The 60,948-nt window shown below is 40.0% G+C and overlaps 1 protein-coding gene across 1 annotated transcript; it reads right to left on the bottom strand.

Annotated features, from left to right (window-relative positions):
• Positions 1 to 579: 579 nt before the first annotated feature.
• On the bottom strand, positions 580 to 50,937 carry LOC117295632 (fibropellin-1-like). The gene is made up of 27 exons (XM_033778337.1): positions 50,919 to 50,937; positions 49,974 to 50,120; positions 46,012 to 46,301; positions 42,714 to 42,783; positions 36,076 to 36,246; positions 34,537 to 34,679; positions 32,970 to 33,089; positions 29,138 to 29,243; positions 27,169 to 27,300; positions 26,399 to 26,521; positions 25,775 to 25,900; positions 24,811 to 24,933; positions 23,885 to 24,016; positions 22,118 to 22,240; positions 21,146 to 21,268; positions 18,481 to 18,600; positions 17,961 to 18,077; positions 16,563 to 16,676; positions 13,412 to 13,519; positions 12,777 to 12,890; positions 12,006 to 12,119; positions 11,274 to 11,387; positions 9,022 to 9,141; positions 7,988 to 8,101; positions 7,124 to 7,234; positions 6,628 to 6,741; positions 580 to 3,465 (listed from the first exon to the last, which is right to left on the bottom strand). Exons 1-27 carry the CDS (start codon positions 50,935 to 50,937, stop codon positions 2,789 to 2,791), a joined length of 3,885 nt encoding a protein of 1,294 aa, XP_033634228.1. The 3' UTR covers positions 580 to 2,788.
• Positions 50,938 to 60,948: the final 10,011 nt, after the last annotated feature.

The raw sequence follows: 60,948 nt of genomic DNA, 5'->3' as shown, positions 1-60,948 counted from the left end.
GATTGTTAATAATTTCTGTATAATAATATTATGTACACGAGGGGGAAAAACGGAATAATACAAATATATACAGTGGTATTATCAATCAGATTAATGAACATTAACCAAGTAAGATTACACAACAAAAAACACTTGAGTTAAGTAATAAAATAATGCAGTTATAAGCTACATTTCTGGTAAAAAAAAAAATAATAATAATAATAATAATAATAATAATAATAATAATAATAATAATAATAATAATAATAATAATAATAATAATAATAATAATAATAATAATAATAATAATTATAATAATAATAATAATAATAATAATAATAATAATAATAATAATAATAATAATAATAATAATAATAATAATAATAATAATAATAATAACAATAATTAAAGGGTCTATGTACTTTTGTAGGATTTACAAATTTACATGAAACTTATACAGTTTGAAGATGATGGTAGTAGAAAGCTCCCCTGCTGGGGTGCTGCAGTTTTGAGAAATGAGTAAAACAATGTCCTGAAAGTAATTTCCGTCTCAGTGATCATGAGTCGAAAATTATTTTAGCATGTAAAAACGTATTTCCATGACAGTGTTTTTCTCAAAAACTACAGCACTTCAGCAACTAATATTTTCAGGTAAGATTTTTACTATCATTACCTTCGAACGGCGTAAGTTTATATGTAAATATGTGGATATTGTGTTTTGTGTTACAAAAAGTACCCAAATCCTTTAAACAAACACAAGTACGTGCTCAAGATATTTTGGGTCCGAATTGCCCCATGTGACCCAGACTTGACCCGGATCTGGGTCCCGTAGGGCCTGACCATTTAGTGTCAGCCTGATCACGAGTATAAAAAAGAGATTGCGACAACTTTGATTCTTCGTCAGTTTGACCGGTTTATGTGTCTTTTTTAAAAGGATTATGTGTAACATTAACTCATAAAACGGTTCGGATACAGGTCAATTTTGACCCAAAACCCTGACCATTCTGGGTAAGCTTGACCACGACTTAAAACAATAATTATTATAAGGTTACAACAACTCTGATTCTAAGTCAGGTTGACCCATTTGGGTGTCTTTTTGATTTGGATTCGGGTTTAACTTGACTCATAGTCGAGTCAGGTCCAACGTGACCCGGATACGAGGCAATTCTGACCCGGATTTGTTTTGTGTTTACTTTGTTTTCCCCATTCAAGAAAACATATAAAAATGGAAAGGGACCCAACATGTGAAGATTTAGACTGAAAAGGCCTAGAAATAAGCAGAAATTGTGTGAAACTCTCAAAAAGATAGTCTTACACATTTGTTTCAAGGGAAGTTTTAAACCATGACCATTTCTACTCTATGTGAGGTACGTGCAAATTGGGAAACATGTCTGCGGTCAGTCTTACCAATGTTGAGTCCACCTTTCGGTGCAAATACTTGTAAACAATATTTGAGTTTAAAGTGGAAAGGCTCAAACGGATTGGTAGAATAGCAGTGTCAGTTATAGTATTGGTGAGTTGGTGATATTAGGACTGAGGTAATTATTGGCAATACATTGCTTTATATAAAACTGTTTTTAAATTATGATGAGTATTATTATATAATTTTAAATAATTGATTGTTGTTTGTTTGCATAGAAGAGATAATTAAAACAGCATCGTTCTGTTAGTATACACGTTTACAGTATTTGCCGACTTTGAAAACCATACACAATTTTTTCAATATTTGAAGAAAACTTTAATATAAAGCGTTTCTTTTTCATTATTATTTAGTGCATTTAATTTTGAAATGTTATAATAAGCATTTTGATATTACGTTCATTGCTACTGGATATCACTGAAGTCGCTGTTTACCAAGCACTATGTACAAGGGCTAATTCTCAAAGGTCGAAGGAATCCAACAGCGTTCCCCGTTGGTCGAAATGACTAAACACACAATAATGCTTATTAACAAACTTTCTGCTAAGCAAACGCAAACAGGAAACCAGTCGCAAATGGTATATTAGACATGGTAGATTGGCTTGTAACCATCTTCCTGTAAGCAGAGGTTTTTTTTGTTCTTTGCTCGTTGTGGTTAGGGAACCAAACCCGGAATTGCTAATTAACCGTATACAAAGTGTCAGTACCCACATAGGTCAACTGACGAAGCAAAACACGAGTGATGCACCAGTAGCAATGTTGCAAACCTTAGTTTCGGCTGGTAACCAGTTTATGTTAAGCAATATTTGTTAAGGTTGAATAAAACTCTCTTTCCCAGGGGGGGGGGGGGGGGGGCTTGACCTAGTTCTTGGTCAGGTTGACCTAGAAACGGATTAAATCTGCGTCTTCATAATTGACACAGTTTCGGGGTGTTTCCTTATTATAGAATGCAACCCTGCCAAACTATTCACAACTTTAGTACAAAGTCATTCATGAAAATATTGTGTACCAACTTTCATGTTTTTGCCCACTTTGTCGTGTCTAAAATTACACTGAAAATAAAATCTCTGGCATAATGTATATGCCGTACTCTCAAATCTATGACACATATCCGATGCTAGTATGGTATTAAGGGGGCTTCAAGTAGGCTTCACGCGAGCCAAAACCATAAACGTGAACGTCAGAAAATGTTGTTGTACAAAAACTCACGTTTAAGCATACGTGAAGTTACCATTTCTCACGTCAGGTACGTCCGTGCAGACGTCATATGAGAGCATAAAACAAGCCCAAAGTGGTGACTTCACTAAAAACGAAAGAATTTCATGACGTTCACGATTTTGCTTGTGTAACGTGCAGCCAAACCTCCCTATTCTAGGGGTCGTTAGCCTCACTACATGTTTGAACTTTCTGTTGTGATCGAATCATTGAATGATCTTGAGTCCATTTCTTTCCATGCCACTGCGTCCTTACTGTCCATACTGAAGTGTTCGTACTTGCCAATGCGTGACTTTCGCCTCTGTCGCACCACGACGATGACCAAGAAGGCGACAATGGCAACGAACATCAAACCGCCGAACACCACGGCGACAATGTGTCCCGTGGCCGGTGGGTCTTGGTCCTTTTTCTGGCTCCTGTCCAAAGGGTTGATAACGTTACCAATGGTCGTAGTCTGCCTGTTGGGTTTCACCTCGGGTAATTTGTTATCCTCCTCTGGAGTAGTCTTCGGAAGAGTGGTCACATGGTTGGCTTTCACGGTGGTCACACTCGCCTCCTCTTGGTCGTTGACCGTGGTCTCAACCACCTCCAGACCGTCGGTGATGACGGCCGGGTTGGTCTTAGGGGTACCCGGCCCGTCGGTGCCACCACCCGACGGTCCATCTTCATCGGTGTTGTCCGGTTCTTCATCCACGGGGGTGGTGAAGTCATGACTACTCTCACCGAAGGAAGAGTCGACCGAGAAAATGTCGATCTCGGGCCAGGAGTAGTCGACTATTGGACCTGATGTCGTCTGCAATTTCGGTGGTGTGGTCTTTACAGGAAGGGTTGTGGGTTGCGGGGTGGTTGCAACTATAGCGAGAAGAAAAAATAAAAGTTTTAAACTCTTGGAGACCTGCGGTTTATGGACGATCCTCGTGTATTTGACTATTTCGTATCCCCTATTAAATATTCAACTAGTTATAATTCATAGTTTGTATGCAATCATAATAATGTTTAAATCATTTGATGTTAAACTCTTCTTCTTTTTTTCTTCGGCAAAAAATGTTAGAGAACATGTAAAAAACAACGATGATTCACTGTATTATTTTGACTGACAAAACTGGCCCTGGACCTTTTGTGTGACCTTTGCTCAACGGTACCAATTGGGTGTTTCTGAGCTGTGTTATTAATTGATTGCTATAATGTTAGTGTTTAACCTTACACTTATTAAAAGCACCGTAGACTTAGTACTTTCCACAGATCCGTTAAAAGAAAAACCATATTATAGGCAAATTACTCTGAGCATTGTTGCCTGAGGATGTGTTTTCAAGGAACTCGGACAAGAATTGATTACATAGTACTTACACAAAGGGCGCGTTCGTTTATTGCTTCCCTGGGTCGACCCCGCAGTGCTCACTCGGGTGAGCCCCTGACAAAAGCTAATCGAACGATCACACTCGCCCTCTCGTGGTGACGGCATGTACCTCAGGTCACCCAAAGTGACCCACTCCACAAGCAGGGCACTGGGGGGCTGACCCGGGTGAGCCCCGTCAAAGCTGTTCGAACGTACCGGGGCAGAAAGGGGTCGACCCATACAGGGAAGCTAAACGAACGCACCCAATGTTGTATTACAGAGTAAAAACGAAAAAATAAAAGAAATATATTGAATAATTATATTGTACTGTACTGTGTGTTCAACTAACCCCAATATTAATCAGACGACCACAGTCATGCCTATGGTATCATTCGTAACGGAGTCTCAAAACTCAACCATGTAACAAACTGAACGTTTCCAACTGCAAAGTCTCAGATTCCTTTGTTTTGTAACCTCCCTCCCGCCCTTTAATTTTGATGGTTTATCCTTGCACACAGCATTTCCCCTTCTCCCAAGTTTCGCAACAACCTTGAGCTAAAACTATGCCCCCGCTACCCCGCGTGTCTTCAGGGTGACCCCCATGTAAAAATAACCCCCCCCCCCTCTCTCCCCCTCTCCTAGGATCAGGAAAACGCAGGATATCCGGACTGGGGGTCTATTCATCAACGTGACTCATGACACCAGCAAGTCTCAAAATAAAACGTGACCGGTTTTAGTCACACGGGACCCGTACCTCGTACAGCCCGACACAGTCTCAATGGGATGTATTTATAAACCACGTAATTGAATGGTCGCGATTGGTTGGGAGATGGCAATTTTTGGGGGGAAGTTCATGGGGTTACTTTGTTGCTTCGGAATGGGCACGTTTTTGGATAAGTTTATATTTAACAATAAAGTCACATTTGGAAAATGTCAGAAAGGCGTAACTTTTTTTTCAGAAATGTTTTCGTATTTAAAGTCACCTGGAAATATAAAAAAAAATTCTTTCAAACATAAGAGTATATGCTTACGAACAATAAAACATTTTTTTTAGTAATTGTTTGTCACGATTTATATGTTTAAAAAATATATAAAGTTAATTGGGGGGCTGACTCAGCCTACCCCTTTTGTGACGTCATTTAAGGTGAAACTCAAGTATGAAAACAATAACCTTCTAAAGCCCCATTTGAATATCGTGTTGAAATACTTTCTGGAGACCAAGGACAACACAAAAAAAGGGAAAATAAAAGGACTCCACAGAGAAATTCTAAAGACCAGGGTGCTCCACAAGAAATTATGTGTACACAGGTTATGGGAAAAACTTAAGAAGGCCTACAGGACCAATGGAAAGAACAAAATATGTCTCCACAGAGATGCGTTTGAGAGTGTGTGAACTTTTTAGTATAAAGGTAGCACAGAGCTGGTCTATACGGGTTGTAAGTGTGTAAAACCAAGGCTCTTGCCTCATCACTTATGACCGTCATGTTGAATTGCCCGTACGTCGTGGCTGAAATAAATAACAGTTTCATAGTATTGTCCGGGCTCATCAACGCGTCAATTTGTAAATGGTTTTATAATGTATCTTTAAGAAGGTCAAGTTTTCACTAATTTGCCTTTGAATGACAGGGCCTTTATACACAATCGGTTAGTGCTGTGCGCAAGTGCCTCAAAATTGGAACTGGTGGCTGTGGCTGTCGGCTTAGTTCTGCCTATGCTTCAACAGAATGTTCGCAGGAGGTTGATGGAACCAAAGCCATACTGCAGCCGTACGCAGCCGCACGCAACCGCATACTCATAAAAGTCAACACATCGGCTGTCCCAGATTAACTTTGATTCGTACAGTCACATGAGGGCGCTGTTAAAGATTCTTTACAGGCCTTTTCGGCTCGAGTGTAGTAGACTGGTCCCCTAGATAATAATAATAAAAACAGGCACTGCTCTTTACATGGCAAATGATTTCAGTGGATAAACTTGTAGTGACGTAAGCTTTTAATGTCTTTGTTAAGATTGGTCTGCTCCGAACACTTTGTGTATCCCAAAAAAGGTCTGCGTTCCAGGGAGTTCAAGGGAATCCCATTTGGGGTGAATAGATATGCACTGAAGGAAAATGATTCAAAAGAGGGCGCTATCCGAAGAAGTTGTGCCCAGGTGCCGTATCAGGAGTTGGGGCTGACGTCAGATGTTCAGATATTCGCGTTGGTGGCGCTCTGCCAAGACACTATGTCCCCTTTCGAAACCACGGCTTGAAGTTGGGTTTCGGGTTTAGACTCTGTCTGCTCAAAGCACCATACAGAAACGGCCAAAACAGGTGACGTATTATTGTCAAAAGGTCAAAGATCGTTGCTCAACAATTTGAGCAAATTTGTTGAATAGCTGACTTTAGGCATGGCCTTCGGGTTCCATCCAGTCTAAGAAATGTTTGTGTCATAGAGGATTTTGTCCCCTGATGAGTCTTTGTCCCCATAATGGTAACACGGGCTGGAGGAAGTTGGCTCAAAAGAGGGCGCTCTCAGACGATTTGTTTCACAATTCTCCATGTGTGGTGGGATGTTGTGGAGAGAAACTTCGGAGGACAGAATCTCTTGTAATGTATACATGTAGGGATTGTTCATGGGGGCTTGAAGGATCCCAAATCTTGTTTTAAAATTTGCTGAACTACACGGATTTAATATAGTTACCTTGTTCACAATAATGTCCTTCGAATCCTACAGGACAGGAACACGTATGATTATTCTCCAAATCCACGCAGGTCCCACCATTAACACACGGGTTGCTTGAACACTCGTCAATGTCTTAAATAAAATAAAAAAATAAAAACACCCATAAAATTATGACACACAATAACATTATTATCTGGGGCCGACTTCACAAAGTTATATCCAGTATTACCATCCTGGTGATTTGTACTGTGACATCACACTTTACTTACCTTTGAACTACGATTGATTTGCAGTTAAAATCAATCTTAGCTCTTAGTGAATTCGGTCGCATGTCCTCAGTTTTGGCAAACCGGAAAGCCAATACAATACCTTATCATCGACGATTTATTTTCCCTTTGCAATGCAAATAACCGTTCCGTTTTAGGCCCCAAAATGAAGACAATCTTAATTATCTTCAGTTACTGTGACAACATAGACGGCGCCCTCTGTTGATTATGATGATATTCAGACTCACCTGTCCCGCACAAGACGCCTGTGTATCCAGGGGAACATAAACATTGATACTGGTTCTGTCCTTCAATGCACACACCTCTGGAACATGGACTGCTTGCACATTCCGCAATGTCTGAAATGAGAACCATAGATCACGTTTTAAAAATGGTTGGAAGCTTTGAATCTATTCTCCATCATAGGCTGGAGCTCCATCTTAGGTCCCGTTGCCCCCCCCCCCCTCCCCCCGATACGGCGAACTGTGTACAAACTGATTAGCGCCCTCTTTTGAAACATCTTCCCTTCAGCCGACGAATAATTTCCTCTTATTTTTGGACGCTGGTCGGTACATACATCGACTATTCTTATTTGTGAACTTTCTAACGTAAAAAAAGTGATCATTCACTCTCATGTCAGTTTGGGGTCAGTTTCACACTTTTTAGGAAATCTTGCAACCTGCGTCACTCTTTATGAGAGCAATTTGAACGAACTTCACTCTAAATCAAGATGAAAGTACCCGCTTTTCACTCTAAACAGATTCGCCTGCCATAATGGCTCTTTGCAAGAGTCGTATGGCGGACAAAACGAGTGGTTGGTCATTCTTTTACATTATGAGAGAAGCTCTGTTATTGTGTGCCCCCCCCCCCTGTCAAGCTGCCCCAAATAGCGATTTGTGTAGACATTTCATCCGATAGCGCCCTCTTTTGACTCAACTTCAACCAATGTTGTACCATAGGGCTGGGTGGACACACATTCCCATCTGACACCGATGCCCTCCTGATCATAATCTCTGTTTTATTGAACTCAACATGGAACTCACTCAGTAGGGACATGATTCAGTTACCAACACTGGCAAGCACACAAAGAGTATTCAGTAGAACATCCTTACCTTGTTCACATGTTGGTCCTGCCCATCCAGGCGTGCAGGTACAGTTAAATCCACCCACCATATCCCCACAAGTAGCGCCGTTCATACAGGGTGCACTTGCACACTCGTCGACCTCTAAATTAAATAAATACATAGCATCTCGAATTAGGAATTAGTCCCTGCTGTTTTTAAATGTGGACTAAATGATTTTGAAGCATCAATTTGGTATAGTGCAGACACTCCAACTGTGTATACCAGGTTAATTTACCATGTTTATGTAGTTTTTATGCTTATATTATTGTTATAGTTAGGGTCATTTTAGAAACAACTGGATTTGGCTTTGGATTCGGTTCAGGCTAGCTTGGCTTCGCGTTGTTTTGACAATAAGAGACTTTTGGGACGATTGGTGGCAGCAGCCTTACCAAGAAAAATCATGTTTTCTCGGTAATGTGCGCATGCACTACGTAAACAATGCTGTGTTGTACCTGGTAAGACTGCTGCCACCTAGCGTTCCAAAGTCTCCCAATGCGCGTGCTTTGCCTCATAATGCGCCAAAAGGGTTCGGACTAAATGGTGATGGTGCATGAAGCCAAATCCAAAGCCGAAGCCCTGGTTTTACAAAAGGCCTATGAAAGAGATTGGTGTACCTGGTATGTCTGCTGCACCTTGTGTCACTAAAACTATTACCACATTCAATGTATATCATTACAATCTGAAGAAGGTCCGGTTTGGATCGAAAGCTATAAGGTCATCTACCCTATCATTATTTAATACAATTATACATCAATACATAATAACTCACAACTGGCCTTAATAGGCAATAACTGTTGATGAGTATGTGTCGTACTTAGTGGTTAACAGACCGTAGCTGGACGACATTTTTGTTTTGTAAACACTGCTGTTGATGATCCCTAAAGATACATTAATAACACAGAGCGGAGACGACACAAAGGACCATGCTGGTCTTTGTGCCACATATTTTTTTGTCTGTACCGCCCTCTCTTGAATTATGCCAGGCAATGAACTCGGGCATTCTTGTTTTGATTGGGACTCACCTAGTTCACAAGTGGTTCCCTGCCATCCTGATGGGCAATTGCATATGAAGAGCCGTTGACCAACGCCATGGTAGCACGAGCCTCCATTCAAACACGGGTTGCTTCTGCACTCGTCATAATCTACGGGCAGAATAAACCAGATTAATTTGTTGGAAGGAAATTGTTGGTTAAAAGAAATGGGCACTATTGGTTATTACTCAAAAGAAAAGGTAGGCATCACAACTTACTTGGTAAAGAGCAATGGAGAGTTTTTGTGAGCTCTGAAGTAACGTATTGTTTTCGAAAAAGGTAATTTCTATTTCGGGCCTTTTTTTAATTGTGTGCATATGTTGGGAAACACAAAGTTATAATAATAGTCTTTGATAATTACCAAAGGGGTCCGGTACCTTCCAGCAAAAATATGCCTTTTTCAAATTTCTGTTTACTGATAAGCAAGTTGTTTTGAAAGCTAACTTTGCAAAATAATCTGACATTGACAAATATTGTTAGAGGAACCGTTTGAAACCATGTTCCAATGGGCGAATGACATTTAACACGGGGTTATTCAACATTATAACACCCCTTACCAATATTCTGCCTTTTCATTGGTTTAGAGCGCGTCACATGATATGTCTTAGTTTTGCTAGACGACGGCCGTCCGAAAGACTAGCACACGGCGTGCAGTACCCAGACGTCCGTTGCGTGTACGAGGATGATAAATTAATAGTCTGTAACCATTTCGGATTACACGACACTGCATGCAGAGCACAGTAAAAGTTTTCGCAATCTGTATTCGCGTTGTACGTGGATTGTAGCATTCAGGTCTGTAAAGTCTGTACAGTATTTAGAAATGTTTTGGGTGTTATAAAACAAATATTGGCTGCTTTTACTCGTGCAATGCTATACAAATATTGACTGCTTCGAGTGCTATGGTTAAAACTATGACTCCCGAGGTGATCCCCGGAGCGTTCTATTTACCCGAGGCGAAGCCGAGGGAAAATAGAACGCTACGGGGATCACCGAGGGAGTCATAGTTTTTAACCATTGCACGAGTAAAAGCAGTCAATATTTGTTTTATAACACCCCAAACATTTCTAAATACTGTACTATTATTATTAAGTTACAGACCTGAATGCTACAATCCACGGACGACGCAAATACAGATTGCAAACACGTTTACTGTGCTGCATGTACTGTGTAGTGTCGTGCAATCCGAAATGGTTACAGACTATTAATTTATCATCCTCGTACACGCAACGGACGTTTGGGTACTGCACGCCGTGTGCTAGTCTTCGGACTAGCGCATGGCAAACCGACGCACTATCACACGGCCGTCGTCTAGCAAAACTAAGACATGTCATGTGACGCGCTCTAAACCAATGAGCAGGCAGAATACTTGCAAGGTGTGTTATAATTTAAAATATGACTCCCTCGGTGAAGCCTCGGGAAAATAGAACGCTCCGGGGATCACCTCGGGAGTCATAGTTTTAACCATAGCACTCGAAGCAGTCAATACTTGTATAATAGTTAACATCCAGTCATTTTGATACAAGCATAGCAAGACTGGACTCTTAGAGAAATCAGTCTGTATCTTATTTGTGTCCCGTAACTAGTTTTATTCTGCACACATAATATGTTCATGATGTTTTTTTTTCTCGTTCTTTTTAAAGGCAGTGGACACTATTGGTAATTTCTCAAAAAATGTATTGGCATAAAACCTTTCTTGGCGACGATTAATGGGGAGAGGTCGATGGTTTGAAACATTGTGAGAAACGGCTCCCTCTGAAGTGCCATAGTTTTAGAGACAGAAGTAATTTTCCACGAATTTGATTTCGAGACCTCAGATTTAGAACTTGAGGTCTCGAAATCAAGCATCTAAACGCACACAACTTCGTGTGACAATGTTTTTTTTTTTCTTTCATTATTATCTCGCAACTTCGATGACCGATTGAGCTCAAATTTTCACAGGTTCGTTATTTTATGTATATGTTGAGATACATCAACTGTGAAGACTAGTCTTTGGCAATTACTAATAGTGTTCACTGCATTTAAGGAGTCCCCTATCGACTTAGAAAATAAACCCCTAGTTGAAAAGCGCTACGACAGTGGCAAAGTCGCCACATGGAGCTGAAAGTAAATACTATAACATCACAAAAAAATACTATTCATGATCGTTTACAGAAATGATTTATTTCAGAAGGCCTATCACAAAACAATTGAATATCTGCATTCTAATACAAGTCAATGTACAATAATTTTATCAAAAACCGTACCGTATTGGCATTCTGTACCCGTCCATTCCTGTGGACAGTGACAAATATACCCATTGGCTAAATCTTCGCATCGTCCGCTGTGCTGACATGGGTTAGAGGCACATTCATCAATATCTGTAGGATGGAAAAATATATATATATTATCGAGTGATTTGTGACGTCGAGGGAATCGGACTTCAATAAAACGTGTGAAATTAATTTGCAAATGTTGCTACATGTTATTTATGTTTTCCCAGCCAATTTCAGCAAAATTTCATTCAATTTCATACATCCATTATTAACGCATTTCCCCTGGTAAACGCAATTGTTTTTTTTATTTTAGCTATTAATTATTTCAATATTTTGTTTCCGTGAACACATAATTTCGTTTTTCTCATTCAGATTCATTTCAGTCATTCTGTTTTATAATAATAGGCATTCAAGACTACACTTTGACCATTATTTTTTAAGTTGAATTTATAATCTATCCATATACTTAATGAAATTGAATAGTTGACCAGCTCTTGTTGCTGGCTTTCACGAAATTGAGTGAATTATGTGGCCTAATGTAATTGATTGATCTTGTTGTTGATAAGTGGGTGAAACCGAATAACTCCTTTTAACTGTTGAATGCCGATTTCACATTAATTTCAAGTCCATGTGTTAAAAGTAATGTATTTTGTTTAAATTGGCCGGGAAACCTTCAGTACAAAAGTTCAGTTTATTTTGATATATTAATAATTTTTAGTTTACCTGTTTCGCAGAGATTTCCTTCGAAACCAGCGAGGCATGTGCAGTTGTATCCTATGAGGTCAGCTGAGCATGTCCCGTTGTTTAGGCATGGGTTGCTTGTGCAGATATCCACATCTTGAAGATACAAACATCGAGTAAAATGGCACATTTTAAAATCAAGAGTTGACAACACCGTAACAGTAACGTATTGCACTTTGCATTAATGCGCTTGGCCAAATTTCATAGAGTTGCTTAAAAGCTCAAAGTGTAGCTAAGCACAACACAGTTATGCTTACCAAAATAAGATTACAGTCAAACCACCATGTCACTTGTACAATCTGTGACTGGTAACATGCTTAGTTCTGCTTAGCAGACAATTGTTTGGCTGTATTTTCTGCTTAAGCAGCTCTTTGAAACTTGGCTCTGGGCAAAAGGTCAATATTGACACTTCTGCAATTTTTCTCAGTTCCCTGGGGAGTATACAGCCCCGAGTTAGCGTGGCGCTATAAAATGTATTTTCAACCAAAACATCAACCTCTATCCAGCATGTACCCTTTAATAGACCCGGGTGAAGAGAAGCAATTAATTAGTTAAATATATTGCTCAATGACCAGGATGGGAACTTGAACTCGGTGCCCTAAACCACTTGGCCATGACTTTGGAAACATTGAAATAAGTTCACTTAATAGGCCTACACCAATTTTCCCTTGACTCAATATACAAATAATGGTTGGGGTGGGGGTAATCCAGGAATACGAGGAATTTTTGTATGACCTTTGACCCACAGCTTACCTGCTTCGCAAATGTCGCCTCTGAACAATGATGTACAAGCACACTCGAATCCGTTGGGTCTGTCTACGCATGTGCCGTTATTTAAACATGGGCTGCTGGTGCACTCGTCGATATCTTGAGGGAAAAAAAAATCACGTGTAATCCATACTCTCTCAAAGTTAAAGAAACCTTTCCCTAGATTCGCATTGTCCATAGTTATGAAAATTGCAAACACATTTCACACGATGTTGTTGAAAAAAAATGGAGGGTTTATATCGAATGCACGAAAACAGTTTAAAGTGGTTACTTCCCTACAACACGCCCAAGTTATTAAGTCCCAATTGGAAAGAATCAAACCTCGTTAAAAATGGTAATAATTGTCGATTAAAACAAAGAATTTGTTTTAAAAATCAAAGTCTCCTGAGATTGTCAGCAGGTACTATAATACGCGTTGGTAATAAAGGAAGCGTTCGACCAATCAGACACTAATTGCATTATAAATACCAAAAGTGTTAACACTGATTCTAGAGTTTAAACAATCGTGCTTACACTTCAAATTAACACATATCAAATCCTGCCAAAAGTAATTTTAGAAACAAGAAATCTATAGCCAATGTTACTATTAAAATTACCACCAAATTGTTCACATTCCTTACCTATTTCACAATTGATACCCTCAAAGCCCGCTGCACACGTACACGTATAAGAATCGATCCCATCCACACAGGTTGCGTCATTCTGGCACGGACTGCTCGAACATTCATCTGGGGAAAATAATAATAATAATAAAATGGTTCATTTTAAGGGTGCAAAAGTTCTCGCCCATCCACTGCATGTTGTACAGGAATCACATTGATATATGCTTCCAATATTGAATAATTCTTATTAATGTCCAATAAAGATATACCCTGGGTTTTTACGGGCCGAAAAAAAAATACATACAAACGCACTTCTGCTGCTGCATGCCGCATAAGAGAAATTATGTAGGCCCGTTGGAAATAATCAAAATGCTGATTACCATTTGACGTTAATGATAAGTGATGTTTGAACCTTTGCATGGTGTGGATAATCAGAAGTAAGTGAAGTAAACTAACGGGTGTTATGGGTTCATTAAATTGAGATTAAAGGGGAAGAAGCAATGTTTTAGAACTCCTTGTGTCATGTTCAGTCAAATAATAATTGAGTAGCATTATACATTGTAAGTTGTCAATGGAGAGCGAAAGATGAGTGGTAAACTCTCAACAGCGGTACCACTGAGTATGAATCTCTTTTGGAAAGAGTGTTGGCTATGAACAGAATGTGGTCACATCGGCTCTGTCAAAGGAAAATGTTGCCTTGGATCGGTCGAGTTGGTCTTTATAAAATGCATATGGTGGAAAGATGTTTTAAAAGTAGAATACAATGATCCACACAAATTTGCCTCGAAATCGCGTGGTTTTCCATTTTCCTTTACGAGCTAACATGGTCGGCCATTTATGGGAGTCAAAAATTCGACTCCCATAAAATGGCCGACCGTGTTAGTCGACGAGGTAGAAGGAAAACCACGCAGTTTCGAGTGATACTTGTGTGGATCATTATATTTTACTTTTAAAATATCTCTCTAAACATATTCATTCTATTACAAACGGTTACAAACGATCACGTTGCCGATCCAGAGCAACGTGTTCCTTTAAGAGCCAACACTCCTACCGACAGATTTGCACCCTATCATGGTTGTATCCGCAAGTAGTTACGTCTTTCACTTCATTATTATTTGCTTTGGGCTAAGGTGGAGGGTATTTTGTAGAAGTCAATAACGGATTGTTAAAGGCAGTGGACACAAAGTACTCAAAATAATTATTAGCATAAAACCTTTCTTGGTGACGAGTAGTAGGGAGGGGTTGATGGTAAAAAAACATCGTGAGAAACGGCACCCTCTGAAGTGCCATAGTTTTTGAGAAAGAAGTAACTTCCACGAATTTAATTTCGAGACCTCAGATTTAGAACTTGAGGTCTCGAAATCAACCATCTAAACGCACACACCTTCGTGTGACAAGGGTGTTTTTTTCTTTCATTCATATTTCGCAAGTTCGATGACCGATTGAGCTCAAATGTTCACAGGTTTGTTGTTTTATGCTTATGTTGAGAAACACCAACTGTGAAGGCTAGTTTTTGACAATTACCAATAGTGTCCACTGTCTTTAAAGACTGATGTCATGACTGGATGAAACTTCCACAAATTTACATAGAACTCGAACGTCTGCGTAGAACGAAACGCAATGATTGAAGATAAATGTAATTCGTTTTGAAGCCAAGGATGACTCCGGAACATACGGGAATGCTTGTCGGTCTTCAAAGCCCGAGACCAACCCATACGCATAACTGAAGATGAAATTTGTACCCTGCACAGGGGCTTCGAACGGACGAACCTCTAGGTCAAAATGTCAGGGGGTTCATGTTAGTTCTGATTGATTCCAGATTGCTTGATGAACGTGTGCCTTTGATGATGTGTGTGTTAATAATAAAGCTTTAATTTGAATTGACGTGGGGCATGCGTGTCTGACGTGCTCAAACGGTATTGACCTTTAAACTTCCTGTAACGTTTAAAATTGAAGGTTTCGGGTTTCAGGAAAATAAGTAATAAACCACATGGGGAGCTGACGTTGTGAACAGTAGAAAGAACGAAGAAACAAAGTGACATAGAGCGGGACTTGAACCAGTGACTTCCGGGTTAACGTGCTACAGCAGGAGACTCTGTCTCCCTCGGAATTATGTACCCCGTGTAGCGCCCTCTCTTGAATCAACCTCCTTTGGCCCATGTTAATCCCTCATAGGTGACCGATTCTCCAGGGATACACTTTCCTATGACAAAGGAGCTTGAACCAACTGACAAAGTTAAACATGGTCTAGTCCCTAAATTTATCTCAGAATTACTTATTCCCAAAAAGCAACCTACAACTCGTGTTCTCCGATCATCATCTACCACCCACCTGGAATTCAACTCTGGTCCTATCCCCCGCACTCGCTATGGAAACCGTTCTCAAAACACACTTATTTAAATCCATCTAGTCTGTTCAGTTTCTGCTATTTCATCCCACTTTTAATTGTAATTTTTTGTTATCTTACACTTCCTGTTCAGCGCTTAGAAACCTTGTATTAAGCGCTATATAAATGTTGCATGTTATTATCATTATACTATTATAGCACTACGTTAGCGGTCTCCAGATACTGTCAATGAAAGTTGTTTTTTTTCGGTATGTGAATCAGAAGTCATTGATGCAAGTGAAGTCATTGACTGTCTTGACTGTTTTCTTTGAGTGTTTTTTTTTCCGAGCCAAACTGCTAACAGAAAACTTAACCTGGGTACGTAAGTATATATTTGTTTACGAACAGTGTGTTCATTCATGTCATGGCATACCCATGGATATGACTAAAGTGACTGCTTCAAAATAGGTATAGAGGTGTGGTTGTTCTTTCATCAGGAACTTTAAGCCTGTCCACCAATCCAGCTCACCAATAGTGATCGATCTGAACAAAACCACGCCCGTTACCGATCACTATCAGCATGGCACTTTATCATTCCCCTCCCTTATTCACAAGATTATTCCCCATAACTGCACTTAATGGATTTAATTATCACATTAAATCCCTCCAGTGAGCTGTCTGAGCAGATTGAAAAACTGGGAAATTTAGAATATGCTTCTGTTCCGAATTGACTTTGCTTGATAACTTCGCGTCGAAAATTAATAGTTCCGAAGAAGTACAACGCCCGGATGAGCGCATCTTCAGAGTTGATGGTCGTCGACAGAGGGCGTGCTTCATACTCACCATCGATGCAGACGCCACAGCTCATGTGACAGTTGGCCATCATGTAGTAAGGGTTCTTCTTACATTCTCCAAGCTGTTCCCACTGAGGACAGCTTTCATGGGCGTCTTCGCACACTGAAATAAAGTAGACAATAATCGAGCGTTGTAAGTCTAAAAAAAAAAAAAGAGGGTAATTTGGAAACTTGATCCGTAACCAATGTGGGTTTGTTGGGTTCCAAAGTGTAGTTAGTGATAACAAAAAATATTGAAGTGCATTAGAATGGAGTTTTTAACACCAGTGCAGCCATTAAGAATGTAATCAGTCTCATTAACTCTCCATCAAAATAATTGAATCGCAATCGAGCATATGATGATAAACGGACCTAGTTCCATAAAACACAATTATTTGCAAAGCACAATGAACTAAAACAATGTTGTGCTTTTTTACCTTACTGTAATACCAGCCAAAACACCATCTTGTACACAATAGTCAAACTGAATTTATTGTAATATCAACCAAGACTATTTGGGAAGCTAGTCATCCTTACTCACAGCTAGAGTCTGAAAGTGTTTGAATGTTGTGGAGGTATAGCAAACTGGATGGTCAGGAGATAAAACATTCGTGGCATTGGCCAGAACGTTCACTCTAAATACTCCCGGGAATCTAATGAGGGCCAAAGTGGAGAGAGGAGAGTGCTTTTCCTTGACAGGGAATCGAACCAGGGTCATGGGGTGAGAGAAGAGAGCACTTTTCCCAGACAGTGAACCGAACCAGGGTCATTATGAAGAGAGGCGAGCGCTACGCACTACTTTCCCCGTGCAACCCATGGGAAATGGGACATACCTTTTAGGTAGACGGCATTTCTAACAAGGTGGTGTGATACATTACTTAAATGAATTGGAGCCCCTTGGTAATTGTCAGAGACCAGTTACTTAGCTGGGTGTATCAGTCAACGTTATTATGCATACAATAACAAACCTGTAAAAATTTGAACTCAGTATTGGTCGTCGAAGCTGCGAGAAACTAATGATAGAAAAAACACCTTGCTCGCACAATTGTGCTCTTGCCATGCCTTGATTTTGAGACCTCTGCTCAAATATTTGAGTGAGAAATTACCTCTTTCTCAAAAACCACGTTACTTCAGAGGGAGCCGTTTCTCACGATTTGTTATACTGTCAACAGCCATCCACTGATCGTTACCAAGTAATATTTTGTGCTAACAATTATTTTGAGCTAAAATTTTCACAGGTTTGTTGATTTGTGCCTATGTTGAGATACACCAAGTGAGAAGACTGGTCTTTGACAAGTACCAGTAGTGTCCATAGTGTCTGTAAAGACAAGTACATTCTTAAATCAAGTAATTATCGTGTGTCAACACTTTGCTTTTGCCTCATGAGACACTTGCAGGTTTAACTTACTGTATTGCTGGCAGACTCCACAAGATTTCTGACAGTAGAACAGCATATAGTTGGGGTTGACCTTGCATTCTCCAACTGCTGCCCAGTACATACAGTTCTTGTTGCTATCTTGACACTCTGATGTATGAATGAGAAAAAGATTCTAACAACTATAACTCATAAAACAACATACGCTTTTTGTGAGAATGATTTGTTCGAGAACAATATTTACTGGATCAATTTTCATTTTAAACAGTGTTTCTTGTTAGTGTATGGGGAAAAAAAAAATAAATGTAAATAAAGCACAAGTACATACTTTTGGTTTGATCAGTTTAAAAACGAAGATGGGAATCAAAGGTCAATTTTTTTTCGACATCTGCAGAGACTTCCTATACGTTCCCTTTAAACCTGAGACCAATTTCATTGAGCTGCTTATGGTAACCAAAACTGGTTTTGGCTAGCTGTTCTTTGTGCTCCTCATTCCTTGCAGGATACCAGTCAAAAACATCACGTGACGTGGTACTTTGACCTGGGTACTTACCCATTTCACAGTTCTCACTGTGCCAGCCATGAGGGCAGGTGCAGTTATGGCCTCCCTCCGTATTAATGCACGTACCACCATTTAGACATGGACTGACGCTTTCTGCACACTCATCAACGTCTGCAAATAAAGACCATAATTTTCAGAACATTAAAAATTAACACGAACAATAGTTTGTCAATTTCTTCATTTACCCAAGTTGCAAGCGTAAACTTTCCAATTAATTTAATTTAAAATATCACTAATGGTCTCAGATGGTCTGTGTATGTTTTTCAATTTGTAGAGGTAGCCTAAGGGTGAACATGAAAAGGTCAGTTGCTTTAAGAAATAAAGTAGCACATTGATGTAATGAACAAAATAAAGATACCATGCACCTTCCAAAACGCTGTATCTGATTTACACGCAAGCGAACAAGCCAAGCGCCCTCTGCTGAAGAGTTAAAAGGCAGTTATTGACGATAAATCCTGCAGATATTGTCGTTTTTGCTGTTGTGTTTGTGTGGTTTTGTTTTTAGTTTTCTCAACACAAGTTTCTGCCTTTGTTTTGGGTTGTTATTCAACAGAGGGCGCCCCACTTGTAAGATCATGCAAGCATGCCACATGCCCTACTACAACCGATGACGATGTTTCAAAGGCATCGACGTATAAAGGCATCAAGATCCGGATAAGAACCAGGTTAGCATGCTATATACAAACAAACACTATCCACATGCGCATGCAATTCATTCAAAGTAACAACTCTTATTGCACAAGCGACGGCTAAACAACACACACAAAATCAAGGGCAGTTCAAAACACCACAGGCTGAAATTGGAACACGTGTCAAGTTAGGAAATGTTGTCATCACCATGAGGAAACAACTTCACTTGGAGTTCAAGGTCATAATCGCCTTTTCACGCCGAATTGTCGGAAGTGTAGAGTCGCAGACGCTGGACACGGAAAACAGAATCACTAAAAACTTAGTCACCTTAAAATTCAACAAATTATTATTATGTTATGTTTTTGTTATTGCTGTTATCAGTGTTCGTGCCCTGGACACACACCCATCAACTTCTATGGAGCAAGCAAATTGGTTGTCAAGATATTGTCAAATCCTAGAAAAGAAACGTGATTTGGTGGAAATATAAACAGGCGATTTTGAATTGGTAAATTCAGGTCTAAGATTGGTCGAGCGCAAACAAACCGGACAACTCGAGAAGATCTTAGCAAAAACAAACAAAGCACTAAACATAGGTTAATAGGTAGATTATAGCACACGGAGTTTGCTTTTAGTTGCATTGGAGCTATGAAGACTGCAGCGCAACAAATTGGAAAATTACTTCGAGGAGGGTGACGAGTTTGATGATCACCTTTAGCGCCCTTTGTTCAGTTCCATAGATTTTAGAAGGTGGTGTTTTGCCGAGCGACTTTGGCTGCGACTGTTACTGTTACACTAATTGGTGTCGTTAAGTATAGCCCAATTTCATACAGCTTCTTTAGCAGATAATATTGCTAAAGAATTATGCAGGCAATATTACTTAAGATGTTTCTGCTTAGCAGAATTGAGCAGGGTACCAGTTGCAGAGTGTACATGTGACATATGGTTGGTAACACTATTCTGGTAGTACAATTTTGTGGTCCTTGGCTGCTTGTTGTGCTTAAGCGGCTGCAGCTCTATGCATTTGGACCCTGACCGTGATCATGCCGTAGCCATTATAAGCCATAACATTTGGAATCGCCTGGTCCGTTGTAAGCTCCCATTATGACGTGACAGAATATAAAGGGATTAAAGGTCAACGCTTAGTCTGCCTTTGTGATTGATGACGGATCGAGTTAAATGATTTATGAAGGCGAGTTTAGAAGAACTTGTGTTGTTCAGGATGTAATGGACATATCAAGTCTTTAGTAGGCAGGATTATATAGTCTTGGGGCGCTGACGAAAGATGGGGTTGGATGAGTTTCTTCAAGGTCCAGACACTGGCAACAAACTTGACCTTAGCTTAGAAGGCGTCGTACTAGTTGTTTGGTTTGTAAGAAACTGCCGCATCATTTGGATCCCCCAAAGGCGTTGCGTGTATACACAGATTTCAGCAAGATAGTGACCAGCTTGCTTGTTTGCATGACAATAAATCACATGTTAATTGGGAAACAGAGAAAATCTGCAAAATGTCAAACATGTTTGGTGAAGTGTCAAGAGAGTTAAAAGGAAACAAAGATTAATCAGCAAAAACAGATTATTGTTTATAAGTTTTTCCTGTGTCGGTTTATTTTGAGAAAGCATAGAACTTAATTTAAAAAAAAAAAAAAAAAAAAAAATATAGCTCCAAGAGATATCGTAAGAAAAAATGTGCAATTTGAAGATACTTTCTGCGAAGTTGTTTTGAATGCAGTTTTGCTAGTTGCAAGTAATTTATGTATGTTCGAAAAAAGGATTAGTGAAATAATTAAGTACATTATTGAAACGATGTTTGTGACCCTAAAACATTGTAAAATCTACCAGGAGTTTTAAAGTGTCCATTGAGTGGGTTTTAAAAATCAAAATGATATAACCAGTTGCAAGGAATAAGTTATTGAAATACAATTTTCATGGGTTAATAAAAATCAATCTTGAAGCAGCTATATATTGATAAAGTGAGTCTTGTGTGTATGTAGGAACCATAGTGTTTTGATTTGGTTTTAGGCCCAACCTTCTTCACAGTGTTCGCCCGTCCATTCCTCGGTGCAGCCACACTCATAATGGTCGAAGAAGCTTGTACAAGTCGCAGAGTTCTGACACGGGGAACTCAAGCACTTGTTGATGGAGTTACGATCTGAGAAAGAAGGACAATACACCATTTATTACATGTATTAACTATTTACTGATAAACTGATATGTAAACCATTCAGGTTATTTGATACATTGGCAGGTGTTCTTACTTTATGTTGAGACTATTTTAGATGAATGCACTTTTGCATTCTCGCGTCTCGGTTGCAGTGGCTGGTTTGAAGTTCTCTATAACTTCGGTATTCTTTATAAATCATTCTTTTTTAAATGTTTTGCTTATTATGGAATAAATGCATTGAAATAGGGTGTAAACAACATGGAGAAAAGTAATTTAGTGTTTTCATTTACGGTATATCAGAATTACAACTCTGTGTTTTTATTGGCTGCTGCTAACTGCCATAACTCAATAAGGCGCAATTTCATCGACTTTCTTTAGTACACGAAAAAATACCAATTACAATTTTTACATGTTACAATTGGAGCTTAGGAAGTAACCTTATTCTAGTAAGCATTTTGTTGTGCTAAGCTCATTTTTGCGCTCTACGGAATTGAGTCCAGATTTGAAGCGAGATTTTGTATCAATTTATTGCCTTAAAAAGAGTGCAAACGACTACTCAATACGGATTTGCTGTTATCGCAAGTTAAAAAAATTACACTCCCAAAATCTTGGGTTGAGATTCATAGTCATTGACAACAATCGGAATCCGTGTTTTGGCAGGAAAAAATTACTTAACCGGTGGATAAAAAATACATTACAGTCGCTTGCACTTTGATTATCAATGGGATTACCACTGAATTATTAAGGATTTACCACTGTGTTATCAAGGGGATTACCACTGGATTACCATTGGGATTACCACTGGATTAAACAAGGATTACTAAAGTGCATTAGTACCTATTTCGCAGTCTCCTCCGGTCCACTGAGGGGCACACAGGCACTCGTATCTGTCCGGGAAACTCACACAAGTTGCTTCGTTCATGCACGGGTTACTCAGACACTTGTCCAACGTCCGCACGTCTAGAAAAAAAAATACAACAATACAGTCAGGTTATTTGTTTAACGTCCGCACTTGTACAATTACTACTTCGTTTTGCATGACGTGGTTTTATATCGTCCGATCTGTACAGATTCGAAAACATGTCCAGTGTTGTGATCAACAAACTCACTATGTCACCGTGGTCAAGTGGTTAGACTGCCCGACTTGCAATCAGAAGATTGTGTGGGTTCGAATGCATTCAAACTAATTGGTTTAAAATTGACTAAAACAGCTTGTCGTCTATAGTTACTAAATCACAATTTATTGCTTCGGGTATTCATAGTCTTGAACGTGAAATCAATGGTTGAATGGGAGAGAGGGCTGATTCCAGCTTGGTTATTATATCACATTGTGTGAAGCTTTGCCGAGTTCACTAATGGTTGTGAAGATCATGTAAAGAAGAAATATAGAAGAAGAAAATAAGAGTAAACATTATTGAACTCTATTCCAACTTCTTCGATCATGCATTGAAGAAGATGATGATTCTGAGATGTAGCTGTTGACGAAGATGAAAAAGCCAGGTGATGTAACAGACGGGTAGACAGCAGTGAAGATCAAGAAGCAGATAGTATTGAATCAAGAGAATGTGGCTCTGGATTTACCGATTGATTTGATTAAGGGTTGAGAGGAATTTATGATTAACCAAGTTGGCTGCCACATGCCGCAGCTAGGTTGATGGAACCACCTGCTATTGAAAGTTCCAGATTTACGTCAAAGAGGATGAGATCTTTAGATTACAAAGAAAAAGTCTCGAAAGTTCCTAAGCCCTTGTAGAAAAATCGGGAAAGTTTAGTACACTGTTTTGATACAAATAACGCTCCGGTACATTCTATACTTTATAAAGGGATATAACAGCCCCAGCAAAACAAAATTACAAAGGGATACCGCCAACACAAAGCTGAATAGCTCAGTTGGTAGAGCGCCGGTTTGTCGATCGAGGTGACTATCGGTTCAAGTCCCGATAGAGTTTACTTGCTTTTTGTTCAACCCAAACAATGTGTAACTTCTTAACAAATTCCTAGAAGCGAAACATTCGGGTGGCATGAGAGGCTAGTGCGCAAAGCGCTAGCCTCTCATTAACCCATTGACTCAGGTTCGATTCCCCGGCTGAGACCATAATGAGTGCAGTCGAGGGTTTGTTCTCTCCATTGCCTCGAGTTTTTTTCCGGGCCTTGTGTTTTTGTCCCCTCAGGAAAAAGAGCTAATATCTTCGATCTTCAAGTATGTGCTTGTCGTCTTAAATGGGTCAGTGGGGCTGGCTGCCAAAAAGGCCATCGAATGTTGCAGCCACGACCACGTTTTACCCGCGTCCTTTGCAATTCAGCTTCATAGTACGGATGATAAGCGTCTTCATGGCGGATAGTTGATCAACTTTGAGGATGCTCCTATTAAAAAAACTGTTGGTTTTAATGGAATTAGATTTACTACATCTTTCGATGAACGGAAAAACGTATAGGAAGTGTTGTGCATACGTAAGGCGAAAGTCGCTCACCATTTATACCCGCGAAAACCACTAAAAGCTTTTCAAAACCATTAGAACGTGTCGACAGCTGTTCGAAGAATCTCTGATAAAGATCAAGACTAAACAAGTCACACTTTCGGACCTATGACAAAACCTTACTTACCGATATTGCAATCGTTGCCGATCCACGGGTCGGAACATGAGCAAGTATAGTTGCCGTCATTGCTTGCGGAACGACCGCAAGTTCCACCATTTTGACACGGATTACTCTCACACGGATCAATAATAACTACCACTGTAACAAATAAATGGGAAAATAACAAAATTTAAAATTACTACGGTTTCCCCAAAGCTGTGTTGTTATAGAAGAATAGTATTTGCAGGCTGCGTATCTCGCAAAAACCTATTGGATTAAACTTGTTCAAATCCAACATTATTTTGCAGGTGAACGTCCTAACTTTGCATTTTGTCTCTTTAACAGCCTTGTGTACAATTTGGTATGCATTTGAGGAGCGTTCGTATATTCCCCACTTTATTTCCGGCATGTGAAATGACGCAAAGTGGCCATACAAATTATTTTGATACTCGGATGCAAACTGCGTCTCTCTATATAGCAAGCCAAGTTCAGAAGTTACCGTGAAATGAGTGGTCTAACTTTCGACCATAGGGGAGTCTTTATCGAAAGCTAAATGAGAAGATGGTTTCATCCAGTAAGAAGCTTCGAGAAAGACTCTGTTAAGGTCGAAACGTCGGGCCGCTAACTAATATATAATATTTGTTGCTGCATGGTAAAAGAAGAAGACAACATGTTCAAATAGAAACCTGTTTTGCGGACAGAAAGTGTTGTTCCCCCTTTCTAACTTGAAAATCGTGTTTACCGGCCCATTAAAAAGTTGACCTTACATGTGTGCAAATTAACTGTAAACTATTAATTATGTGAATATTAAACTTGAGATGTTTACACCTACAACTACAAGTTCAAGACATTGTAAGTACAAGCTACCAGACAATTTACGACCGTTGTCTGTTAATGAATCAGTTCGAGCCGAAACTGATTTTGAGAGCTCCCTGAAGTGTGTTTTCAATTACCTGATTCACAGTGAGCTCCGGTAAACTGCTCTGGACACTGACACAAGTATCGGCCATCTGGTCTCCCCTGGCAAGCACCACCATTGATACAATGGTTGACCCGGCATGGATCTGGGATGTCCTCTGATGGGTAAAGGCAAACATCAACCGTTTAAATTATTCCCAAAACTCAGTAAATGTAAAAGTTTCAACAATCGTACCAAATTGTTGTTCTCCTACACAAATAAATCACAATTGAGACTGTTGTTAACAATCTTACCCTGTTCATTATCTGATCAGTTGCCCCCAAAATTGCCGCACTGGTGAGTCTTTGACTACGATTTTCACAAATCCTTATTACCAGGAATACATTTGAACAATATATCAGTCAGTGTTAAAGTGACAGGGAGGTTTATACTTTCAGGTATCACTGACTAAAACTCCAGTTGGATATGTAATTGAGCATGGAGTGCCTCGACGGGCATGGAGCAGAAAAGTGAGAAAGAATGGCTGTAACTTTCCAGTCCCAGATACTCGAGTCCACTAAGCAACAGCCACCGATATGGGTCATTGAGGATTGAGACGCGAATAATATACACAAATTATTGCTGATGACGCTACCAAGTGACACACCTACACATTTAAAACTGTGCGGGTTTGACGCTCATTGATTGGCACCTTTTTGCCGATTGATGGCGCAAGCAACCCTCACTTTGAAAAGGTGAGTGGTTGGTAAAGACATGAGTAGGCTTTACCACCAGCACGTTCTGTGTGTCCATGTTGGTGGCACTATGCCCCTCGTATGTACTGAACATTGGGTGGAGCGTTTTCCATAGTTCGAATTTTCGTCTCACAAGAGCCTATCGTGATGGTTTACCTTCAAAACAATCTATTATTCCTTCTTGAAACTTGATTCTAGGTTTTCGGAATTGTTTTTTTGTGAATATTACTACAACAATTTATATGATTGGCGACTCCTACTCACCAACATCACAATTCTCTCCCGTCCAGCCTTCCTTGCAGTCACACTCGAGATACGTAGTGAAGTTGTAACAAGTGGCGTTATTCTGACACGGATCCGGATCACACATTGAGTGGGATGTCTCCTGCTCTGTAAAATCACAAACCATGCACATGCAACAAATTCAAAATAATCAAGGACATCAACACAAAACCCGAGCTAAAGTAGACACAATGCATATCAAGCAAAACTTACTTGCATGTTCACAGAGTGTTCAAATGCATCATTCTGTGCAAAGTTTACGGGAAGACATTTTAAAACAGCTTGCTTTACCAATTTTTAACCATACATCTTCCGCAAGAAAACGTGTGAATATTTTCCTTGGTGCATCATATTACATGTATATTGTTTCGTATTCGTGTGAATGATGAAGTGTTGTGATTATTCACCTGACGTCATGACAATAATATTGGTTGTGTGAACACGTATACAACTGGGGGATGTGGTGCGGTATGCGTTTACAAGTTGACCGATTCCCAACAATGCTTTATGCTTTATGACAAAGATCGATTTCAATATGCAAAACCATGCAATGCAATACCAAATCAGAGGTCAAAAATGTCAGGTGTCATCAAATGTCCAGCTCACCAGTTTGACAGTTCTCCCCGGTCCAACCAAGAGGGCACTCGCAGGAATACGTTGTGCTGTTAACAACCACACAATGACCATCATTCAGGCAGGGTCTGCTGGAACATGAGCTGACTAGATGTTCTGAGAAACAAAACAGAACAAAATGGAGAAGAGAATTGGAGTCAGGTTGTCGTATGGTGGTAAGCTATCTTTCTCTGAATTTGAAGGGACTCGGGCTCGAATCCTCCCCAAGCCAGAAGTAGAATGTGAATATAGAGTGCCAGCTCCTTATTAGTTTTCCCAATAAAAAATTGGACTTTTGAGATTAAAAATGACACACACAAAATAAAACTAACAACCTTTTCAGGGGGTAATTTTGATGTTGTTTTTAACTATTTTAATTTTACACGCACATTTCTTTTAAACCTCATTTTTAGATGATCGAATATAAATAGTAAACAACAAGAGCGCTGAAAAAGGGTATTGTCTAAGAAAAAAAAAAAACGTGAACGACAATTTTCTTTGACTAGAAGCGATTCTATTACACCCCATTGTAGCCTTCAAAGTAGAACCCTGTTTCGCCGCTTCTTCGCGTACACGTGGATTACCTAAGTCCCTTTATCAAGAACCATCTGCGTCTACTTTCTGACGCTACGAAATGCAAATCCAAATAAAGAGTTATAACAAGAAAACGTATTAAACTAAATAGTTTCCCTTCCAATGTTCGCTATTTAATAAACAGAACAGACAAATTAGAAAGAGCACACAGCTAGCTTGAAGGGATATACCTCTATTGCAATGGACTCCTCCCCATCCTTCAGTACAGTTACACCTAAATCCGCCCACAACAGGCATACATGTCCCTCCGTGCGCACATGGGTTTGGACTGCAGTGGTCCCTTCTCGTTTCGTTAACTTTCACTGTAGGTAAGAGCATTCATTTCTATGTTATAATTTTATTCGAACACCAGAAATGCTTAGAACGAACAAACATTGACTAATTGACTAGCTAACTAACTCACTTACTAACAACTAAACAAAACAAAATAATCAACCAATCATCAAAATTATCTTTCGACTTGATCTGATGATAATAAGGACAAACCCAAAGCAAGAATTTTGTTAGTGCTGCAGCAATATTTTGAAAGCCTTAAAATTCAATATACATTATAGTGATGATGTAATTGCATACACCTAAAGCCGTATTTACAAATTAAAAAGTGGCTGAGATGGATAGCACGTAAGGAAAGTGGCTTGGGTGCATGAGAACATGGAAGTGTCGTGGCCGAGCGGTTAAGAGCACCGAATTCAAACTCTGGTGTTTCTGATCAGCAGAGTGTGGGTTTGAATCCCAAGCCGTGACACTTGTGTCCTTAAGCAAGACACATAATCATTGCTTCGTCCTTCGGATGGGACGTAAAGCCGTTGGTCCCATGTGTTGTGTAAACGCATGTAAAATAACCCAGTGCACTTATCGAAAAGAGAAGGGGTTCGCCCCGAAGTTCCTGGCTGGATTGGCAGCATATTGCGCCACAACACCTTGTAAACCATTACATGGATTAGGTCTTATATCTCAAAATTCGCCCACTCCTTGCAGTAATAATACCTGGCGCTTTGTATCCTTTGGCAAAAGGCGCGTTATAAATACGGTTATTATTTAGAACATGATCCAGCTATAACTTTTGCTTACGTAAACGAGATGAGACATAACCTAATTCACAAGCTGAGTTCTAATTGCTGAACTTGGTAGTCTTGCTGACTACGTAGCATCTGCTCAAACCCAGCCCGGGCGAGACACTGAATCTAAGGCGGATGCTAGGGGTAGACATGGTGTCCACTCGATCACTACAATCCCCCCCCCCTTTCCCATAACAACCTTCACCATGCCCTCAACAAAGCAGCAATGTTAGAATAGACCTTATGCATTGACGTCATCCAGCGGCCATCTTAGTGGAAAAACGGTGACGAAACAATCAAAAGGCACAGATTTGTACGCGCGGCACACAGGATTGGCCAATGAACAACCTCCTTTTGACCTCTAGGTGAGGGCGCCCTACTGAAATGATGTCAGGTGCACAATGTCTATAGCCTTTGGAAATGAGGGGCAGGGTTAATACATAACATTAATTTCATAAGTTGGCTATCAGCTAAACATGGTCACCAAAAAAGTGGTTGCGTTGCCGAGATCCAGCATGAGCAGTTATGCAGAAAGAATGATCCCTCACAGGAATAAACAAATCTGAGAAGCGTTTAGTGCATAACACCTTTGGAGCTTTTTCCAAATCTTGACTCGGGTTCCAGCAGCTTGGGCTCTTTCATCAAATCTAGAGCAGTTTGCATTTTTGGACTTGGCTTCATAACAGTAGACGGTACAGCCCGAAAGCATGGAGCCGGTGCCGAGGGCGGGAAAAGCCCCCTCTCTCGGTTTAAGGACGGCACACTTCGAGGCTCATGTAAATTATTACGCCAGAGATCTATCTGCCTTTTAGCCCACGTCCAAGATCACCTTTGACCTTCCATTAATTTTACGTGACCTTCATGGTTCTGGATATTTGCAGTAACATTGGATGTACGTTGTGTAACTATATTATTGAGCCATTGACTTTATCCTTAAAGGCAGGGGGCCAGTCTAGCTGCACCAGAGACTATTAACGAGTTCCCGGACTTGCAAAAGAACACAACTTTGGAAAAATTATGATGACAGAGAAACAAATCTGAGTGATTAGTGGGGAGGATTAATAATGTGCTTAGAACCTACATTCTCGTAAGGATGCAGCGGTGACACAGTCAGAGCCAATAAGCTTGAAGTCATCAATGGCGATGTCCCCTGACGATCCATCACCACGAATGCCTTCAAAGACAACCTTCAAACATCATAAATAATACACAAGAAATAGCAATCTTAATAGATTTATCTTATCATCAAACTGAGCCAGATGGATATATACGGAACAGGTGTATGGACACAGATGCGCCTGATTGACCAATGCGGAAATCAAGCACCTAAGTTTATACCACACCCTTCCATATTAGCTAATCCCTTATCAAAATGGTCATACACTTTTTCAAATATTTCGGCAAATTTTATTTAAAGACACTGGACTGTGCGGCACCTAAATGTAGCCCGAACCCTAAATGTAGCCCGGACCTAAATGTAGCCCCAAACATGTACATGTTTGGGGCTACATTTAGGTCCGGGTTACATCTAGGTACACGTTTGGGGCTATACATTTAGGTCAGGCTACATTTAGGTCAGGCCACATTTAGGGCTCGGGCTACATTTAGGTGCCGCACACTGTACACTATTGGTTATTGTCAAAGCCCAGTCTTCTCACTTGGTGTATCTCAACATATGCACAAGATAACAAACATGTGCAAATTGTTCTATGTTGTTGAGCTCAAATGGTCGTCGAGGTTGCGAGATAATAATGAAAAGCTGAGGTCTCGAAATAAAATTCGTGTAAAATTACTTCTTTCTCGAAAACAACATTACTTTAGAGGGAGCCGTTTCTCATAATGCTTTAAACTATCGACATCTCACCATTACTTGCTACCGAGTATTGGTTTTGTGCTAATAGTTATTTTGAGCAATTACCAAGTGTGTCCACTGCCCTGATTTTATAATTGACCCATGATTTCTTCCAGCATTCATGGTTTCAAGGTCTGACACAACGGTAAAAAGTAATTAGCTGAAAATGTTTGGCAGAAATCAAATCGTTGTGACATTTATGTTCCTCGGGTTCAAATAATCAGAGCTTAGACCGGCTTCCTGAACGTAGCTGGTAATATTCAATCAGATCAACCATAAAGTGTAACTCTTTTTTTTTTTTTTTTTTTTTTTTTTTTGCATTTGAGGAATTATTTAGCTCGAGTCTCCTGCACTCATTTACTGGTGTATAGATAATTTTCAAAGAGTCACATTTTGTGGATTTACTCGTAGAACAACTATACCTTATCAATCGCACAGTTTAAATAACAAAAGAGACATTACACACTGTCGAAAGAGAACCAAAGTATGATCATAATAGGTAGAATCGACTTCAGTCCCAGTATTTTTTTTCAAAGAAAACTTTCGCTCCAAGTTTAAAGGCTGTAATAACTAGAAGGACACGTCGGCAAATTGATGGGAAAATGAGGGATAAACAGGATGGTTCCAAGCCCCCTTTTATTTTGGTTTTAGGGGCAATTGGTTTTAATGAACTATCTCCTTCAACCTTGGGGGGAAACACCTGGCACCTGTGAGGGTCACGTGTTTCCACATTCCATATTCCTGACTTATTATAAAATAAGAATTCATCGGCAGTGGTATCAAATGATAACGAGCCGGGTAAATGAACGTAATGAAATCGTTCACTTAAAGGTTGATTACCCTTAATTTATAAAGCTTTGGAAATTAAAGACTTACTATAAGAGTATTTAAGAGAAAGTAAACAGTTATTTAGAGGGGATGGTTTAAATGATCTTAAAAACCTATAGTTTTCGCATAACCAACTGGGGGTGGCTAATTTTTGTCAACAGTCTGGGGTTCGAACCCGTTGACTAAGCCACGTGAACTGTAGGAGGACGATGTGCTCGGCAGAACAGCAACGGCCATGCTGAAACCCATAAGTAGGGTAGCGTAGGGGGTGGGGTTGAAGGTTAGAGGTTACCTATAAGATCGTTTAAGGGAGAGTAAATAATTTGTTGAGGGGTTGGGTGAAATGGTCTTAAAAACCTAGTTTTTGGATGGCTAATTGGTGTCCACGTCAACAGTCTGGACCGGGGTTCGAACCCGTTGACTAAGCCACAGGAACTTGCTAGACAGCACAGGCAAGCTGAAAGCCTATAAATGGGTTGCGGAGGGGGGGGGGGGTGGGTGGGTAGGGGGTAGAATTAACCATGGTGTCCAATTAAAGAAAACTGAACACCTTGAGCAACCTTCCTGGTGGTGCAGAAACGGAATGTGACATCCGAAGAATCAATCATGAACATGCCTTTGAAAATGTCGTGCCCTTTCGAGAGGTTCACCGCCGGCTTGTATTCTGTCCAATCGGTTAGCCATGGCAGACCAAGCCTCGTATGGATAGTGGGTAAGACCGGAAAGGTTCTTTAAAGGACCTGGACACTATTGATATTTACACGAAATCATTGTGGGCATACAAACCTACTTGGTAACGAGCAATGGGAAGCTTTTGATAGAATAAAACATTATGAGAAACGGCTCCCTCTGAAGTAACTTAGTTTTTGATGAAGAGGTAATTTCTCAATCAAATAACAAAAGACAGTCAGTCTTCAGCTGATAAAGTAATTCTAAAAGGTTGTATTTTCTTTTGTTATTCTCTTGCAACTTCGATGACCAATTAAGTCAAACTGTTCAGAGGTTTATTATGTTATGTATGAGATACACCAAGTGAGAATACCGGTCTTTGACAAAACGTCTGAAGTGCCTTTTACTTTAGTCCGCTTTCACCTGTGTGAGTTTTGTCTATTGTGATAGATGCATCGCAAGATAGGTGTACTTGGCACAACTTGGGCTGACGGGACCTTGGCACTCTGTCAGCCAAACCCAGTCGGTTATCTTGTCTTTCGGAAGGATCCAATTACACTATTATTAGGACATCAACATGGAATTAAATACCGATAGGTAAGGTCAAAGCCGTGTAAGTATGGTTGGGTCGGGGAGGGGAGGGGTTACTACTTGAAGACCGATGTTTTAAAACTATTAAACTAACAATACCGATCGTACGACGTGTATTTTTAGTGAAAGCAGTGGGCCACTTACGAAAAATGCGTCAATAAACTAACTAATGTTGATTTTATTTTCTTGTTTTTCCGGGGGGGGGGGGTTTCTGTGTGTGACAACAGCCATTCTAACAAACTAGCTTTTGCATTGTAAGTGTCTCTAATGAACCGGCGGTAACTTCTCTGTCTTTTCTCCTAAAGACCATCAGATCATACAAACCGAAACGTACAGTCGGTAGACCACTGGTTCTTTTCAGAAACTAGCATGAGCAGCAGCTAATTACAGGGTGTATAAACACTGCATGTCATAGAAACCTTGAAGCTGTAGTAACTTTTATTCAAACACTTAAAGGCAGTGGACACTATTGGTAATTACTCCAAATAATTGTTAGCATAAAACCTTACTTGGTAACGAGTAATGAAGAGCTGTTGATAGTATAAAACATTGTCAGAAACGGCTCCCTTTGAAGTGATGTAGTTTTCGAGAAAGAAGTAATTTTCCACGAATTTGATTTCGAGACCTCACATTTAGAATTTGTCATAATCAAGCATTTGACATCACACAACTTCGTGTGACAAGGGTGTGTTTTCTTTCATTATTATCTCGCAACTTCGACGACCAATTGAGCTCAAATTGTCACAGGTTTGTTATTTTATGCATATGTTGAGATACACCAATTGAGACGACTGGTCTTTTACGATATTACCAAAGGTGTCCAGTGTTTTTAATGAATTGTCAAAACGAAAGTTGTCAGAATGTTTCATTTTAGGTGACATAGTTTTAAATGGCTAAAATAATGTGATACACCAGTCGTACAGATAATGTGTATTAAAGTAAAGGGTAAACGAAAGTAGCGAATATTGTTTACCTGGTAACTGCCGACGATATCTGTTATGTTGAATGTGCCTTCAAACCAAATATTTCCATGTTCTCCAGCTTCAGTGAAGTACGGTTCGCCAAGATGGCCTGGACGCTGCATGATATGAACCTGTATGGAGACATTTGATTGAATGAACCACATTGATATCGACTCATCAGCTAAAACTGACAGTTCATTCTAATGGCTATTTTCATTAATATGAATATAGGAGCCCAATGTGTCTCATATTATAGTTCATTGACATGTGATGCGACACAGAAACTACAACTGCGTAAAATAAGTTCGACATGGACATTTATTTCCGACGATCTATTTGAAGTTTTTTCGGCCGACCCAAATTGTCCGACGAGCCATGTGTCCTGACAAATGTCCTACAAATCATAATGTCTCACTAGATGTGTCGACAAATGATTTATCTCCGACCAAATAATGTGTCGTTAAACCATTAGCTCCAACCCAGTGTTTCGACAGACCATTTTAAATTGTCTTGTATCTGTTGTAACCTACAAGGAACAGCCGACCTATTATGTTCGACAAAACATAATTTCTGACCAAGTGTGTAAAACAAACTTGTTGGACATAAAAGTTCATGTCGAACACCATTGTGCCTATTAAACATTCAGATACGTTTATGTCAAGTAAGATTCCTGTGAACGTATTACTTTGGCTTAAATTTGACAATATCGCTTACGATATGAGCAGTTTTACTTAACTTTACTGATCGAAACGTCGAGTTAAACCAACGGTTCTTTTCAGAACCACCCCCAGTAGAGATAGTCATTACCGCAAACCTTTCCATATCGTATTTCCACCATGCAAAGTGTCAAATCCTACTAAACTTCACTTTATTTTTCAACCTTATCACAATCGAATCATTTATTTCTGAATCAAACAAATACAGCATAGTTTGAGTGTCGGATATGTCAGCTTCCCCCAGGTCTCGGATGTTGACCAACCACATCCCCCGAAAAGAGAAGCCAGGGGAAGTTGTTTGTCAAGCTTCCATTACACTGGGAGGAAAGCCAATTCACCTCACGGGATATCCTATACAGAAATAAACTAAGACTGTTATTTGTTTACCTGTACCTGTTGCGACTTTATGAGCTTACATCCGAAGGGTTTGTTCATTGGTTTGTCGACGTAAATTTACAAGAGGTTTTTCTTTTTGTAAAGGTTCTACGACCACATTTAAACAAGATGGTGCAAACTGCTTAAACTTGTAATTCCACGCCCATGTAACTGTACACCTGGTTGAATGTGCAGCATGTTGTGAAAACGTGTTTATTTAATTTGAAATGATTTACTGGAATTGCATAGTGGTTTGTTTTCAACATGGCGCCTGCGCACATACAGCTGTTGTAGCCTTACCTATGGAATGTTTCTTCCCCAAACTAAACTTTTTCTTTGATATAAATAAGACTATTTTAATAAATATTATTGAAGCCACTTGATCTCTTTTGACAAAAGTTGTTCTAATTATTTTGTGCAAGACGCACTAAATATTCATGTAATAAAAAAAAATATTTAGAAAAGAAAAAAAAACATGTTTAATTACCTTGAGGTGGCCTACATGTTCTCCATACATGTGATACCAGAATGAAACATTGCACGCTCCAGCAATCTTAGTGTACCTGGGGCTGATCAGGTGGGCTTTCTCGGCTATGTTTGGACCCGTTGCTTCGATGTACATGTAGGTACCTGCCAGGAACAAAATCATAAGCGTTGACACATCAGCATTGTGTTTTATGCAAGTCGCCAGACACATAAGGCCTGAAAGCCACTTCAAGGTATTGGCTACAACTATTTTTGTTTTTATTCCAGAGGCCGTTGCCACCTACTTCAAGGGCTGAAACAGGGTTACCCCTTTTACAGTCCATACGGATGTAGGCTTGGGTATCATCAGTCCGAAGCCTGGCCGGTAGATCAGAAAGCACTACCTTCCCCAGTTTTACGTAGAAAGTGTCGCGACCGGGACTCGAACCCAACCCAGAGCTTGAATCCGGTGCTCTTAAGCACTCTGTCATGACATGCCACGAGCATACGTGTCATTAATAAGCATTGGTGGTAGTACCGTGGAAGTGGTTCTACATATTGTTTCGTTTACAATAGGTACCGATAACAATTTTCAGTCACAAACTGTTTTATCTCTCTGGATTTTGTGACCAATGTTGCAGAAACTTCTGCTCCCAAAAGTATTATTTAAATGCAGAATTTCAGAGCCATAATGGTCAGTTTCATGTGTTTTGGTGTCAGGATTTCCTTGCAACCTTTTTGAGCTCCATTTTCTAAGCCAGACAGAGGTTTCCGATACACAAATGGAAGGGAAATGACAATATTGTGACATCAAAAATAGTTTCTTATTTTTCTACCGGTGGATGCACTTTTTTGCAACGATGAGGGTTAACAGGTAAAACAATTTCCGCAATAGGTCAATCATGCCATGAGTAGCACCAACCTATGCAAATGTCCCCTCAACATGTCATAATGTATATTTATCCCAACGGGGGGTTTCCAAAATAAGTCTAAGGTCACACCGAGGTACACAACTTTAAAGCCCTTTTCCACATTGTGCTTAACAAGGAAACAAATATGAAAAACATGACGGCAAAATTTTGAGTTTCTTGAATGGAATATAAAATAATGCACGTTACTTCAACTCTTTACTATTTCCATTTTTTTTTTATTCTCTCACTGGGTAAATTTTATGTATAGTCCCCATCTACGATCCATCCATTAGGGATGTGTTTTTGCTTTGAAACAATATTGTTTCGGTCTTTGAGAAAACGATCGAAGTCTAGAAAAGTTGTGTATTGTACAATTTGCAAAACGTTTTTGGTTTAGACCACAGCAAAATTACAATGCCTTATTTTGGAAAGATTAAACTGCATGCTAGACAGTGACAATAATGTTTGTTTTTATTAAATAACAGTGTTGCATGAAAGCCACAATTATTTTCAGTCGAAAATAATAATGCTTTCGAAGATATCTCCTCCAAATCAATTACCAACATGGGTTTATTGTATACATCCCGAAGACGCCATTTTACAGGAAACATTTTCTGTATTTGCTTGCACGCAACTTCACTAAAAATTACCTCTTGATTGTTCCAGGGTGTGGTCGATGGCAGGGCCCGTTCGTCTCGTGGGTGTTTTACCGGTGTTCTCCTGCCAGTCGAAATGGTCCTCACTAGCTTGCTCGAATCGACACGCCGGAGATACTGGGATCATTCCACCGCCATTCTCAAAAGTACAGTCAACGTCAAGATCTAATCAGATAGTCATATAATAATAACGAGTTACTTGATATTGATATTATTATTTTTTATTTTTGTTCTTGATTGGAGTTATACGACTCCGTTTATTCACACTCAAAAACATCTCATCATTCACAAACAAAACACTCAATATATACAAGGACTAGGTTGCCTAGAGATATATATTTTTATTTAAAGGCAGTGGACACTATTAGTAATTGTCCAAGACTTGCCTTCACAGTTAGTGTATCTCAACAAATGCATAAAATAACAAACCTGTGAAAATTTGAGCTCAATCGGTCATCGAACTTGCGAGATAATAATGAAATGAAAAAAAAAACACCCTTCTAACACGAAGTTGTGTGCGTTTAGATGGTTGATTTCGAGACCTCTAAGTTCTAAATTTGAGGTCTCTAAATCAAACTCGTGGAAAATTACTTCTTTCTCGAAAACTATGGTTCTTCAGAGGGAGCCGCTTCTCACAATGTTTTATACCATCAACCTCTCCCCATTACTCGTCACCAAGAAAGGCTTTATGCTAATAATTATTTTGAGTAACTACCAATAGTGTCCACTGCCTTCAATTGTTTGGTATGTTTATATGTGGCAACACACATGGTGTCAATAATAAACACCCCATCTTTTGCACTGCACTCTTCCACGATAAGTGCTCTGGGTTGAATTCACAAACATTGTCCCAACTACTTTTATTTTCCTGTATCTTTATAAACATGTATGCTTTTTGTTTGAGGGGTCTGGGAGGGCACATCGCTTTGATAACATTTTTTAAAACTTTTGCCTTTACCCTGGACGGCCCCTGCCAATAAAGAATTATGTCCGAAGATTTAATATAAAAAATAAACTAGGGGACAGTCCTATGAGTAACTAAAAACTCAAGGCTAGCCCTTAAACTCGTCCTTATAACTCGAGATAAGACTAGTCTGAACTCTTTGCGAATTTCACCAGGTCTATTTTCTCACAAGGACGCTGGTCGATGGCTTCCATTTTATGATTAATATTACCAAATGCTGACTGTAAACGTCTACAAAAACTAGACGTGTAGATAATATTGACCATCAGGTATATTCTGTGAATGCACTATAAGCATTTTAATGTTTTGCAGTTGCGGCTTACAGCTGTACAACGCGACTTGCAGGTAACGGAATGCAGCGCATCAATTGAAAAAAACAACAATTACATTCATTACAAACAATTCATTGACAGTTGTCATCATGCCATTACAATGCAATCAGCGAGTACACGAAACCCACCCATCAGCCAACCCCCTTCCTCGCAGGACAATAACATCATCCGTCATTACAGCTCAGTCATCATTAGTTGATTTAAAAACCACAGACCTTGGTAGTTAGCAATGGTCTAGACTTTCAAAGTTGTATTTAATTGATTTGTTCGGGACTAAATTAAGTACTACCCTCCCAGTGGAACAGCGACACAACTTGAGAAACTACGCTTTATTGCAATATCATGTCGATGTAACAGAAGGAACAACTCATTTACTGTCCAGAGAGGTCTCGGGGAAAGGAAAAGTTGAAGTTGCGTTAAAGGCCCTGGACGCTAATGGTAATTACTCAAAATAACTGTTAGCTTAACAACTTACTTGTGGTAACGAGTAATGGAATGGTTTGAAACGTTGTGAGAAACGGCTCGCTCTGAAGTAACGTAGGTTTTGCGAAAAAAAAAATTCTCACTAAACTATTTGATTTGAATTCGAGACATCTGCTGAGGTCTCGAATGTTTAGGCATCCAAAAGCACACAACTTGTGCGACAAGGGTGTTTTTTTCTTCCATTGTTTTCTCGCAACTTCTACGACCAATTAAGTTCAAATTTTCACAGGTTGGTTAGTTTATGCATATTATGTTGAGATACATCAGGTGAAAAGACTGGTCTTTGACAATTACCACAGGTGTCCAGTGTCTTTAAGTACACAACTCTTGTGTGTTACCTTTGCAAAGCTTTAAGGAAAGGTCACTGAACGTGATGGTGGTTTATCACTCATCTTTCCTGGGTCATATTCAATTATTATTTGCAAAGTCACAATAACAACGATGAAAAGTTGGTTTGTGACAACAAATATAGTTCTCCGTCGAGATTTCTCGTTACAATATTCAACTGTCATAATACGTAAATTTTTCGTTTCATGCGCTCATTTTCCAGAAACTTATTATGAACCTCTGCGACAAAAAATTCTCAAACGAAAATATTCAAAGAATATCCCTTCTGTTAGCAGTTTGTAAGGATTAAAGAACATTTGGCATAATGTATTCAGAAACAGTCTTCAATGGACACATTGCCTTGGATCGGACGTCGCGAGTTGGTCTATAAAAAGCCGCTTGTAACCGTTTGTTATAAAATGCATAAGGTTGGAAAGATGTTTGAAAAGTAGAATAAAATTATCAACAAAGATTTGCCTCGAAACTGCGTGTCTTTTTTTTTACTTTGCGAACTAACACGGTCGGCCATTTATGGGAGTCAAACAATTGACTCCCATAAATGGCCGACCGTGTTAGTCGACGAGGTAAAAGGAAAACCGTGCAATTTGGAGGAATGTTTGTGTGGATCTCGATTAAAAATTAAAAATAATAATAATAATAATAATAATCGACAACGATCTCAACGTCACATTATCCGCATACCGTAGTGTAAACGTTTAATCACGTAATAGATGGGCCTAATATCAAATTCTATAGCCAGAAATTTGAATCTAAAAAACATTACTGTCATACAAAATGCACTGTGTCAAAGACGTCTACGCTTCAGAACGTAAACAAAATGAAAAAATTCAAGCACATCCGAAAGAAAACACAGAGCTCTTTTGACAGGTTTTGAAATCACGTGTTTTCCCGTGGGAGTCCTCCAGGCAACAAACAGTTATCACCTTTTTTATTCTTTCTTCCAACTCTTACCACATTAAATTCCCATCCTTCCTGCCGTAATCTCATTAACAATTTTTCCCGGGCGGTTCAACTTGACAAAATCTCAAACTAACCGTTCACACTTTCTTCAGCAACGGAGGTTTGAAATATGTTGCCCTGGGGTGCGATCTGCCTGCACGTAATAGGTGGGCAGTAAATTATCGTTTGAAAGATGTTTCCTTTTTCCCAAGAAGTGAATCAGTTAGTAATTGACGCGAGAGGGACACCGAGGTGAGAAAATGAATATGGTGCAATGAGTGAGCTGGTTATAAATATGTATTCATAAATACATCTGACAGTTTCGCTATTCCTATTGGTGGAGAGCGCGTCACGTGGAGAAACTGTCGTCTCAGTCACAACAATGCAACACACGGACATACATTTTATATACCGTGTTTATTACTTTATTACGACTTTTAACCAAAAAGGCATTTATGAATTGGAATAAAGGAGTAGTGACTCGTTCTTAAACGGCCGTTTAAGAACTCGTCGCAACCCTTTAATTCCCTTATTATACAACCTGCTCTCGTAATGTAGACGAGTGATCCATATTCACTCTCTTGTCTTTTGAGAGTGAAAGTCAATCTGTGTCACTCTTTTTGTTCGTGAAATTGGAACTAACCTCCACCATAGCTCTTTGCAAGAGTAATTTGGCGGACAAAACGAGTGGTGTTTCACTCTTTTACATTAGGAGAGTATAGCTGTCGTATTCGAGTTAAGTGAATTCGGTTGTGGATACGAGATGCTATCAGTTGCGACAACGTTAAAGTATAGGCTTACTCAATGATCTAGCCACAAGCCACTACCATAAGCCACTACTGAAGCCGACAAGTTCACACACAGGCTTCACACGTGTCGTTTCTTGGCTGACCTCTTAAGAGCACCGTACTCTGGTGCATTTGATCAGCGGAGTGTGGGTTCGAGTCCCGGTCATGACAAGTGTACCCTTGAGCAAAATACTTTCTACAGAGCTTTACCTTGTCTTGAACCCCCCCTCCTTCGCCCCGCCTACCCCCTCATCTATCAACATGTAAAGATATTCCTCCCAATTCTTGTTACATCCTCGCGATGCAAACACTCCACTGAAAAGCAAAAAGCACTGAGTTCAACAAAAGGTCACACCGTGAGTAATGAGTAATCTAGTTTAAGCAGCTGTGACATGTCAAGTCATGAAACATCACTTCGTCATCATGCTAAAAAAATAGTTAGCAAAACTGCCGTAAAGATATATAGGTGGCCCCGTTTTGTTACGTTCCAAGACAACGAAAAGGTTGGGGGCTATCCACGAACGCACGGAACAAGCTTCGGGGACGCCCCAGACAGCGAAGATTTAATCATTCTGTATAAACCAACCCCTTGATACAATCTGCATAACATTTATCACAATTAATTCTGATAACAGACGATTACGCAGCCGCGGATAGCGCTGAGGTTAAAACATGTCTTGAATTAGAGCGGTAAAACAAACAGGAAGCTTCGTACCTCGTGGGTCTATCCAATGACGTTACGCCATTGTGTTTATCTATTGTAAACTCCTGGATTCACGTCAACTCAAAGTTTGTCAGAAGGGAGCAACTTCTTCTCTGGAAATTGATTTAAGGTTTACCTTTTAGAACTTTCAAAATAACGTCATTGGTTTGGGACTGATTTCATCAGTCTGAGCAGCACGGATTTTCTTAAAAGTCTGGCTTAGCAGAAACAGAAAACCAGCTGAAATGCCCGAGTCTGCAATTGGTTCCCGGCTACCTTTGTATAGCCAATAAATCTGTTCAGCAATATGCTTAACATCTTTGTAACACCTTAGGAGAGTAAGTCCCTAGTTTCTTCGCAGGAAGACTTCCCAACCTAACTGCGAACAGCTTGATTTGATCAAGATACTTCGTATAGCCGACTTTTGAGAGATAGCTGTTGTGTTAAAAAGTGCCGTTTATAATGAGAAATACTTTTTGCCGTTTCATTGCTTTTTGCTGACGTTGCTGTTAACGTTCTTTTACGGGAACATGTATTTTTGTTCCCGTCCTACTGTTTTAATCGCCCAACTGTTTTAACCGTCCTACTGTTTTTATCCGAAATAAATGTAAAATATACATTATAACTAACCAGTGATGTGATAAAAACTGACATAATTATTTTGTAAAATATAACCACATTACTACGAAGTGAACTAAGTCTCAAAGTGATGTATACTAATACTTCATTTTAAGAGTGGTAACCAAACGATACCTTCCCTTTCAGGCCCGATTGTCTCATGCTGTCGACCCTGATACACAGAAAACTGTTCAACACAAAACTCAGTGACTTATGGATTTGATAGCCATCCCCATTTCTAGCAACTCCAACAGTCTAATCAACTTCTTCCATGATTATTCTATTTTGTCAGACCATAAGCTGGGAATGTCAATGCGTTCTTTATTACACGACGCATCTGCCGCTGGATTAACGGTAAGCTAGTGACGATTTGCTTTGGATAACTAATTAATTAGCACGTTAGCATAAAGAAGTAGATAATTATCGCTGTCTGTGTGTTTTTAAAAGATTGCACAAATGTTCACGATTACTGTCATTATTTCTGGTAACCAAGGATGTCCAATAATTAACCAAAGTAGCTGGATATTTGTTTGTTTATACCAATACACCGATGTGTGTTAGCACTGCATAACTCAGTACTTTCCCGAGTCATGTGAACAAAATATCACAGGTATGTTACTCGGGTGAGATTCGAACCCACGACCATTGCAATTCTAGAGCAGTGTCTTACCAACTAGACTATACTACCGAGGTAGCCCGGCAGCTAGAGGCAGTTCGAATCATATGTTTTAGCAGCGGGTACCGCAACAATATACTTTGTTCACAGGACTCGAGATAGTACTGAGTATACAGTGCTAACACACATCGGTGTATGGGTAAAAACCTTCTTTATCCCCGTAGCCCACAAGCCTGATCAGGCCCGTAATAAAAAAGGATGCTTGCTGTGGACCGGAAACAACACTTGGTAGTAACAATTGTAGTGCACGGGACCTACTGTTGATTGTCCCATCCGAAGGGCAAAACAATGTGGTCAAGTATCTTGAGCAAGCCGACTAAAGCTGCGCACTGCACAATAGTAACACAGACGGATTATGTATTAAAAAAGGGCGCCACCAAGCGTTACGAAGTAATGACGTAGGATGATTTGGGTCACGTTGCTGACATTTTCCCTTTCCCACAGCAGCACTGTTATGACCAAATCGAGGTGGGAATGGCAATAGTCTGTCTCGTTATTGAGTTTGAGTCAATATTACATGTCAATGGCAGGTGTTACAGTCAGGGAACACCTTAAGAATGTTCCAACATAAATTTACGTGTGCTTTATTTGGTGGAGCTGCTGGATTTTACGCCCTTTTCGAAGCCACGGACTGCGTTTGGGTTTGGGCTTTTAGGCTATGTTAGTTCTGTGTGCGTTTTACTAACGGGGATTTATTCAGGTGGGCGGCGCCCAGCCCACATGCATGCCAAAGCCCAAACTGCGGTTTCGAAAACGGCCATAAACTGTACAGTGCACTTACCGTGCATGGTGATGTCATCAATGGCGATATCGCTTGCTACACCTTTACCAACAACTGATTCAAACACGATCTGAAATTGAGCAGAATACAACGGTCAATTAGTCATAACATAATAATAATAACCTATCATAATAAATAATAAATAATAATAATCCACAGCCATCACCATTCCCGATCGATCAACGATTTTCAAAACTCCCACCATTCCAACCAACTTGGCCCAATACAACAGTAGTGATGTTTCCTTATTTCGTGTCCATCAACCAATATCGTTAGTGCACATAATAATTGACATAATTGCACCGATGTGCAGTTAAAAGAAAAATTCTCAAAACTAGACCACTGGTCAGCTGAAAAGTTTTCAATTATTGGGCACCTGTTCTGAATCATGCTCATCCTACTTTAACCGGATGGAAAATACCTCGCCTTGGCAAGCGCTGCATGTAGACATCACCTCGAGCTAAAGACACCAAATCCCACTTAATTCGATCGTGGTTCGTTATATTTATGAGTAAGAAACTAAAGATTCGTCTTTTTTACAAAACAAAAATGTTTGTCTATTGCAGTTGTTGTTATTTCTCCTTTTTGTCCCCCTGTATAATACGGTGTTACGGCACCGTTGATGTACGACATGAACTACGTGTCTGGGGAAGAAGTTGCACGGAAAATGTTTTGCGGAAACAGTAGGTCAGACATAAAGGTAATTGTCTTCCATGATGGTATTTGACGGAATTAAGGGTTCGTGACCCATAATGGATCTGTGGCGATGGTCAGTCAAAATAGTTCGTCGGACACAATGTTTTTTTCAGAAACCAGAAGTCATATATACAACGGTTGAAATATTGGTGCGTTTTATATGTCACATTCCAAACCGGTTGCCAAACATGGTTTATAAAGGACAATGTAACACGTTCTACAAGGTTAAAAGTTTTGAAAGTAGCTTTTAGCTGATGCATCCCTTTAAATTTGGTATCATCGAACTCTCCTACCGCGTAACATGCCTTCTGGCCAATCAGGGCCGGACGTTAGGTCTGGTACCCTGTCTGGACACGCTTATGCAGTGTCCCTAGTTGGTATTATTTAATTATTACAAACTGCCGGCAGTGCTTCTTCTCTTCCCAGGTCCAGTCAAAATTATCCAGGGGCGATTTGTATGGAAATGACAAGATACTAAAAACTGTACTTGGCACGGGAAGCAGTCTCGCTAACAAAAAATCAGGTCAACTGTTTGGAGCTTAGCATGGCATTGACAATGAAAATCTAGAAGCTCACTGGGACACCATAATCTCTTCTTGAAAGACCTGTTAATTCGTAAAAGAGCCTGAGGTGGGATGAGTCTCGACGATTCGAGGAGTGTGCTCTGTTTGTCTCAAGGAAAATGCTCCTAACGTGTACTTTAACTAACATTTTTGCTCAGCATTATTTGGGTGGTGACCAGCCTGCCAGGGTTTTCCCCGTCCTGCCTATAGTGTTGAACACTCTTTCAAAAAAAGTATATGATCGGATATTTGTAAAAACGAAACTTCCAAAACGGGAGAATGGTTCAGTTTTTGAAACGATCATCTCCTCATCAATGGTAAGAATCGCAATAATGACTCATTGATATGACTCTGAGACCAATCAAAACAGCATTGTTTGACGGTAGCTAAGGAACAATATGGGATCCTCAATAAACAAACTACGAAATAGTTACTGTTTGAAAGCAATCAGGTTTTGAAAACCAAGTTAAAAACTGTTACTCAGTTTGAACGAATTCCTCTTTGCAAGTTGCGAGAATAGAAGGTAATTTCCATTCTGTATTTATATTCATTTATCTATCAATTCAGATTTCGGTTATGCTTTTAACAATAATTCTTTATTCATTTCCTCCTCTGTGCCCAGTACCAATCTATCTACCACTCCCCAAATGCTTATTGTTACACCAGCTATATCATGTTACCCCAAGCTGCCACACCGTGTCTTATTTCTGACACCTTTATATAATATTCCAGTCTGCATCTTCTGTCTTCTTTCTGCTCCTGCAGAATATATTCAAAAGAAAGGAGTGTGCACAGAGTAAATGCAACACAGAGCTGCTCGTGCATGTGTGGGTTTTGTCACTGTAGCCTTTGGGAATGGCAGCCATGGGTCGAAACGTGAGTGGATTACAACTTTTTGCGTATGAATGTAAAACCTTACACACAGTACTTCGTGACACAGAGTAGTCCCAATGCAAAAAGTTATATGAGACAGAACAGTACTTCCATTACTTACTTCCAGTTAGAATCAAAAATAGATTTTCTCTTGGGACGGGGAGGGGTGGACAAAGAGATCAAAAACAGGCTGGAACACACAGCGGATACAATCTGATGTTTGGGTTAACCATGTGATGATACAAGCTATCATTTGGCGGATCACAATGAGGGAAGTGTGGACGCCGGCAAATGCGTTTCTATGTGAGGAGTGCTTTTGTTCGTCGCAGGTGCATGAGGGTATGGGTGTTAGAAGAAGTCAGGGCTGGTTTCAAGATGAACCTTTGAGCATTGCTCAACTCAACATGTCATGTTTTTCAGCAGTCGGGTACAGAATAGTCAGCTACCTCAGTCAAGTTCTGTTTCATTCGTTCGTTGAGTATAATTACGTCACGTCTCATAAAGCTGTTAACTATGCCACTGAGTTGTCTCTGTTACTATGCCAAGTGTAGGTGTTACTTTAAGTCATTCCAAGCGTTGCCGTTAACAACTAAGTCAAGTCCAGTTGTCCACTTAATATGTCAAGTATATGTGTGCTTTAATAATTATGTCAAGTTTCTTTGTGCCTATAAACTTTGCCAAGTCCAGTTGTGCCATATAACTATTGTCAAGTATAGTTGTGCATATAAATATACCGGGTCTAGTTGTACCTATTTGACTATAGAGTTAACATAGTAATGAGTCCAGCGCCACGTGAGTGGGTAGGGGTCTAGCGCCACAGTGCCACACTCTGGTGAGGAGCAGTGGGAGGGGGGGGGGTTAAGTGGGAGATGTTGATTTGGAGTGTGAGGGGTGAGGCTATAAGCCTTTTTGAGGTATGGCAGACGTGATAGGAGTGTACTGTTTGGTTAGGGTGTATAAACACAATTTTACCCCAACCTTATAGTGTTGTAGCATTGTGTACGCCATATCTCAAAAAGGCTTATTGAGATTATGTGATTTCCAACTGTCAATCATCTTTACATTAAACTAAACAAACATTGAGAGTCGAGAGTTTTCTATTGAAAGTCTGTTATAAAAATATATATATATTATTTCGTACAATGGGTACTTTTTTATATCCTTACCTTAACTGTACTGTTAGCAGGTAGTCGTATCTCTCCCATATGCCACATCATTCCCATATTTCCACTCCGTCTCCAGACTGGTGATGGGGGGCTCACATCACCTCGTACGGCCACAAACACGGCCAGCCCGCCCATCTGCTTCCCGAACATGTGATAGAAGAAGCGAACCAGCTTCCGTTTAGGTCCCACTGTCAGCGTAGGGCTCGTCAGCCTGGCTCTAGACCGCTTAGGGAGGCGTTGTAGCCCCTTCTTGGCTTCCACAGAGGCTCTGGCGTATATGTAAGCACCACCTAAAAAACAAAAACAATCACATCAATTTCGGTCACGCTTGGGTTGTTTTAACTATCGTTTACTTTATTGTAGAGTGTTAACTTGAGGCCTTGCAGGTCCCATGGCTGCCAGTTCCCGGGTTGAATCGCAAACTTGGATGTGATGTGATCCCTGGCTTCTTGGCTTATGGCTGGCAACCCCGAACAATGGTGTTGACTAAATTAGAGAGACCGCCAACGTGCAGCTGAGTAAGTATAGCTCACGTTAAACTGGAGGTTATTGGTTCAAATCCCGCTCTAGTCATTTTTCTTTTTTTTTTCAATCCAAAATCAATCTCAAATTAATCCACTCAGTTTTTATTTTTTTTATTTTTTTTTTTTTTCCATTTCAGGTGTAATTAAATTCGTGTATCGTCAAACTCCTTGAAAACAAATGCTTTTAAAGTATTGGTTAGCAAAGCCATGTTTATAATTATTTGTTCTCAGATGGCACTCCTTAAATTGCATCAGATGACCCCAGAAAAGTTTGTAGTAGCAAAGTTTGCGGTTTCACCTTCCACTACCGGTTAATAAGGAACTTTGCTTTGACCATTGGTTAACCGGAACTAAACTATCCTGAAACGGTTTACCATTGATAGCAGAAACCGGTTATTAGAAAGATCAACCTGAACACACATCATCACAACTGCAATAACCTCTTTATATTCTGCTTCTTACGAATTTAAGTTTCAAGGCTTGAAATGTCGAGTCCCTTTTTAAACTTGAAGCGCCCTCTATTGAATGTGTGATTTTCTTTACTTTTCTTCTTTCTCACCTTTTAAGACGAGTTGTTGGGCTAATCATTCTGTTTTTGTTCGTGTTTTTGTTTTGTTTTCTTTTTTACAATTATAGTTTTGTATCATTTGACGAATATCCACGAGCAATTTTTTTACTGAAACTGACATGAAATCATTAGATTAAGTAACTCCTGTCATTGATTTTTTTTTTTTTTTTAGGGGGTTGCAGCCTTTGTGACAATTTCGTGAATTATCCTACCAGCATATATGGTTTGCCTTGTCCCTATTGTCAAAGATACAAGTGCAGTATACGCAACCAGCTTTTTAAACAATAATGTTGACTAGGTTATTAAGAAAACATTTACTGTTAGCCTCGTTATCACTTCCTTCCCTTCTTATTCAAACTCGCTTTCATCTTGCTTTTGATCGCAGAGTCATTGTATCAAAGACACTGGCGCCAAAGTCGCATGGCCTACTTATTGTCACGTCATGCGTTTTGGTTTAGCCTCGAGTTTGCCGCCAAAAAGTCGAAAGCGCCAGGTCTATTTTTAGTGTTTGCAAATACGAAAAGTACACGGTTTGTTAGGATCATGTCATACGAGGCAGTTTGCAGGCAACCAGTCCATTCTCAAAGAAGAGAATTCATTCACATGTACATTTTACACAATTTTCATGGGAATCGTAAGACAATGTTTGAAAAGTTGCCCATGTGCTACCAAAGTGGTATTTAAACATGCACTGCAGTTGCCTCCAAATTTGTCTGCAAAAGTTGTCTCATATGACCAGGCCCTTGCGCTGCAAAGGTTTTGTAAAATTGAAGTTGAAGTTGTGTAGATTGTTTATTTATAGCTTCAAATTACTTTCATCAAAGTGTTGATCTAAAGTTTGCTCTTTCTTATAATATCAATATGAAAATGGAAACTTGTCATTTTAAAACAAATATCAATGTAACTCCACGAATAGTGTTAAACAGTCCTGTCTTCTTGATGTCATGGAAAACGCAAACGAATTTCTCCAGAGAATAAAGTCAGATTTTGTACACTCATGTCCATGTGAAGTGAATCATCAACACGGGACCAATGTTCACTTTCTAAGCGTTCAGCCGAATAATGTATCAAGGGAGCGGCTTTATATAAATATGAAGAACCCAACTCCTGCATTACAGACGAGAAGTCTTGAAGAATTACCAACGAGCTTATTTCATTCTATGGTAATTATTCAGCGTGTGCACCTTTTCTCGCAAATCGCATGGCACCCTGCTTCTCCTCACAACGCTTGCAATCAAGACAAACAAAATCCCCTAGACTGGTGCTTCCGGAAAGTCCCCCCCCCCCCCCCCCACACACCCTACTTCCCAACACCCAAGGTTACCGTGTAAGAAAAACTCTTCTACGTCGCAAGACTGATTTGGCCAAATAGGACGAACTTCAACTACTAAGGTGACATGTAATAACGAGAGAGGGCTGTCCATACAACTAAACTGTCTCTAGAAATCATGTACGCCCTTTGTCTGCCCACAGCAAAAACACGCCCACAAAGAGGGGGGTGATCGGAGACTCTGAGATCCTCGTTGCTGAACTTTCCAGACCAGAAAGACATTTTTTGGGGGACGGGAGGGTTCAAAGTCAAGACTGATTTAGTTTAACTCAATAATGCAGGAAAGCGGGTAATCCGCTAGAATTAACATAAGTCCTCAGATGTCAGAATGGCTAGCTGAACTTAGTGACCGAAGAGATTATTTTTGCGCGTGGCGGGCTTTAAAATGATGGTACCTGATTCGAGGAATCTATATTAAAGGGAATGTTGTAGAAAGTAAGTTGCTAGTTTGTTGTTTGTCTGTTTTGGATGACTTTGGGATTTTCCGTTCTTTGTTTAATTATTGGATCGTTTTTTATAGTACTGTTTAAAACCATATACACTTTTGTAACAAGAAAAAAAAGTTCACAGATTTACAAATAACTTACAGGGTTTACAAAAGGTAATGGTGAAAGACTTATCTTGAAATATTATTCCTTGAAATGCTTCACTTTTTGAGAAAACATTAAAACAATTATCAGTTCTCGATATAGAGAATTACGGATCTATTTTAACACATGTCATGACAAGGCGAAACGTGCGGAAACAAGGGTGGGTTTTCCCGTTATTTTCTCCCGACTCCTATGACCGATTGAGCTTAAATTTTTACTGGTTTGTTATTTTATATATAAGTTGTGATACACAAAGTGTGGGATTTTGGACAATACTGTTTACCGAAAGTGTCATATGGCTTTACCTATGGCTTTACTTAATTGTTATAACAATAAAGAAAAAAGTAAAACAAATAACTTGGGTTTGTTGTCTATCTTCTTTTAAAATGTGTAGGCCGACATTAACGTTTCATTTCGGGGACTTGTTTGTTTGTGTTTCTGTTTGTTGGTTCCGATCGAGACTTTCTTGTTAGATTTAACCAAGAATTGTTTGCTTAGTCGTGTCAACAGAGGTGATACCGATACGGTGTCCGTCGCTCCGTTAATTTATCAAAGATCTTCCGAACAGTTTTTACACAAAATTGTTTCTAAAGCTCGAGCAACCAAACCCCCATTCTACTCAAACGAAAATACATTTAGAATTAATTTTTTCGAGTGTGTTTAATAAAATAGCTTAGATTCAAGTCGCTTAGGTAGTCAACGTTTAGTTCATCAAAGTGCAAAACTCAAAATCATTGATACGTGAGTCAGATCAAATCAGCATGTGGGATTAGTAATTTACTCAGCAAGTACAGCGGAGGTGCCATAGAGAACTGTGCTGCTCCCATTACTGGTTGTTTGTTTCCAACAATTTTAACACTATGTTGGAATAACGTTGTGTAGCATTGTTAAAAACAGTCCTTTTTTGGGGGGCGCTGGGATAGAAAAGGTCTACAGATGTGTGTACATACCCCCGGAGTGGTCCGTGGAGGGACCCGTGTTCCTTGCCGGCGTGGATCCCCGACGTAGCCGCCATGTGTAGTCGCCACTCACGGATAACCAACCGCACTTTGGGTTAACCGAGTCGTCGAAAGTACATTCTTGCGATAGGGTACCAGCTAAAAAAAGAATTGGACAAAACGAGAACGTTATGATAAAACTTGAATAAGGGTACGGAGAACATCAGCCCAAACCAATAATAGCCTCTAAAGTTCAAAAATTGAACTATTTATTGTGTCATTATGCTGCGCATTGTACGATAAGAAAAACCAAAACGGTTGTTGGTGATGTGGCAACCAACACATGGAAAAAGAAGCAAAGGGAGGCCTGTCAAGATATACAGCATGCTTTCTCCAGAAGACGATACTGATCGAAACGTCGAGTTGGAACCAACGGCTCTTTTCAGAACCACCCAAACTCATTAGAGATAGTCATTACATGGTGTTACCGCAAACTTGTCTATATATCGTATTTCCACCATGCAAAGTTTCAAATCCTACAAGACATACATCAAGAGCCAACTATCGCCCTTTTCGAAACGACGGCTTCGGCTTTGGATTCGACTCAGGCTAGCTTGGCCCCGCCGGTTGATTTAAATATTGCGCATGCTTTGCGTATACGTGTGAAGGGCTTCAGACGAGAGTACGGAGCCTCAACCTGAATCCAAACCCGAAGACGTGGTTTTGAAAAGGGCCTTGTGAATACTTCAACCAATAAGCAATCACAAAAGATGATGGTTGGATACTCAAATATGGCGAACAGTCCCCCATGAGCATTCCCAAACACTCACAGCCAATGCACGGGCCTAGAATGTCGTCTTTGAAGAGGTATAAAGGACATGCTCAGTTCGTAAAGTCGGTTGAAAACCTGAAAGCCTACTCTCTCAATGTAAAAGAGTGAAAAACACCACTCTTTACATTTAGAGCTGTCCCTCATTATGGCTATTCAAAAAGAGTGTTGGTTATTTCAATCTTTTAGTTTTAGAGGGGTTTCACTCAAGGACAGAGTGAAAAATCACTCAAAAAGATGCAAACTTCAATCTAAAAGAGTGGAAGACCACTCGGAAAAGAGTTGTCCTTCATATGGCTAATCAAAGAGTGCTGTTCACTCTTTTACATTAAAAGAGTACACGAAAATGTTAAGAACGGATATCATTACCAAAAGAACGGATATCATTACAGGGGCCATGGCAGCCATGGACTCTGCAATCTATGGGCCTTGTCGAAACAACAGTTTGGGCCCGAGCTTGGGTGGGCTTGGGCCCCGTCCCGTATGATTGAAGCCCCGAAAGAAAAACGCACGTCCTCTAAATAACTGACGGAGCCTAAACTCATCACAAGCCCAAGCCTGAACCGTGGTTTCGAAAAGGGCATATGAGAGTATCTCAGTCAAACAAAACGGGGATGGGTATCTTTAAAAATGGCAACAAAAAAAAAGAAGTAAGTATCACTCCCTGCTCTGTGTATAGAATGTTTTCTAAACTTGACTTTTCCTCATTAATGTCAGGATGAGTCAATGCAATCAATTACAACAATATGCTTATTTAAAATCGAATCGGAAGACGTCTATTTTTGAGGAAGGAAAAACAAATTAACAAAGTGGGATATTGACGAACGGGTGTCCAAAATAGTCCGCGATGCAAGTCGAGTGAGTATAATAATATGCCAAACGTGCTGACGATGGCAGAAGAATAGTGCACTTGTATACATGTGCACACAAGGGCCGAGTTCGGGCGGTTACTTGGCCCGAGTGCGCTGCTCTCCACGCCCGAACGATGAGAACATGACCCGAGAATGATTCACTCGGAACAAGATCACACACCACCTTTCATCGGGGGTTTGGAGAACAACACTTTACAAAATGGCGGCACAACATCAAGAGAATAAGTAAATTAGATGCAAAAAAACTCTCAAATAGATTGTTACGGTGAGTTAATTTTGATAAGTTAAAAGATAAAAGTCATCCCAAAGAAAATGTTTTAACTGACGAACCACGTTGTCACATGACAGTACCGAGTCACTTTTGGTGGCGCTTTTATCACATCGTCGTTTGAACGGATGAAACAAGAACAGCGATCCGTCTTGCTCGAGCATCCAAGAACACACCGCCCGAACTCGGCCATGGGAGTGGTGTAAAGTATAGTACTAGTTACGGACTTTGCAGTTGTCCAAGTATCTGTTATCTAATTTTACCATTAAAGGAAAGTGTGTCGTGCAATATATGCAAAACTGTTGGCTAAAGGGCCCCTTCAAGGAACATTACATAACTGTTTTTGTTTTGCTGAAGAAAACAGTTGCTGGAAGTGTAGGCACTTTATGTAGTCCACCATCATACACTGAAACGGTCTACTGGGTCACAGGAACGGTATAAACGATTGCACAATTCGATTACATCGATTTAAACAAGAAATATGCAATAAACGCTCACTGGGCAACAAACTCCAAACGAAAAAATTAGCTGTATTTACTTCTCATTAAATATAACATTTCAGACATAAATAGTTCAAGGGATGTTTTCTAACATTAGACCGTGTAACTTTTATTGAAATCTGTGATCTTAGACGATTTTTTTTTTCATATGAATTCTGTAACTTTTCTTTAAATACTTTGGATTTTAATATTTTATGGCCTCTCGTATACAGTGTGTGATTCTTTGCGATAATGGTATTCATTAAAAGGGTACATTTTCAAACAATTTCCAAGCACAACTCTTACACCAGCGTATATACTTCACTTTAAATGCGTCCACTGCACAATAGAGACCTACAAAAAAAATGTGCAAGGTAAACGTCGATCCCCAGGAGTCGGGGGTCGTGGGGTGGGTGAAGGGGGAAACGCTGACGGATAAGCCTGGCTGGGTCTGGCCTGGGGACGAGGAAGTGACTGATGATGTCAACCCTACGTGAGTCGGAACTTAAAACTTTCCCAACTTCTGGTTCTGGCTGTTTTTAATTTGTGGACCGGAACGGACCCCTTCGTCTTTGGAATCAAACCAGAAAAGGGAAACTTGCTCCTGAAATTTATTTCATCGTATCAAATGTTGTTCTAATCAAATGGCATTTTAAACTGTCTAAACGTCATCATTTGTTAACTCATAGTACACTTAAGAAGGCCCTATGAAAATGGGCGAAACTTTTTAAGTGATAGTACGTTACACATGCCTCTTCAGATCTTCAACAGGTTTCCGAATCATTGTTCTAGCGATTCATGAACTTATATCCAGGGTTAGGTTTGATGTCGGCAACCACAATCAGATTCCCGTGAGCAATCTGATAACAAAGACATCACCTTTATTTCATCAAATCAAAAAGCCACTCAATACCTCCACCTCTATGACACATCCATTCCATTGTCATGAAAGCGGATTTCCCTAACGGAAACTACTCACGGTAACACATTCCAAGCGAGTCCCGAATGGACATATAGAATTACCCTGCTAAAATAGATACCCTATTTTGGCGACCCCCTTGTTTGGAGTTCGCGACCAGTTCCAGAATGGGCAAACAGAAAAATGGCGTGTGACTTCCGGTTCTCAACTGGGCTTTGAGTCTAATGCCCTTTTCGTTGGGCTCCAGTGTCGGCTAAGGTTCTGGTTTGGGCTCCCTTTGGTAACTTTGAAAACGTCTGCTTTCGGTACAGGACTTCAATCGGGCGGACGGTGGCCGAGCTGAAGACCAAACCAAGCTAAGCCGTGATTTCCAAAATGGCACATCAGAGGTAGTTATTACTGCATTGAATTCATTTCTGAATGGACAGTGATTCTCACATTTCAAAACGTACAAGAAATATTGTTAGCTATCACGATTTCCAAAAGAACCAGGGGTGGATTTCACAAAGAGCTGAGACTAGTCTTATCTCGAGCTAGGACGAATTACTCGTCATACCTTAGGACTAGTCTTAAGCTTTTAATAAACTCATAGGAGTATAGTTCAGTAGTAGGAGTACAGTATAGGGAATGGGCTTTGTGCTTTAATGCTGAACTATGGATATCCCTCGGGCTATGTTATTCTAAAGCTGAGTCTATTTCCAAATGGGCGGGGAAGTGTAACCCATGGAGTCACAGAACACAGATAAGTTTAGGCGCGGAAGTCCCAGCGGTAATGCGACACTTCCTGCAAGATCTTGTTTTTATTTGACTAAAAAAGTCATGCGTTATCTCTCCATGTATCGATGATTTCAAGGGGAAAAAAGTGTTTTTAACACGGACGACGTAGATACAATCTCTCTAAACCCATATCGTTCGCATTTTGTATTAATAACAGGCCTCGAAATACCCAAAGCTTCCACAGCAGTTGCCGAGATGCTCTGTGATTTTGTTGTAGGTTCTTTGCAAAGTTCCATTATAATTATTTTAAGTGTATTCATATAAGTGCCCCCCTTAACGGAGGAAACTTGCTATGCCCCCTTCAAGATCGAAACCCAAGGCGTTGGAATAATGATCACAATAATTATATAATTCTTTGATCCAATAATAAAAAGCTGTGTAATTCATCAATTGGAATGGGCAAAAGTGACAGAACGCCTATTAATTTGTGCAGGGCGAATCGCGTGTACCCCCGGAAGTGATCAAAATACTATTTATAGCGCCCACGCGCGGTCAAAAATAAGGGGCATTTAGAATAAGAATGTTACATTCAAAACAATCACAGGAATTTTAAGTATTGTCTCACTTCATAAAACATTATAGTTATCCACATTACAGTACAAGTATAACAGATCCGATGCTATCGAAAACCTTACCCGATTGTACTACTCGTACAGCATAGAGGTGCACTGTAACTATTGTCAAATTCTGTGAATAACTAGAATATCTAAAGTATTTTTCATTCCGTAAAGTCACGCCCTTTGATTATCTCCTTCGTCTGTTTTCCCAACCCAAGGATACTTCAAGAAGTCACAACAGTCCCTTGCACCTGTGTGTCTTTGTGAGGAACTGCGAACAGCCAGACAGACATACTTAGAAGACACCATACAGTACCAGGTTCCAAGAAAGTACAGCGTGGCGAGACATCTTCACAAACAGCTGAAGAACATGTATTGCACTCATGGATTACAGGTGCGATGTCTGGAGAACATGGAGGTCCCTCAATAGAGAGGTGGAATGATGCTAGGCAAACATGGAGACATTGGGATATACCGACGGTGATGACACCTAGTGCGATTGTAGCACATCATCCCAATCATTGACAAACCTTCTACAATGTTCAGCCATTGAGGAGAGGTACTGCCTTGAAAACCATATGTCATCAAAGGAGAACGCTGTGCTAATCCTGGCCAAACATTCGAAGGGTATAATATGTGAGTGACACGAAAGAAAAAGGTAATGCGATGGGAATAGGTTTTCCAAATCGTAATAACTGAAACCACACCATGGCGACACCAAAATCTAAACTAATGTAAGCAGTCTAAAGAAGAATCTATCCCTTATTCGATGCAAAATAAAACAGTCGTAAAACAAACAACAGTACTAACAAACAATAATTTTGTGGGGTTCATGAATACTAATATAACTTTATGTCGAATAATTTAATAAACCAGCTATATGCTGGAAGCTATATGCTGTTTGAGCACAAAATTTAGCACACCACAAAACAATTCTGCTATAAAAGGTGGAACTTGCCTAAAAAACAATTAATTGTGTGACTGCATGGTTTCCTCGTTGTGTTTGCTTAGCATACAAACATGTCTGCTCTAAACAGCTATATGCATTTGAGCCGAGCTGGGTAAGGATACTACACACACCTGTGTATTAAAGACAATCAACTCGCATCCATAACAATTGCTCGCTGGAGGAAATGCATCAAGAATTAACAAGGGCACATAATCACTGCCAGCCTTCGCTGCTCCAAATATGTGTTGATGTTTACAAAGGTAGGAAATGAAGTATGTAAAATAATTAGTAAAAGACCAAAGGTAATTGGCCGTTGAGGGATATCACACGGGTCTTTAGAAATCACCTCGTAATGACTGACACCTAATTAACCCTAGGATCATTGCGTTTTTATGATTCAAAAAGTGTGCAATATAAGCCTTTTTGAGATATGGCGAACACAATGCTTACAACACTATACCAAACAGAACACTCTTGTCACGTCCGCCATACCTAAAAAAAGGCTTATTATAAGAGACTTAAGCCCTGTTCGCATTGGACTTAATTTGGCTAAACTAACCGAGCCAATGGGTAACTTACCCATTTTAAGTCCAATGCGAACAGCCCAGGAGGTTTTCCTCCCAGGTAATTTACCCGACCCGAATGGGTAGTTTAACCGAGCCAAAGTTGCCCAGGAAGATTGACCGGGTCAGTTTAACCGAGCCAGAAAGTCCAATGCGGACGCGACGACTCGGTTAAATCTCCCATCCGTCCGTGGCCCGAAGGAGCTGAAATGTTTTGTCATGGGCAAATAACATTTTCGTGATTATCGAACTATTCAATGTCACGCAGGGGGCCAGCTCGGTAAGTTTACCCACGGTCTCGGTTAGTTTACCCGAGTCAAGTAAATCCAAGTGCGGAAGCTGGTAAGTTTTCCCTTTTGGAATAATAACCACTCTCTCGGTAAAACGTTAGTCCAATGCGCGAACACGGCTAAAGTGATCACGTTTTTGCCTTGAGATAGGTTGGCTCAGTGGATTGTCCCATGCCTTTCGCCTCTGTGACACCGGTTCGAGTCCCGCAGACTGGGGCCTTGGGTGTGGATTGGGCTCTTGTTTGCATGGCTTTCCCTATTGGGTTCCTTTCTTGCATAACAAAAACTTACATTTCTTCATAATTTCTCCACAAATACTTGAACCTCACTCATCAAAGTGCTGGTCACATTTTCAGGGGCCATTGGTTTCAAAGAGATGAAAGCTTCAATTTCGGAGAAGCAGTATACACGTTTGAATACATCTACAATTTGTGTTCAATTTTTTTAACTACTGTAACTTATTCAACAATTGGGCCTGCTACAGAATAAAATAGTTTGCGTTTACACACCAGCAGATTCCACAGTACCCAAGGTATAGCTTAATTGCATGTAATCGTTAGATATAATAATTATATCTAACTGAAATTATAAGTGGTTTATGGGTATCGTGGACTCGCTACAAGCTGCCCACTTAATTATTATAAATAGTAATAGTCCCTCTGGCGAATGTCAGTTTCATTGTCAACTTCACTTAAGACAATATATTATCAGCTGATATACCTGGCGTCGAACTGTAAGCGAAAGGTGATTTCCTGACTGATTAGAAAAGAACAGACAATAAGGAACCGTGGGGGCTGACCCTCCTGTCCATCCCAATTAAGATCCTTGCCAGACTGTAACACGTTCATCAAGTTATTAAAGGCAGTGGACACTATTGGTAATCACTCACAATAATTATTAGCATAAAACTTTTCTTGGTGGCTCCCTCTGAAGTGCCATAGTTTTCGAGAGAGAAGTAATTTTCCACGAATTTGATTTCGAGACCTCAAGTTCTAAACTTGAGGTCTCGAAATCAACTATCTAAACGCACACAACTTCGTCTGCCAAAGGTATTTTTTCTTTCATTATTATCTCGGAAGTTCGATGACCGATTGAGCTAAAATGTTCACAGGTTTGTTGTTTTATGCATAATTTATGTTGAGATACAACAAGTTAGAAGACCGGTCTTTGACAATTATCAATAGTGTCCACTGCCTTTAATAATAATAATACTAAACTGCGATACATAACTATGATTGCCTTAGCCGTTTTAAGTCATTGCATTAGTACATAAGCTCATAAGTGACCTATGTTTGTACATGTTGTAATTGTACATGAGCTCAATTATGTTTAAACGTTTACCGATGGTTTTTTGGAACCGTTCGATTGATGGAATCCTATAAATGTAGATATATTTACAACAGAACTAACCTGTGAACTTTTCAAACAAAAAAGTTCAACTTTTAAGCGATATCGTCGAAAACGGTCACGTGATGTCTACACAGGGAGACTAACACTGATTTGGAAAGCACAATCTGGTAAAACGTTTCTCTCAGATTGTAATTTCGGGGATAAAAACATTTACCCTTTTTCCAGAACTGCACTTCTTTGAAGTGAAACTACTCTCAAAATACTTTATAATCGAGAGCCGATGTCAAAACCAAGTAAGTGTTCATTGCGATTAATTTTAGAAATGACTACAAAAATACATTCTCTTTCAACATCTATACATGATTTGCACATAGTGTCATCGACCGCCATGATAAATAATGGGTGCGTTCGAACAGCTTCCCCGGGTCGACCCCGGTGTGTGGCGGGTTTTTTTCCCAGGACGAACGTGTGCAGATAATTACCCACGTTCGTCCTGGAAAAAAAAACGCCACACATCGGGGTCGACCCAGGGAAGCTAAACGAACGCACCCAATGAAAAAGTGCACGCGTGTTCGCGCTGCGCCAAACTCTCAGCCAATGGTAGCCTTCACGATTGCACGTTTCGTTTCGTTTCATCAAAGCTGGTCTTCAATGACGCCATGTGCAATCCATCTATTGGTCTATGGCTTCGCAACAAATCTCGTGAGGTGACCTTGTTCTTGGTCCTTGTTCTTCATTCTTGCCGCCCAATGTCCAAGATTCAGTTTATGAAGTTCAGGCTTCGTCCTGGGCCCAATTTCATAGAGTTGCTAAGCACAAAAATTTGCTTAGCATTAAATTTCTTCCTTGATAAAAACAGGATTACCAACCAAATTTCCGTTTTTTGCATATTGCTAGGTACATGTATTCAGCTGTCGTTTGATTATCCTGAAAATCACGTTGAAATTTGGTTGGTAATCCTGTTTTTATCAAGGAAGAAATTTCATGCTGAGCAAATTTTTGTGCTGAGCAGCTTTATGAAATTTGGCCCTGGTGGCCTCTATCCTCCTTCGCCAAGACCCCTACCCACCTAACGTGGTTTTGATCCCTACCCCCGGAACCCCAAACCGGGAAGGGTTAACTCTCACAATCACCTCCAGAGTGGAGACGTGCGAGGCCTCAGACAAGTGTTATCATGGTTCAATGGTCTCCAAGGAAAGGGTGCTCCGTTCGCAACTCCTGGTGAAAAAAAAAATCTGCTTTTCATAAGAGATTTTGCTTTTTATCTTTTGGGGCCATCATCTTGGTCGGGTCCGGTTCCTCTGTATTTGATTACTGGCACGATGTACAATCCACAATAGGAGCAAGTATAATTCCTTGCAGCCTCGTTTCGATAAGGTGGACTCTTGTATAGTTTGATTCTAGGATACAAATATACTTTCCAGTTGGTACCAGTCTGCTCCGTTCACTCTCGTTTAGGTTTGACAAAGTCGACCTGTATGGTTTGACATTGAGTCCGATGCACTTTATCCAAATCGGCCACGATACGCCACACGCACAAAAACCATATCCTGAAACACTTGTTAAGCAATTTGTATAATGCAAACTAGAACACAAATTCGAATTTACAGTGAAAAACTCAGCACCTTTTGGGCTTAGCTGATTGCATAAGAGTAGAGCATCTGTTCCAAACGTCGAGACCATACTGTCCCTTTTCAGAGCCAACACTCTACCAAACCAGATACCTATTATGGCTGTACTCAAACGTTTACAACAGTTATATATACTTCTTGGGTTTTTTCACAACATTTAAGGCTTAAAGACTGTGGACACTATTGGTAATTGTCAAAGACTAGCCTTCACAGTAATGGTGTATCTCAACATAGGTATGAAATAACAAACCTGTGAAAATTTTAGCTCAATCGGTCGTCGAACTTGCGAGATATTAATGAAAGAAAAAAACACCCTTGTCACATGAAATTGTGTGCTTTTAGGTAGTTGATTTCGATACCTCAAATTCTAAACTTGACGTCTCGAAATCAAATTTGTGGAAAATTACTTCTTTCTCGGAAACTACGTCCCTTCAGAGGGAGCCGTTTCTCACATTGTTTTATACCATCAACCTCTCCCCATTACTTGTCACAAAGAAAGGTTTTATGCTAATAATTTTTTTTTTTTAATTACCAATAGTGTCCACTGCCTTTAAACATCACCCAACAATATAGATGCCACGATTGCATTTGCGGGAACAAAATTGTATCTTGAACATTTCCGAAAACGCATGCACTCTGATCTGACATGGTCAACAACGTTGGCTTTTTCCGCCTTTGGGTGGGTATCAAAGACCCTTTTGGAGGTTCTTTGAAGTGTTAAAACACTTGTCTCATTGTTTGCGATGAATGAAGGAAGCTGCCAGAGAGCAGATATGAAAATCCGGGCTTTACATCTTTAAAGTCTGACAGAGACGTATGAAGATGATGCAAGACATCTGATGGCAACGGAAGCACATCTTTCCCCGGACAAAAATCCAGGATTAAGACAATCTAAATCATTGTGAAGACCTTGACTCATTGCAGTGCCTTAAAGGCAAGACGCGATACTAAAGGTCTACGACACGAAATATATAGGTTTGGAATAACACACTTATCAAAGTACAAGGCCATTTTCATCTGAATTAATTTTTAAATCTAAGTCTTTGATTTGGGCGGCTATAGTCGAAAGGGCTTAAAGAGTCCGCAAGTCCGTCGGACGTTTAAGCAAAAGTTCCACTGCTCGACATTGCGTGCATGATTGAAGACACACCGTACACATTATATTCGAAAGGCTTCATAATCACTTCGTACACTCTAAAAAGGACCAGCCTGGAAAAAAGGACCAGCCTGGACGAGAATGGCAACAAGAAACTTTGCTGAAAAAAACAATCATTTTAAAATGTTTTCAACCAAGAAGGAAACTCTCAGGTTTTCGCCGGGATTCCGGTTCCCAGAGGGTCAGACCCTAAAGGTGGGGAAAAGGACTTGAACTTGTGTTCTGTGTCATTTTTGCCCCTTTCTAGGTCATTTTGACACAGAGTCTGGGTCATACCAACCAAGACATTGGTCAGATCCCACGAGACCAAGCATCAGATCAAATTTACCCGGACGTTTTTTTAGTGT

The sequence above is a fragment of the Asterias rubens genome, chromosome 10, assembly GCF_902459465.1.
Source record: "Asterias rubens chromosome 10, eAstRub1.3, whole genome shotgun sequence".
Lineage (NCBI taxonomy): Eukaryota > Metazoa > Echinodermata > Asteroidea > Forcipulatida > Asteriidae > Asterias > Asterias rubens.
This window is presented reverse-complemented; position numbering and strand designations above follow the sequence as displayed.

Excerpts from the sequence above, each read along its gene's own strand:
- LOC117295632 (XM_033778337.1), bottom strand. Across the intron at positions 34,680-36,075 it reads CACCCTGGAACAATCAAGAG|GTACCTACATGTACATCGAA; the intron begins GTAATTTTTAGT and ends TGTTCCTGGCAG. Across the intron at positions 18,601-21,145 it reads GGGCGAACACTGTGAAGAAG|ACGTTGATGAGTGTGCAGAA; the intron begins GTTGGGCCTAAA and ends CTTTATTTGCAG.